The sequence below is a fragment of the Danio aesculapii genome, chromosome 25 (assembly GCF_903798145.1).
Source record: "Danio aesculapii chromosome 25, fDanAes4.1, whole genome shotgun sequence".
NCBI lineage: Eukaryota > Metazoa > Chordata > Actinopteri > Cypriniformes > Danionidae > Danio > Danio aesculapii.
Genome location: NC_079459.1, coordinates 23341556 through 23413644, shown reverse-complemented (window position 1 = coordinate 23413644; position 72089 = coordinate 23341556). Strand labels below are relative to the sequence as shown.

General features: G+C 36.4%; 2 protein-coding genes across 2 annotated transcripts; one reads left to right on the top strand and one right to left on the bottom strand.

The window, feature by feature from the left end:
• The first annotated feature begins 6801 nt into the window (after positions 1 to 6801).
• Positions 6802 to 9790, top strand: chst1 (carbohydrate (keratan sulfate Gal-6) sulfotransferase 1). The gene is made up of 2 exons (XM_056451932.1): positions 6802 to 7237; positions 8044 to 9790. The coding sequence occupies exon 2, from the start codon at positions 8103 to 8105 to the stop codon at positions 9363 to 9365; it is 1263 nt and encodes a 420-aa protein (XP_056307907.1). The 5' UTR covers positions 6802 to 7237; positions 8044 to 8102; the 3' UTR covers positions 9366 to 9790.
• Positions 9791 to 22228: 12438 nt separating this feature from the next.
• Positions 22229 to 69793, bottom strand: zgc:101566 (Transmembrane protein 263-B-like). The gene is made up of 3 exons (XM_056452029.1): positions 69636 to 69793; positions 68754 to 68847; positions 22229 to 24702 (listed from the first exon to the last, which is right to left on the bottom strand). The coding sequence occupies exons 1-3, from the start codon at positions 69639 to 69641 to the stop codon at positions 24422 to 24424; spliced, it is 381 nt and encodes a 126-aa protein (XP_056308004.1). The 5' UTR covers positions 69642 to 69793; the 3' UTR covers positions 22229 to 24421.
• Between the last annotated feature and the right edge of the window lie 2296 nt (positions 69794 to 72089).

Sequence of the window (72089 nt, the reverse complement as noted above, 5' to 3'; positions counted from 1 at the left end):
TCCCCCGAGGAGCTGGAAAACACTGCTTTCGTGGGGAGGACAAAACCGAATACCTTTTTTGGTAATAAAAGCAATCAATGTGCAAGGATATCTGCTCATCTTTTATATAATAACAAGAATGAGATTCAGTATGCTGGTCAATAGCTTTGTCAATAGAAAATATAGGTTCATATATTTTGACCACCTATTTTAATCAGGCTTAATTAATTCACTTATCACATATTTCCACCTTTCAAATAATCTGGTCAGGGCAGAAAAATAAATAAAAAAGGAGAAAGCAATGAATATTCATGAGTAAAGATCCTACAGAACAAGCAATGATAAAGTTCATTATTTTATATGCGTAAATATAACTAGAGCTGGACGTGACGGTATATGGAATGGGAAAAGTGTATTTATTATTATTATTTTATATAATTTAAATGAAGTATTTATCTGCTATTTATCTATACTACTATCTATACTATATTTATTTACCTTTTTTGACCTTTCAGGGCATTCAAGAGAAATTACACCCCCTTGTGGTCTGTAAAAATACAGTAGCTAATCATGGCTACTTTTTTTTTGTTTGGTTTTTCCAACAACGTGCAGACAGACGTTCTCAGATGCTTGAGCACAGAGTTCTTGCTATATTACAACACAATTACATGCAACGCTACCCCGACTGCTTTCAACAACTGTCATATTTACTTCAACACCTGTCTGATAATATCAAACTCCTCTGTTAGCAGAAAAGAAATGCAAATGTAAACATAAAAAAAGACACGTATTATTTAGAATACTGACAGACCGTCAGCTCAGCTTCTTCTCATCGAGGCCTGTCCTAAAGTCAGCTAATCTTCTGTTTTCAGAGCTGTTGGGTGTAATGGAAAGCACCATGGCAGCTCCTGTCTTAATTAGAGTAAGACTTGACGGCCCCGCTGTTTTCCAGCCCTTTCTCTCCCACACAAACTCTTTTCAATTACACAAAATAAAGTCAGCTGTCTCGTCTGGAGGCACTGATCCAAATCCGGCAGAGGAACAACCTTGACCAGCCGAGCTCCAAATGTTCCTGACTCACGCATGAGCCTTCAGAGACAACGCTCAGACAGTTCTTATATTCATTAAGCCTGTGTCGGTGAAGGTTAGGTTACTACGGTTGAGAAATTTGGTTGCATGTTTGACAAGGTTATACTAGTTTGTTGACAAACTTTGATGTTAGCTTAACATAGCAGAATGAATTAGCAGGTTGCTAACGTGTTGCAATGTCCTAGTATTCAAGGCATATTGTTAGGAACATATCTTTATCACCATTTGGCATGTCGATAGTATGTATCTAAGATAACTTAGCATGTTGATTGCACATCCTTAGCATTTTGACAGCATGCTTCTAACATGAAATGTCAAATTGGTAGCATGTTTCTATTTTTTTTTTTACTCAAATTAGCATGTTGGTAGCATGTTTTAAACATGTTGGTAATATTGATTATCACACTGGTGACATGTTTCCAGAATGAATGTTTCTAACATGATTTAGCATGTTGTTAGCACACCCTTAGCATTTTGACAGCATGCTTCTAACATGAAATATCAAATTGGTAGCATGTTTCTATTTTTTTTAACTCAAATTAGCATGTTGGTAGCATGTTTTAAACATGTTGGTAATATTGATTATCACACTGGTGACATGTTTTCAGAATGAATGTTTCTAACATGATTTAGCATGTTGTTAGCACACCCTTAGCATTTTGACAGCATGTTTCTAACATGAAATTCCATATTGGTAGCATGTTTCCATTGTTTTAAATTAAAATTAGCATGTTGGTAGCATGTTTGAAGCATGTTGCTAATATGACTTATCGCATTGGTGGCAAATTTCTAGAAAAGTATGTTTTAACTCAAATTAACATTTTTTAGCATGTTTGAAACCTGTTGCTAATATAACTTATCACATTGGTAGCATGTTTTTAGAATACTTCTCCTTAGCGTTTTGATAGCATGTTTCTAACATAAAAGGCCATTTTAGTAGCATGTTTCTATTATGTTTTAACTCAAATTAACATGTTGGTAGCATGCTTGAAAATGTTGCTAATATAAATTATTGCATTAATAGCATGTTTATAGAAATATTGTTTCTATCTAACATGATTTAGCATGTTGCATGGACATCTTAAGCCTTTTGATAGCATGTTTCTAACATGAAATGCCATATAAGTAGCATGTTTATGTAATGTTTTAACTCATATTAGCATGTTGGTAGCATGTTTGAAACATGTTTCTAATATAAATTATTGCATTAATAGCATGTTTCTATCTAACATAATCTATCATGTTGCTTGAACATCCTTAACATTTTGAAAGCATGTTACTAACATGAAATGCCATATTTGTAGCATGTTTCTATTGTTTTAACTCAAATTAGCATGTTTGAAACGTGGTGCTAATATAAATTATCACATTGGGAGCATGTTTATATCTAACATGATTTAACATGCTGCTTAAACATCCTTAGCATTTTGACGACATGCTTTTAACATGAAATATCATGTTGGTAGCATGTTTTAAACATGTTGCTAATATTAATTATCACATTGGTGACATGTTTCTAGATCTTTCTATCTAACATGAGCATGTTGCTTGCACATCCTTAGCATTGTGATAGCATGCTTCTAACATGAAATGCCAAATTGGTAGCATGTTTATATTGTTTTAACTCAAACTAGCATGTTCGTAGCATGTTTGAGGCATGTTCATAATATGAATTAACATATTGGTAACATGTTTCTATTTAACATGATTTAGCATGCTGCTTGAACATCCTTAGCATTTTGACAACATGTTACTAACATGAAATGCCATATTGGTAACATGTTTCTATTGTTTTAACTCAAATTAGCATGCTGGTAGCAAGTTTTAAACATGTTGCTAATACTATTTATCACATTGGCAGCATGTTTCTAGAATGCATGTTTCTATCTAACATGATTTAGCATGTTGCTTGAACATCCTTAGCATTTTATCAGCATGTTTCTAACATGAAATGCCATATTGGTAGCATGCTTACAATATGTTGTAACTCAAATTAGCATGCTGGTAGCATGTTTGAAACATGTTGCTAATATGGATTATCACATTGGTAGTATGCTTCTAGAATGAATGTTTTATCTATAATGATTTAGCACATTGCTTGCACATCCTAAGGATTTTGATAGCATGTTTCTAACATGAAATGTCATATTGGTAGCATGTTTCTAAGATGAATTATCATGTTGCTACTATGCTACCATCTTGCAAACAGATTTCTAGAATAAATTAGCAAGTAGCTCTCCTATCTTAATCTAGAATTATGATGTTGCTAAGATTTTTTAGCATGAATTAGGAGTATCTTGTAACAACTAAATAGCGAGAACTTTGCAGATACCCAATGGTATGTATTCTTACTATAATACTAACTTCTTTCTTGAAAAAATTGAAAATTTTGGTCAAAAATGTACATTTACACACAGAATGACACCCAAGCTGCTCAAAAATGGAGCTCAAAAATGGAACTTTGAGAAATGTGGGATATGTAAGACACATCTATGCTGCCTTCACACTTAAATGAGAACAAAGTACCTTCAGAGACAGAAGAGAAGCAGAATTTGGATACAGATGTACTTGGAAAACTGCTTCTGGAGGCAGCATTTTAGCGCTTTTGACAAAGCCTTGGTCAGAATTCGCATGTTGCTAGCATAGAATTAGCCAAAATGACAAAGTGGCTGCATAAAAAACATAATTTTGGTAAGAACCATAGACTGTGGTGAAAATAGAACAACAACAAAACATTATATGCCTTCATGCTAGTTCATTAAAGGCCAAAGCGAGGTCTTTCAGAGTTTGTCGTAAGTCTATTACAGCTTCCCTTCAACTGCCTCTTGCACAGCACAATCGCATATTGAAATCATGTTTCATGCTCTGGGTTTCCTCATTTCTCTGGACACGCTTGTCATAAAGGATCCGTAAATTCAGCGTGCTAGAAAATAAGTGATGCAGTGCAGTGTTCGGTGGACAGAGCGGGGAGGATCATTTGCGCTTGAAAGCTTATTACCGGCTCTCAGCATGGTGGATAAAGGGGACACACACCCATCTTCACCCCTCTACTGGCTTGCCGATATGCAGGCCGACGTTTTCAAATGCTTGAGTACACACGCTGATTGAAATTGGGGTTGCGTTGAGCACACAAAGATAAAACCGATTTCGCAAAAAAGCCAAGCGTAATCTCACATTTCTGAGATTGCAAGACACTGAACTGGGGGAAAAAGCCCCATTTTAAATGCCAATGTCTGGCTTCAGATGAAAGGATAGAGAGGAAAAAGACAGTAGATGAGGTGAAGAATGAAAGAGTGCAGCTTTGTGGTCATGTCGAGTTGTATATTAGTTCATCCATGGTTGCACATTTAGTTGAGGTATTTACAGATTGAAGTGTAGACAGAAGAAATGAAAGAATTCATTTCATCTCTCATTTTTAAAATGGCATTATCCTGAAGCTAAGATCAAAATGACGATACCAAATAATGACAATTATGATGAGATACATTATTGGTTTCACAAAGCCTTTGAAGTTTAAAGAAATAGTTCACTCTAGATTAAGTGAAATTAAATTACTATTTTTTCCCAATACAACGAGAGGGAAAAGAAACTGTCACTCTTTCAGATATGTAGAAAAAAGCACAATGAAAGTCTCGTATAAGCAATTTATTATATTTTAAGACAATATATTAAATTACACTCACCAGCCACTTTATTAGGTACACCCTACTAGTACCGGGTTGGACCCCCTTTTGCCTTCAGAACTGCCTTAATCCTTCTTGGTATAGATTCAATGAGGTACTGGAAATATTCCTCAAAGATTTTGGTCTGTATTGACATAATAGCATCACGCAGTTGCTGTAGAATTTTTGGCTGCACATCCATGACGCAAATCTTCCATTCTACCATATCCCAATGGTGCATTATTGAATTGAGTTCTGGTGACTATCGCAGCCATTTGAGTACAGTCAACTCATTGTTATGTTCAAGAAACTAGTCTGAGATGATTCGCGCTTTATGACGTGGTGCATTTGTTATCCTGCTGGACGTAGCCATCAGGGATGGACATGGCCTGCAACAATACTCCGGCAGCGTGTGGTGTTGACATGATGCTCAATTGGTACTAATTGGCACAAAGTGTGCCAAGAAAATATCCCCCACACCATTACACCACCAGCAGCAGCCTGAACCGTTGATACAAGGCAGGATGGATCCATGCTTTAATGTTGTTGATGCTAAATTCTGACCCTATACCATCTGAATGCCACATCAGAAATCAAAACTCATCAGAACAGGCAACATTTTTCTAATCTTATATTATCCAATTTTGTTGAGCCTGTGCGAATTGTAGCCTCAGTTTTCTGTTCTTAGCTGACAGGAGTGGCACCCGGTGTGGTCTTCTGCTGCTGTAGCCCATCCATTTCAAGGTTGGACGTGTTATGTGTTCAAAGATTCTCTTTTGCATGCCTCGGTTGTGACGAGTGGTTATTTGAGTTACTGTTGCCTTTCTATGTGCTCGAACCAGTCTGGCCATTCTCCTCTGACCTCTGGCATCTGACCATGTCTAAATGCATTTGCTGCCATGTGATTGGCTGATTAGAAATTTGCATTAACGTGTACCTAATAAAAAATGACTGCTGAGAACATTTCAGAACATTTTCTGTTGTTCTTTTCTGATATTTGAAAACTTAAGATAAAGAATGCTGACTCTACATAAAAATGCCAAGTAGCGCTTTAGCTTTTATGTGAAGTATAACAACAACACACATGCAGACTATCTATAACTTATGTAAAAAGCTGTAAAAACAAGAAATTCAACAGAAGGAATGTCATTAGATGCGTCAGTGTTTTCTCTATCAACAACAAACACAGTTGTGATGTCTAAGTGTCTAATCTGAATTGAATCAAGAACTGTGGTGTGTAAAATAGATCAGCTATGCACTCTGAACAAGCATTTCGATCAAGTGACACGTTAATGTCTAAACAAATTTTAAAATTTGTCCTAAATTAAATTTTTTTAAATGGTTTGTTGTAACACGCAAGTTACAGTATATGGACACACCTTGCCCTTTTAAATTTTGCAACTTGATCGTTCCCATTTGCGTATATGGACAAGAAAAGTCAGATCATTCTGCTTTGTTTTCCATGGAAGAACGTAGTTAAGTTGTAGTTAAGGTTAAGGTGTAGCTAATGTTAAATGAGTATAGATATAAGACTTTATAAAAATTAACCATGGTTTTACTACTGCTATTGCAAAAATATTTATTTTAAACCATTATATTACACTTAAACAGGATTTTGCTTGTACTGTATACATACAAAGTGCATTTGTATTGGAACTGTGGTAATACAAATGGTAAAAAAATTGCCAAAAACACATGGTTACAACACTTAAAAAGTGTTAATAAACCCATAACAGCAAAAGTATTATAACCAACGACGATATATGAAGCAAAATACAAATTATGAGCAATAAACAAGGTCTGAGGAATCTACACTGCCTCATAATGAACAAAAAACACTATTTTTAAAAGCATACTGTGCCATTACATAATTATTTTTCAGCCTTCCAGTCAGTCAGTACTGAAATCCACCAGCTGGCCGTGTCTGCCCTCGCATATATTCCTAAATTCATGCTCTCGTCAAAAATATAGCGATCTGAAATGTCTAGATGCCACTAGTTCACCTCATATAAACTAACTCGGTGTTCATAGGCTTTAGCATTGAGCACAGACATGTTCAGAGGGAGGACGCGTATGGTGAACCAAATCTGCCTCCCCCCGTGCTGTTTTTTCCCTCCCTCAGCCTTTGTCAACTGTGGTTTTGAGGGAAGGGGATGAATATTCGTAGGACTGTCTACGTTTGACTTAATCTGGGACCGACTGGCACACCTCTCTTCAGTCTTCTCCTCACGACAAACCAACGAAATATCCGTCCGGCGTTTCGCGTTTAGTCACAGAGAGATGTCTGAGGATGCGCATCAATACCTTATTCATCCGTTGTCTCTCCGCGGAGCCTGTCTTTGAATGTTTTCCCCGAGCATGAATGGAGCTGCTTGAGGATATACGACCTTTTCTTCGTTGTTTTAAGGGAATAAGGAGCCCTTCGATATTTGGTGACATGAATTAAAGCGATAAAGCGTCTATGACGGGCGTTACGGGACGACAACGCAAAGCCATCACGGCATATGGTGATTTTTTTTCTCTTTTGTTAAATTTTTCGTCATGTTCTCATACAGCTTTATATGAGGCAAGTATATCGAAGTGTTTATTTTGACGATATTTTCGAGGCAAGTGGATTTCGGAAATGTTTCTGCTGGAATAGGGGGAATAAGTTGCTCACTGATTTATACAGTCAGATCGCATCTGCTATTTTTTTATTTTCTACTGAATACCGAGTTGTGTTGCACTGCGGTAAATCAGAACTCGACGCGCGCGGTCGACGACGGCTGCCTTTCAAACATTTCACAATAAGAATGCATATGGTATTGTGGGGGATTGCAATTAAAGCATCTCTCTACAGGTGCCTGAACTGGGGCCAGTTTGTGGAAAGAAGCGATTTTGTAACCTGCCTGAATTCTAGATGCAGGTTTGCACGAACCCTTGCTGATTTCCCCAAGGGAAAAACAAAATACCTCAGGCTTGTGTAAAAGCCTGTAGGAAGCAGTTTAGTTGTAAGAGTTTGGCTGCATTAAAACGTTAAGTAGTTTATCAAAGTGTCATACTGCAATAAACGACTGCTTAAGGCTTGCATTGTGAAGCAGAATGTAATGTAATGCAATATGTGTTGAAAGCAGATTTGTCTTTGCCAGAAATGAGCAAGGAGTCATTCAAGTTTAAATCTTTAAAACCTAGATTTAAATAAGCTTTTTTTGTTTCTGATACTGACTCATTATTATGACATGTTATAAAATGTTATTTCAGATACTTCCAATGAACATTCATGCTCTACTTTCTCTTAGTTTTCAAACTCACGCTGAGATCTTTTGTTTTTCAGCTGTGTCTTTGTGGATAGGATCAAATCAGACTGCATCCTCTAAATGAAGTTACCCAGCCATGCAATGTTCCTGGAAGGCTGTGATTCTGCTTGCATTGGTGTCCATAGCGATCCAATACACAGCAATCAGGACTTTCACAGCCAAGCCTTTTCATATTTGCCCTGTTCCTAACCCCCTGAACTGTGGCTTGGGGCAGGATGTGGAGTCCTTCGATCGGATGTGTGATGAGTACCCATATTTTAATTACAATTCCTCAAGGAAGACTCACATCCTCATCTTGGCAACCACTCGCAGCGGCTCCTCTTTCGTTGGACAGTTGTTCAACCAGCACTCAGATGTGTTCTATCTCTTTGAACCACTCTATCATGTCCAAACAACCTTAATCCCTCACCTTTCTCCCAGCAGATACGCTGTGGAGCGCCGAGTGATGCTGGGAGCCAGTCGTGACCTTCTTAGAAGCCTGTACAACTGCGACTTGTATTTCCTAGAGAGTTACATCAAACCGCAGCCGGCAAACCACACCACGGATAAACTGTTTCGACGTGGAGCCAGCAAAGCCCTCTGTTCTATGCCGGTTTGTGACGCTTTCAGTCCCAACGATGGCAATATAGAAGAGGGAGATTGTGTTCGTAAGTGTGCCTCTCTTAATTTGACCCTAGCTATCGAATCATGTCGAGAAAGACGGCACGTGGCCATTAAAACAGTGCGTATCCCAGAGGTCAACGATCTTAAGGCACTGATTGAAGACCCTCGGCTTAATCTGAAGGTTATACAGTTGGTAAGGGACCCACGTGGGATATTATCATCGAGGATTGAAACCTTCCGGGACACTTACCGCCTATGGCGGATCTGGAGAGCCACAGGCCGTAAACCTTACAACCTGGATTTGACCCAGCTCACGACAGTGTGTGACGACTTTCTGAACTCGGTGTCCACAGGTTTAAGCCGGCCACCGTGGCTTCGAGGACGGTACATGCTGGTGAGATACGAGGACCTAGCCAGAAATCCACTCCAAAAAACCAAGGAGGTTTATGAATTCCTTGGACTTTCGCTGGAAAAAAGTGTGGTGGACTGGATACATAACAACACAAGAGGCAATAACGATGTGTCAGCAAAGCATAAGTACGGCACATTGAGGGACTCGGCGGCTAACGCAGAGAGCTGGAGGTTGAAATTGTCTCATGACATAGTTGATTACACACAAACTGTTTGTCAACACATTTTAGATGAGCTCGGCTACAAAGCTGTCAACTCCCCAGAGGAGCTGAAAAACATGTCCATCTCTCTCATTGAGGACAAAACCTTCATACCTTTTTTGTAACAAAGGTAATCACGTGCACGCACAACTATTTTTCTACATTTATATTCTTGCCTTAATGTGACTGACATTTGCACTATGAACCTTTTTGTAACTTCGGAGACTCCCTCGCAGTCCCCCTCTATGATTTTTCTGAACAGCACAAGAACCAAAACACTTAGCTGTAAAGAGATATCAACTTCACCTTGATTGCGGCGATTGCATTGAGATAATAACGTAACGTTCCTTATTTATATATTAGAGCAGAGCACCACACTATTGACAAAGAATTCTGTATGCTGGTCATTGCTTTGACAACAGTGAATGTGAATATTTTGTCAGTCAAAGAACCCAGGCTATTCTCAAGATAAACACTCTTTAATGTGGGACTGAAAAATGCTGTCATGTATAACTACAGCCGTGCAATAAAATTGTGAATGTCACAGTCAGACTATTTCTCAGGTTGTTTCTCAGTGCAAAGACTTGCCTCTCAGAGAGCCTTTTGGGGGTTTATGCTTGTGTTTGATTTGCTTTTAGAATGCATAATGCGTTGGAGCTGTACCTGGGTTAAAAAAAAGAAAGAAAGTAAACTCACACACTTCAGTCTGCTTGCATTGGGTGTGATTTACAAATAAGTTGTAAAAACTTAATGACCGCTGTTTCACCACAATGAAGGTTTCTGTTATATTTTTGCCTAACGCCATGACACTATTTCAGAGAATTTCAATGCAATCAAGTTTTTAAGAGTCAACAGTTTGGTAGTTTAGAGGTTTTCATATGAAATGCATGGAATTATTCATCCTTTAGAGGCTGCCCTCATCATCATATTACAAATTTTCATTGATTCAGTGCATAGAGATTTGTATTCAGTGTTCATGGAAAAATGTTCAGCTCAATGTATGTGAAAGAGGCTATTTTTGAATAAACGTAGAAAAGCAAATTTATTTTTCACGAGTAGATTTATTCCTGAAACTGAAGGACATTTGCGCACATGACTCTTGCCTGATTGACACAGTGGCCTTAATTTGTTTAATCCTTCATGGATTTTTACATAATCTAGATAATCTGGATTCAGGTTATTAAACCCTAAACATTTTTCACAATTGTTAACCCTCACGGAGAATATTAATGGTTCGATCTTTAATTTCAGATTAGCGTCAGCAGAATTAGAAGCTGTGAAATTACACAAGAATTTAATCAGATATACATTATCCACAGTCATGAACTGTACCAACATTGTCTAGTAGTCTTTCTTTCGAGGGAGAACTGGCCCCCCCTTGTGGTGCGGAAAAACATCTAATCATGTCTACATTAATTGGGATGAACTGTCATTCATGTCACATTTGTGATTGAAAAACTGTACAAATTGCAATTTCTACAGTAAGCAAGGCATGCGATAGTATATACAGTTCACTCATGATGTAGTGATGTGCGTATAAACGTATATAGTCACTCTGCTTATGTGTCCAAGAGAGCTTTTATCTTTAAGGTTTGAAAGATTGCCCAATAAAGTTGTACTTGAGATGGATGAGGGCCTAGTAAATTAGCTGTAATGTTTACAAAGCACTTGAACACTATAACGGTAGTGTGATTATCAATTATGCAAGAGTTTCGTTTGGAAAATTACTGCCCCCAGACTTTAATATCTAGCAATGCCAAAAAGCATAGCCTTAATAGGCATCACATAAAAGCGTTGGTTCATCCCAAAATGAAAATGGTGTCAACATTTACTCACTCTCATGCGATTCCAAACCTATAACAGTTTTTTGAAATACAAATGAATACATTTTTATAAAATCTGAGAGATTTACATTCCTTCATTCGACATCTGTTAAACCAAAGCTATGCTGTGTATGTTTGATGCTTCAAAACATACATAAAAAAGATCTAAATATAGGCAGTTTACTCCAAGAAACACAACTGCGTTACATGACGATCAGATTTAATTTAGGCTTTTGTATTAAATAAATGTTAGTTGTGTTTACGTTGTAAATTGTGTTCGGATTACAGTTGGTTTATAAGTTTTAAAAAATCTGAATGAAATGCTTCATGTAAACACTGCAGCCAGAATGAAAACAACCAAAACTGAACACGTAAACTCCTGATTGGATTGAAAAACAATTGACTTAATCATTTTTACAAATTTAAGTGGATTGAACAAAACAATTAAGTTGTCTCCTTAAAAAACCCAAGAATTGTGTTGATTCAGCTCATTTTACATGAGTAGTTTGAACAAGCAGCAAAAATATTTGAGTGTTCAGCACTGTAGTCGAATGGTTGCCAAGCAACAGTCACAAATGTTTGCTTATAGAGTATTTTACAACAGCTTTAAAATGGCGCAAGTAATAAGAATTGTTTTATACGCGTTTTTTACTCATTATTTGCGTAAAAGTTGTAGGGCAAAAATAAGTGCTCATTTTCGGAAATTGGAAATTGATTAATTTAAGCATATATTTAGATTATATTAAGATTTGTGCGCTTAAGGCCAGGGGCGTCGCTAGACCCAATTCACTGGGGCACGTGCCCCAGTGAAAATCTCCAGTGCCCCAGTAAATGCATTGAGATATGATTTACTTCATATGCAAGTGTATTTATTAAGAGTGGTCATTCCGAAATAAAGATGTTATTCTCTAAGTGCAACCGAACCAACGCTGGTGAAAGCAATGTAATAGCAATGTAATCAAAAAGCAAACTGACGCATCTCCGCGTGTGCGCAGAGAACACGCGCGCCTCTCGCACGCGCTGCTCGCGCACGCGCTGCTCTTCTCCTGAGAGTCCCGGTAGTAAACATGCGCGCCAAAAAAGCAGGCTGCTTGTTATGCGCCGCTCATGCGTTATAAAACCAGCGTAACAGCCTTTTTTGTTTTGCAAGTGGACAAAACTAAAGTTTAAACAATATGATGGTGATCTTACTAAGCATGCCTCCTGATAGATTTTTTTTGTATGAAGCAAAAAGGAGGGATGAGGAGTCAGCAGGCAAGACTTAACAAACCTAATTATCTGCCATGTGTCAAGTCTACAACAGATAATCCTATAACACATCTTTTTTTTGCATTTTATTGAATTGTCTATAGAATTTCATTCAAATGAAATTAATATTTATGCAAAAGTAATTTCTTAAATGATCCTAGCATCACTCCAGTTGTCTTAACATATGTATATTATATTTTAAATAAAAGTATTCTTATTATTATACAATTATTCTTCAAAATAATAGTGAATAATAGTGTATTTATATATATATATATATATATATATATATATATATATATTTTGTGTATTTATATTTATATATATAATGTGTGTGTGTGTATATATATACATATATAATTTTTTTTTTGATGGGGGGGGGGGGGGGGGGGGGGTATGGGGGGAAGGGGGTACGTACCCCAGTAGAGCTTTATGTCTAGCAACGCCCCTGCTTAAGGCTGATTTATACTTCTGCGTCAAGTGAACGCTGTGAGCCATGATGCAAGCCTTGTGCATAGTCGTGCATTTAGACTTCTGCGTGCTGTTTGCTTTCATCCGAAATGATAGCTGGCAGAAGGTTTTTATGTTCCTCTGTGTCGAGTTTCTTCGCGGGTGTTTTGTTTTTTTCTGAACGCTACCTTAATGTACAAGTACACTGTAAAAAAAAAAATCTTATTTTGCGTTTTATTTTTCCAGCAACTGGGTTGCCGGAAAAAAACTTAAAATAATGCCCATTAAATGACAGAAATTTACAAAAAAAAAAACAACGGCCATTAAATGACAGAAATTTACAAAAAAAAAAACAACGGCCATTAAATGACAGAAATAAACCATAAAATAACGTCCATTAAATGACAGAAATTTACCACAAAATAACACCAGTTAAATGACAGAAATTTACCATAAAATAACACCAGTTAAATGACAGAAATTTATCTCAAAATAACGGACGTGAAATTACAGAAATTTACCACAAAATAACAGACGTTAAATGACAGAAATTTACCATAAAATAACGAACGTGAAATTGCAGAAATGTACCACACAATAACGGACGTGAAATTACAGAAATTTACCATAAAATAACGAACGTGAAATTGCAGAAATGTACCACAAACAACGGATGTGAAATTACAGAAATTTACCACAAAACAACGGACGTTAAATTACAGAAATTTATCACAAAACAACGGACGTTAAATTACGGAAATTTATCACAAAACAACGGACGTTAAATTACGGAAATTTACCATAAAATAACGAACGTGAAATTGCAGAAATGTACCACAAACAACGAATGTGAAATTACAGAAATTTACCACAAAACAACGGACGTTAAATTACAGAAATTTATCACAAAACAACGGACGTTAAATTACGGAAATTTACCATAAAATAACGAACGTGAAATTGCAGAAATGTACCACAAAACAACGGATGTGAAATTACAGAAATTTACCACAAAACAACGGACGTTAAATTACGGAAATTTACCATAAAATAACGGACGTTAAATTACAGAAATTTATCATAAAATAACGAACGTGAAATTGCAGAAATGTACAACAAAACAACGGATGTGAAATTACAGAAATTTACCACAAAACAATGGACGTTAAATTACAGAAATTTACCATAAAATAACTGACATTAAATTACAGAAATTTACCATAAAATAACAGACGTTAAATTACAGAAATTTACCACAAAACAACGGACGTTAAATTACAGAAATTTACCACAAAATAACGGACATTAAATTACAGAAATTTACCACAAAACAACGGACGTTAAATTACAGAAATTTACCACAAAATAACTGACATTAAATTACAGAAATTTACCATAAAATAACAGACGTTAAATTACAGAAATTTACCACAAAACAACGGACATTAAATTACAGAAATTTACCACAAAACAACGGACGTTAAATTACAGAAATTTACCACAAAATAACTGACATTAAATTACAGAAATTTACCACAAAACAACGGACATTAAATTACAGAAATTTACCACAAAACAACGGACGTTAAATTACAGAAATTTACCACAAAATAACGGACGTTAAATTACAGAAATTTACCATAAAATAACAGACATGAAATTACAGAAATTTACCACAAAACAACGGATGTTAAATTACAGAAATTTACCATAAAATAACAGACGTTAAATTACAGAAATTTATCACAAAACAACGGACGTTAAATTACGGAAATTTACCATAAAATAACGAACTTGAAATTGCAGAAATGTACCACAAAACAACGGATGTGAAATTACAGAAATTTTCGTAAATTTTAATTTCTGGTAAATATCTGTCATTTAACGTCTGTTGGTTTGCGGTAAATTTCTGAGATTTAATGGCCGTTATTTTACGTTTTTTTTTGGCACCCCAGCTGCTGGAAAAAAAAACTTAAAATAACAGATTTTTTTTTTTAACAGTGTATAGCCAAAACCCGGGAATCGGTGGACGTCAAACAACTTTAATCATAACGTTAACACAAAACAAAAGTTTTCATCTGGAGCTCCTTCACAGGACTTGACACTTGTAAACACTCACTCCATTGGGCTAACGGCTCCCAGGACCAATTACAAAGCTCGCACTACACATCGTTGTGACGTGTAGTTAAATTTTTTGAGAGGTGCGTGTCAGTCACAACGAGGGCTATGCGACCGTGCAAAGGCTGCGCCGGACCATATGTTTGTGCTCGATGCAGAAGTATAAATCGACCTTTACATTGCCAACTTAAAACATATACTGTAAATAATTAATAATGTCAACTTACTCATAACTTAAAACAAAGATGGTTAGTGCAGAAAATCTATGGGAAACAGCGAACGCATATAAACAATTATATCAGATTTAAGTTTGTCATATACACAAAAAAATGCTGAGTTGTTGTAACCCAGCATTGCTTCAAATATGGACATACACCCAACCGTTGCATTAAATGTGTAATTTAAATTTAACTGAAAAAATTAACCCAACGTTGTGTTTGTAAACAGCCGGCCCAATGTTTGATTACAACCCAGCATTTTGTATTAATACAGTAAAGTACAAACGCACACCATTCCTTTACGTATGGTTGATGTAAACACTATGTTTGTGTTCATTATGATTAAAAACAAAACATATCTACGTGAATACGAATGACATATAAACATGCTTGCTTGACGCACAACAACCAATGAGGTTCATTCTTGTGCATCTCATGTCACATTTGAGCCTCTACAAGAGCTAATAAGTTTGTTCTTCTTACACATCAAGCAAGTATGGTTGAGTTCACTGATCAATGTTAATAGTGAAAATTGTATCTAAATACAATCTACATTAGAAAGTGATCCAATGTTTAAAAAACTTTGATTTAACTGCTAGATACATAAGCAGTTTCAATGGAAGGACATACAGTAAATCTCTCAGATTTCATTTAAAAACACCTTCATTTGAACTTTAATTTGAAATAACGTCTTAAGGGTTTTGAACGACTTGCTAAAAGGTTGACAAAATGTACATTTAAACTAACCCTTTAACTCATGACCTTGTGGTTAATACACCACCTCTCAGTCTGGTGCAGATGCATCCAATACAAGTAATAATCTAGTTTTTGCATTTGCCAATCCCTTTTCCTCCTCATGTCCCTGTCAAATAAATAAAAAAATAATATGCTTGTATAACTCGTCGATACTCTTAATAATCTTTTGCGTACACACACACTCTTGGCAGTTGGCTTATTCTGCGACTTGAAGTTTGTAACCCTCACAACTTTCTATTCGCAGTTATGCAATATGTTTGGTGAACTTTAGCTTTTATTGCATTAACCCCACAAAAGTGCACAAGTAATTGGCTTTTTGAGCCATCTTCCATTATCGTCTGCCAAAAAAAGTCACTAATAAGTTGGCTGTGGCAGTGGACAGATCAGCTATAAAGAGAATATTCTAGCTAGATGCTGAAGTTTGAAAACAAGGGTGTTAGTTCTACTTAAAAGAAGATCCTCTTGTGTAAATTACCCACTTAAATTTGTTCTGCACACCACTTAAAGTCTGCACTATGCTGAAGAAGCTTGTTTTCTCAACACACTGTACAGTGATGAGAGTCGATCCCTGAGAGAATGGGAGGGATAAAAAAAAGCCCCAAAGACTTATCTCACAACAAAGTTGATAAGCTGATTCTCTGCTTTTATACATGAAGCAGACGTAGAGTTTTGCTTTGTTTGAGCTTACAGTGCTTTTCAGAGGATAATGATTCATAATGCTTCTTCACTAACCATCCTAACATGTTTAAAAGAACACGCCACTTTTTTTGGAAATAGGCTGATTTAACAAGGCCCCTAGAGTTAAACGTTTTTGAATCCATTAGACGCATCTCTGGGTCTGGCACTTTTAGCTTAGCTTAGCATAAATAATTGAATCGGATTAGACCATTAGCATTTTACTTCAAAAATAAAAACAGAGTTTGGATATGTTTCTATATGTTCTAAGACATTTTTAAATGTACACTCCACTTTTTATTTGTAAAGAGACTAATTTTTTAAGATCCCCAGAGGGAAACAGTTGAGTTTTAAAATTGTTTAATCAATTTGACGGATCTCTGTTTATGGAGAAAGCCCTTTTATCTTAGCTTGGCATAAATCATTCAATCGGATTAGACCATTATCATTTGACTTCAAAAAAAAAAAAAAAAAAAAGAAAGAAGAAGAAGAAGAAGAAAAAGAAAAAAAAGATACATTTGTTTCCCAGCATAGGGGGTTTACAAATTAGTGCACTCTCAGTGCTGGATTGCAGTTGGAAGAGCATCTGCTGCAAAAAAAACATATGCCAGAGTAATAGTGGTTCATTCCGTTGCGGAGACTACTGATAAATTAGGCACTAAGCCAAAGGAAAATGAGTGACTTTAGATAATATTCTATTTAACAGCTTGACTCTTCTCTAGTTTCAATGTATACTAAAACTGTCGGAAACTGAAAAGTTGCTATTTCCCCATCAATATGGCTATAAGAACTACTGTATATTCTCATTCTGGAAAAATAATCATGTAAATTTGCTGCCGGACACTGGCTGCAGCAGGCGGAATGGTATTATGCAATGTTGTTTCCAAGCTGGGGACTATTTTCAGGTGCTGCGTAATATCATTGTGCCTGCTGAAGGCATGGTATAGCAGCAAAGCTGAATCTTTTTAATTTGTGAGAGGGATGCTAATGGTCTAATCCAATTCAATGATTTATGCTAAGCTAAGCTAAAAGTGCCTAAACAAAGACCCAGAGATCCAGAAAAATGGTACAACTCTTCCGTTTAACTCCAGGGAACAAAAAAAAGTGGAGCATTCCTTTAAAATCTATTTGAACGTCCCTCATTTAAATCACTTACTGAGATTCAGATATCCATTTAAATCTCTTTTTATAATTAAGGCATTTCAGAATGCAAACTATATTCTTGTATTGAATCACACTCGACAACAAATATTAAACAATAACACACATGATAAAATGTATATTTCTCAAATGTTTCAGATGTACAGTTAGTGTTAGAATGTGTACCTTGATTATGATTTAGGAATATAATTATAAGCTGTTATAATGTTACATTTAAATAACATAAACCAGTAATAGTGAGACAATAAGAGAGAGGCAGATATGTGAGATTTCACTGTTCTTTCTTCATAAATAATTCATTTCTGAATTTAAATTATGTCAAGGCTGACTCATGTACGTCTGAATAGCCATCATATTACTGTTTTTCTGGCTTACACAAAGGTAAACTACTCCTAAACAGCAGGAAAGCATCACTGTAATATGTTATGTTAAACTTTTAGAAAGTTATTTGTAGAATATATGAAGGAAAAAGCTTTATCTCAGGAAAAAAAAAAGCATGTGGTCTTGTTTAACTTTCTTTTTTCATAAATGAAAAATGTGAAAATGATGAGTCTATATATTTCCATTCATAAAAGTTGAAATAATACAGAAAATAGGTAAATATGATTTAAGTTAAATGTTCAGCAGGTGTTAAAGCAGCTGTAGCTTTTTTTGAGCGAGATGCTAATGGTCTAATCCGATTCAATGATTTATGCTAAGCTAAGCTAAAGAGGCTAAAAAAGCTATTTTTTTTGCGATGTGATTAAATTTTGTTGTGGGTTCTAGAACATGTATGCTATTCTAAAATTCAAATAATATGGATAAACAGACAGACATGCATACATTTTCTTTTCCTTTTTTATTTTCTAAAAAAAAAAAAAAAAAAAACATTTTTCTTTCTGGCTAGTGATGAAACCATACTCGTTTCTGTGCACCAATTGTTTCGAACAGGTCGATTTTCGTCAATGAACCATTGTTCTTTTTTATGTCGCAACAATTAATTGAATCCATTCACTTTTTCGATTATTGCTGGACAGTGATTTTTCAATCCTGGTCATGTGGTGCAATGGCAAATGGTTCAATATGCTTTCATTTCATACAAACGTGGATGAACTAAAGTAATGACTTAATTCAAAGTATTCATGGATGAAAAGGTGAAAATAAATGTGCATCTGACAGACATTTTACTATTGCAGAACAGGTTTTTTTTGTTTCATTGTTTTACATTTTGCACATATGATCATTGCAGTATTCTTAAAAATTTTAGTGTAAATGCAAATGGCTGTGGGTTACGACAAAGTCTCCTGAATTTCGCCCTTCACAGAAGGAAAGGCTTTTACGGCTTTATCGTGTTTCGCCTGGTTGCAACACGGCGTGAGGTTAAAAAGCCCCAAAACAACTTGGCCTTTTATGATCGGTTTACTATTGATACTAAAATCACTAATGCCTTTGGTTAATATAGCGGAACAATGATGTTGTTGAGCCATGCAATTGTTTTTGAAGATAAAACACCTGACTGGCTCAATTTTTTTTTGCGCCAACTCAGTGTCCCATAAAAAGACCAAGAAGTTTATGAGGACCTGTCCATTTTGGTGACATGACATTAAATGTAAAGACGCAAGTCTCCTGCCAACTCAACTGAATAGGTACAGTATCATTATTTCCCATAAAAATCATTTTTGGTTTGGGTGAAACCAAAGTTTTGAGTTTTGGGTGAACTCCCTTTAAGTCAGGGGTCTCAAACTGTCAGCCGGCGGGCCATTTACGGCCCTCCTCCTCCTACCTCTGGCCCACAACTGATGTTAAAAATACATAATAAGATACATAATACATAATAATAACAAAAATACATAATAAGATTTGGCCCCCCAAAACATATATTTTTTGAACCACTATCATTGTTGTGCAGTCGCATATCAGCACTTGTGGTTTTGACCCACCACCAACTGGACTTTTAAATAACTGCATTTGGTTTAGTTTTACTTTCGGTTTCTCTCAGAGTCCTTCGAGAGTAATAAACATGACATGCTGATTATTTCTAAGGCTGATTGAAATGTTGAAATAACTCTGTAAATCCTCCGACCCGCAACTGACGTCAAATATATAATGAGATTCGGCCCCCCAAAACATATATATATTTTGAACCACTATCATTCTCGAGCAGTCGCATATAGCCACTTGTGGTTTTGACCCGCCACCTACTGGACATTTAAATAACTGCATTCAGTTTAGTTTTATTTTCGGTTACTCTCAGTGTCCTTCAAGAGAAACGCACATCACATGCAGATTATTTCTAGGGCTAATTTTAACGTTGAAATGTGTCCAAAAATCCTCCGACCAGCAACTTGCGTCAAAAATATAATATGATTCAGGCCCCAAAAACATATATTTTTGAACCACTATCACTGTTGTGCAGTCGCATTTAGCCAGTTGTGGTTTTGACCCACCACCTACTGGACAATTAAATAACTGCATTCAGTTTAGTTTTACTTTCGGTTACTCTGTGTCTTTCGAGAGAAACGCACATCACAAGAAAATTATTTCTAGGGCTAATTTAACGTTGAAATGTGTCCATAAATCCTCCGACCAGCAACTTACATCAAAAATATAATATGATTCAGGCCCCAAAAACATATTTTTGAACCACTATCACTGTTGTGCAGTCGCATTTAGCCACTTGTGGTTTGACCCGCCACCTACTGGACATTTAAATAAATGCAATCAGTTTTGTTTTACTTTCGGTGTCTCACAGTGTGGATTGAAAGTATGGCAAAATGAATGAAACTCGTAAAATAAAACCCAAACAACCCCCGCTTTTCTAAAATACAGAATGCTTTATTTGTAGAATACAGCATAAATTTAGCAAAAATAGTTCTATTATAGACAAAAATCTACTTGGTCTTAAAAGTCCAGTTTAGAGTAACAGCATTTTTCAAGACATGGGTACCTACCGAAAGTGTGTAGATAGCAAAAAAAAAACACACAAAGAAACATGAAAAAACAAGAGAGAGAGAAAGAAACACACTCACAATTAACAGCATGTTGTACAGAGATCTAGAGCTTCAAGCATGCACTGCAACAATATAATAATATGCCATATGCCGTTTTTTGCATAAATAAAAAATAATAAACAAACATTTAAGCAGTGTGGGGAAATAGGAGACAAAAAGAAAAAATACTCCATCGGCACGTTTTCAATTGTGCTGGTTCTATGATGTAAACAGCTGTAAAAAGGTAGCAGGGAATACATCTGTGGTTATTTTGAACACTAAAAACACTCCACAGTGAGCTTTTACAACTTCCAAAACATTCAGGCACATGTACGGCCCATAAAGCATCGTTATAAAACAGCTACGAACGATGCTTCGCAAAGAGAAACAATTAAGTGGACTTGCCTTTTGTTTTTGATGAACTGAAGTCAATGTGGTGTGGTTTCTGTTCCCCTGTGTCCTTTTCTACATGTCAACAATTTCTTTTCTCTACACCAGCCACTGCCTTTCTGGATGCAGATTCAGTACAAATGTCGCCTTACAAAAAAAAAATTGGAGTGTTTACACTGGAGTGAACTTCTGTCTTTTCAGAGATTTCTACACTTACCTTGAATGATGTAAATGAGATGCAGTTAACTGTGAAAACATAAACTGAAATCGGTTTTAAAGAAAGGCTATGGTTTCTGACAGTAAGAGTGTGTTCACACTTTGCTGGTTTGGTTATTTTGAAACAAACTCTATTGGAAGTGCTTTTTTAGGGTGCTTTCACACCTGGGGTTCAGTTCATTTGGTCTGAAGGCAAAAACTGATACACCATTTTTCTTTTCACACCGCACTGATAGCTCAGGTTCAAAGCAGTTGAAATGAATCAAAACGCGACAACATCCACATAATATATTGGCTAGATTCAAGGGATGCACCAGAATAAAAATTCCCGAAACTGAAAATTCTGGGCGCACTTGTCTGAAAAACAAAATTGATTTGTAATTATTATTTATTGTTTTATTAAATAATATAGTTTTATAAGTCTTTGATAGTTTAACTGTGATTTAATTGACTGAAAGAGTAGCCGAAGGGCATAATTTTACCAGCGTTGCTATGCCATCATAGTAACGCGATTGCAAGCAGCAGGAATAATTACCACATAGAAAAGTCTTGTCGACGTGTTATTTGAGTGCACCGGTGATCATGTACAGTTTATGCATAGATAAGTATTGGTTTATGAATGGAATGACCAGACCTGAATATTGAGCTATTTTAAACTTTTCCCATGGTGTGGAGCTCTCGAATTTTGGTCAACACCTGCAAATAAAATAAAACAAAATAAAATAAATGAAATAAGAAATAAATAATATACAAATAATCTGGGATTTCTATTGAAGGAATGAAATGATTGGGTTTCATAATGCATCGCTTTCCGCGTCAGGTATGAAAGCTGCTTCACTTCATGCAATGACTATTGCTGGATTGACAGTGAAACCACAGTGCTGAATATTGGCTCATATTTTCAGCCCTTTTCCAAAACCGACAATGCTATTTTCTGTGGTGAACAAAAATTCAGAAAAACTGCTATTCAACTGGTCAGAATTAATGTGTATAAATATTCCTCTGCAACATCCGAAGGTAAAAAAAAAAAGAGAGGAGAGGGGGAAAGCCAGCAGACAAAAGAATGGATAGACGACTCCATGACGACTGTATCCATGGGCTTCATATATTATATAGATTGCATGCATCACTTTACACACTAATATTTTTTAGATCTAAACGTAGATGCAACTTGAAAACAATGGTTGCATCCAAAATCGCATACTTCAATACTATATAGTATGCTAAAAACAGTATGCGAGCCGAACAGCATGTCCGAATTCACAGAATTTGAAAAACAGTATGCGAAAAGTACCCGGATGATCTACTACTTCCGGCAAGATTCTGAAGTGCGCATCCAATGGACGCTACACTGTACCATGATGCAGCGTGAGAGAATTTATGAATGGGAGTGAAGTGATGCAACTGATGTAGGTAGGTCACATGATGATGACAAAATGGTGGATGTAGTACAAACGAGCTCCGTTCATACAAATAAAAAATTCTTACTCAAATGCAGTAGGCGATTTTGGACGCAGCCAATGTTTTCACAGGTGCATCGCAAGTCACATCAGAAGTTTGCTACCATGGAGCTTCTGCTACAGCACTATAAACAAACACTTGCCCTCATACCATAATACACAGTGCAGCTGACTATAGCAGTTGGTTTAGTCTGAAAATGTGCAGCATTTTTTGTAGTTGGGGCTGTTCAAGTTCGGATTATGCTCTACGAATGAACTGCTCCAGTGTTCGTTTAAAAGCGTACTGGGACCACGTCTTCAAGCGTTAGGTCCACTTTTGGTTAACACTCGAGTGTGATTGATGCATTCACACCTGCTCAAATGAACCGCCCCAAATGAGTGTATGAACTCTAGTGATTTAAGCAACTAAATGAAGCAGTTGTGAAAGAACACTTAGTGTGGTTAATCTGAATTAAATGTGAACTCTTGTAAACGGCAAACAAGTGGAACGAGACCTCTAAAGAAGCAGGTCTTGCTTCTCTTTCAAATAAACCCTCATACAGTGAGATAAAAGAAAAAAGAAGGAAAAAAACAACATTTTAACAGATTGTTTTTATGTTCAGACTGTGTTAATGCTAAGTTAGTCAAGACTAAGTCTATCATTTTGGGTCTGAACCAAATAAAGTGTGAACACACCCTAAATTGATGAACATTTGACAGTATGTGATCTAAAACCAACATTATTCTAGTTTATTAATCTAGTGCGGAGCGTCATGGTGGCGTAGTGGGTAGAACGATCGCCTCACAACAAGAAGGTCGCTGGTTCGAGCTCCGGCTGGGTGTTTGCATGTTCTCCCCGTGTTTGTGTGGGTTTCCTCAGGGTGCTCCGGTTTCCCCCCACAGTCCAAAGACAAGCGCTATAGGTGAATTGAATAAGCTAAATTGTCTGTAGTGTATGTGTGTGAATGCAAGAGTGTATGGGTTGTTTTCCAGTGTTGGGTTGCGGCTGGAAGGGGATCCGCTGCGTAAAACATATGGTGGATAAGTTGATGGTTCATTCCGCTGTGGCGACCCCTGACCAATAAAGGGACTAAGCCGAAAAGAAAATGAATAAATTAATGAATTAATTAATCTAGTGCCAAATTTAAACAATTGTTTTTATAATAATAATAAAGTAATAATAATAATAAAAAAACACTTTCCTTAATTTTTGAGCTCTCCCATTATTTAGTACAAAAATGGGCTTGAAACTAAATCCGCCTATTCATGGAACAATTCTGTGAAGCGTACTTACATTTTAACATGTTACACACAGAATGACCTTAATTACATGTGGAATGTTTGATCACATATTCATTAAATTAAACGAAGCTTCTGTATCAACATTTTCCATGTGGTGAAAGTGTCCTTTCTTCCTAAAGAATAAGTTTGCTATCCCTCTTTCTCCCAAATATAGTCTAGTAACACTCAAAACACACACAAACATACAAGCACACAAGGGCAAAGGTGAGACCCCAATTCTCTCTCATGTACCTCTGCAGTAGCTTTCAGTTATTGGTTGAATTGAGTTTACATATCGTATTGCAGTTCTTTATATGAACTTAATTAGACAAAATGGGCCAAATGAACCTGCCGCCTGCTTTCCAACCCTGTTGAAAGTGAGAACAAACCACCCAGACACACAGAATGGAACAAAGGCTGGGAGCGAGTCAGCCAGTCTAATCCGACTTGTCTTTTTTCTTTGGTGTAACTTTACCGGCCACTGCAGATCCCACCGCACCGACTCCTCCTGTTACTACTGAGACACCCCCTTTGACCAGTCCCACTCCGGCGGCAGGAACGCTCGTCACTGCTGTCTTAGTGAGCTCGAAGCTTTTGCTGCCTACCCAGGCCACTCCACCAAGGGTGGCACCCACTGCTCCTCTGGTCAAGTTGAAGAGCCCGCCGGTTACTCGCCACACCACGCCTGCTTCATTCTTGGGGTGGTCCTTTTCCAAGTCTAAAAGAGATGAACAGAAGAAGTAAAGTGATTATAATACAAAATGTCAATTAAAATATACATTTAAATGACATTTATATTAATTAGGAGTCTATTATTATGTTAGTAAAATGATAATCTACAATATTTTATTGAATATATTTTGAAACATTCATTATTATTATTATTATTATTACTATTATTCACAATTATATTGTAAAAGGTCAAATTATTTATTAAATTACTGCATGATTGCTGCCACACCTGTTTGCAAACAAGAAATCACTTAAATGGGATCTGCCTGGGAAAGTTAAGAAGACCAAAAGATCCTCAAAAGCTTGACTTCACGCCAAGATCCAAATTTAAAAAAATTAATAAGAAACAGTAATTGAGATCCATCAGAGATCTGGAAAAGGTTATAAAGCCATATCTAAAGCTTTGGGATAGCAGCAAAGCACAGTGAGAGTCATTATCCATAAATGGAAAAAACATGGAACAGCGGAGAACCTTCCCAGGAGAGGCCAGCTGATCAAAATGACCCCAAAAGCGCAGTGACAACTCATCCAAGAGGTCACAAAAGACCACACAACAACATCGAAAGAACTGCAGGTGAGTGTTCATGACTCCACCATAAAAAAAGAGACAATAAACTGCTGTTTGCATGGCAGAGTTCCAAGATGAAAACCATTAATGGAAAAATAAGTATGAACGTAAAGGCTTGTCTTAGTTTTGCCAGAAAACACCTTGATGATGAGTTTACTTGTGTTATCTTTGACTAAAATTTAGATTAGTTTGTTGATCTGAATTAATAAAATAAAAAAAGCAATCAGTAAGGGTCAAACACTTTTTCACCACTGTGTGTATGTGTGTGTGTGTCTACTCACTATCCTGATTTATCAGGGATCGCCAATGAACCATTAATTACTCATGCTTATATATATATATATATATATATAGGTAATTGTTATTAATTATATACAAGGCATGTGTTTTATGTTCCAGATGTTTTATAAAATACTATAATAACCATGGGGCGGCGTGGTGGTGCAGTGGTTAGCGCTGATGCCTTACAGCAAGACCTACTGGCTTTTCTGTGTGGAGTTTGTATGGTCTCCCCATGTTCGTGTGAGATTCAAAGTCCAAAGACATGTGCTATAGGTAAATTGGGTAAGCTAAAATTGTCTATAATGTATGTGTGTAAATGATAGTGTATGGGTGTTTCCCAGTAATGAGTTGCAGCTGGAAGGCCATCCGCTGCGTAAAATATATGGTGGATAAGCTGGCGGTTCATTCCACTGTGGTGACCCCTGATTAAAAAAGGTACAAAGCCGAAAATAAAATAAATGATTGAATGGATATAATAACTATTCACAGTAATTAAAGAATTTTTCATTTTCCTTTGGCTTATTACCTGATTTATTAGGGTTCACCAGATTTAATAATTGATTAAAGAATATTTATTATAAGAATCATTACTATTAAACTATTAGAATTGTTATACATTTCTTTAATACATTATTCGAGACCAATATTTCACCCCAACACACACAAACATCACACAATCAATCCAGGCTGAATACAGTTATTGTATCTAGAGCAGTTTTTTCAGATAAGAGCACTCGCTATCAAACCATGAATTTGAAATCAAATGTTTCAGGACCTGCGCTAAAAAAAATAACAGTATTTATGCAAGCCCGGTTTATTTTTTTCTCTGTGATGGTTATGTGAAACTTAAAGCTTCAGGGCAGCCTTTTGAAACCAGCTCACATCTACAGGCCTGACACTGAGTAATACACTGAGCAGATGTGCTCAGAAAAACACACACACACACACACACGCACAGTTCGAATGGCATCATCTTTCCCCTCTGTTGTTCCTTTGGCAGAATACAAGAAAAAAAGACTCCTTTCTTTCCGCCGGACAACTAGCATTTACACACTCCGCAATACTCTGCGGACTGTGAACAGAAATTATATCTTTTACATTCAATCAATACTGTCAAGGACCGCGTGTCTGGGTTGCGCGATGAGCTCCCCGCTGAATCGATGTGCCACGGAGAAGCCGTGTGAATGACAAGCGGTGCATCTTCAGATGAATCCCATGGGACAGCGCAGGGAAAAAAAACAAACTTCCCGAAGCCGTCAAGGTCGACCCACACGTAGCTCATGTGTGCAGAGATGTGCATGTGCATAAACAACAACAGACACACGGGTGAGATAAACAGAACTGGTCTTGATGTGAAACATTTGCGAGATGCGACCAGAGAAGAGATGAACGGATTTAACTAAAGCCTGCTTTCCTCTCGTAAAATGTCGAGTAGCATTAATATGTATGAAACGTGCCTGCAAAGTTCTTATTAGTACTGACACTGCATCTGTACTTTGGGTTTCTCACTTTCGTTGTGGCAAGCAGCGCGGCGTGCTGTGGAAAAGGTGTAAGGTTGGTGGACAGAGTGTTAATGAGGGACACCTGTGTGCAAAACGTGTCTTGAGTCCCATAGAGGAGATCTGGGAGGGTAAAAGGACAGTGGAAGAAGGGAATGGACCAGGGTTGTTTCTCAATGTGTTCTTAAGTGATCTTGTGTCCTTGTGTATCGTCACCACCAACTGACAAAGTTCAACTCCAATATTCAAGACCGCAAGAAAATAGGACACGTGATAGAACCCAGATGTGCTCTTGATATTGAAGATGAATCGAATGCAGACTTGTTGAGTGCAGGACTCGCTTAAAGGGGGGTGCATCATTTAATATTCACTATTATTTACAGTTCAGAGATATAGCTGAGACCCTTAATGAAAATAAACAATCACATGAAACTTTTTATAAAGGCATGAACACACAGAAAGGTGTTTATATGCTGAAATGCATATTAAAGAGCCCTGTTATGGGTTTTTGAAAATGACCTTCCATGCAGTGTGCAATACAGCTCTAAGTAAATAAAAACATCCAGCTGATGTTAAAATCTGAAAGTGCAACTTGTTTAAAAATATAGATTTTTTTAATAAAAGATTCGACTCGTTTGTCCTGCTCTTTTGCCTGTTTGTTTCAACGTTGACAGGAAACAATACCAACTATGAAGTGCCGGATCCAGTAAAACGTGAACGCTCCTTTCCCAAACACTAGCAGAGTGCGGGTATGTGTGGGAAGTGATCATGACTGAAGATGAGTGAACATTCTGGTGATTAATGCAATAATCTACTCCGGAACTGGGGACTCGTCGGCCAGAAACTTTCATTACATAGTTCATGGATTAGTTTAAAAAACAAATAAAACAAGCCAGCTGTCATTTTATTGCATTTTTAATATTTGGAAACTACATGGATTATATTACCAGACGTAATTGCACGAGCGAATCCCTCTGTGGTGACCGAGAACTATTGTGGAAGTGGTACATAATGCTGATCTGTTTATGGTTTGAATTTATGCTGCATTAGTTCCAGGTTCCCTTTGGGGAATGACAATGCAGATACTCCCACCTGCACAGAATGTACATTTGTTCACATTTCAGTCAGCTGTGGTCTGTTTGGTTTGTTTGCGTCCAGCTTTTTGGTCCAAATGGAGCTTGATGAAGCTGACGCTTGTCACCACTAATTGACTTTGACTTGGTGGGTGCCAAGCTTAAGACCAATTGACATCAGACCTACAGATGCAGGCAACCACAGACAATGACCAGATTACAGCACGACTTCTCATTCATTCTATAATCTGATGTGTACTGATTAAGCATGTTCAATCAATGAAACAAGCTCCGACAGATGACAATCAACATACTTATCAGACCAAACCTGATAAGGAGTCTAATTTTGTCTGCTGGTATTTGTCAATACAGGGTCAACTGGGGCCTCATGTATCAACACTGCGTACGCACAAAAACTTGGCGTACGCCAAATTTCACGCTCACGTCTGGTATTACTAATGATGAAATGAACGTGACAATGTGCGTTGGTCCACGCCAACTTCATGTCTGGCGTACGTGTATTTCTTGTGTGTGTTTGTTTTATTTCCATTGGCGACTACTAGAGGCAATTATGTTAAATTGCACACTACAAAGTATCTTTGAGCCGTGCAATGGCAGCTGTATCGGACGGGATCTTCCGCATGTCTAGCAGGTTTATAAGGTTTCCATACCATGCAGTTGACCAGCCAAACATTAAAGCGCAATTAGCAGCGATCGCCGGTTTTCCCAATGTAATCGGAGCGATCGACTGCACACACATTGCAATAAAGGCGCCATCTGAAGACGAATTTGGATGAATCAGAAACATTTCCATTCAATAAATGTGCCAATAATATGTGATGCTCAAGTGCGCTTAACATAATACACACACTTATTAATGATTCCTACTCGTCTTCCTCGAGATGAAGAGTAGGCAAAATCTGATATGTAGTGGGGGAAAAAAGAAGAATGAGTTCATCAGACGCTGGGTTCGAGTCCATGATCGAACGTGTCAAAAATGTTGTCATGCGCGTTACGAGCTACGCCACTCAACGTTGCTATAGACGCTACAAAATTTTACACCTTTACATCAGACCATTTCTTTTTTTGTTCACTCACAGTGCTATGTTCAGACCCAACTGGGTTAACCGCATCAGCTAAACTGTCCCACTCTATTTTTTTCTTTTGTTATTAATTCCGGAGGATAAACTTGCAAATAACACAGTTTTTCTCCGGTCTACCTCCGATAGGAGCACCTCCAATTCACATTCTGTGCAAAGTTTCTCTTTTTGCTTGATTTTGCCATTGCTTTTTCGTTTGGTTTGGCCAAAGTAGAGTCATTAGCATATTCATACGGGAGAGGAGACAGGAAGGGGTTTTGCGCTCGTGCATGTGAGCTCAGTTTAAAAAAATTCAGATGTATGGAACGCTGCGTATGCGGAATCCCATGCATATCCTCTTTGTACAACCGAAATAACGTGAAACTGAGCACACGTGCACGATACTAAATGTTTTAGTATGACTTCAACGCAAGCCTTCGTACATTAGGCCCCTGGTCTTTATGAAGTTTTATGAAGTAGTCATGAGGGCGGTCATCTATGAGTTTGGTTTTGTTATTTAGTTTGTAATTAAAACATCATGGTCATCGTTTGCCAGATCCCACCTCCTTCAAAGTGTAACTGTTATCTTAGTGCCGAAACCCATGAGGAATGAGAAAGAAAGAGGCTGCGGAGGATGACTGTACTCTGAAGGACAGACTAGCAGCAAATGCCACCCACAACTGTTTGACTTGCCCGGAGGGATAGAGAGGACTCACGGCTGTTTGATGGATTGTGGAGAAGTCAGTGTCTTCAGCAAGGGGCCTAAAGAGCTTCCACTGTTACACCATCAGTCCCTAAGGAAACCTTGGGAATGGTGGGCTTGCTGCAGGGTAACCAAAATTAGAGAAAGTGAAGGTGTCAACATATCCATGCAAGTAATGCCATGTTGCTCATGGAGGACTGAGTGGAAGAGAGTGTGTGTGAGAACCAGACCAAGAATTTGTTCTTCCTCTTTTGCATTCGTCTCACTTCTACTTGTTCATTCTCACCCTACCCAACAGCTTCCCTGGTGGACTAACGAGTTTACAGTCTTAAGAGTATACTCCCATCTTATGAAGGTTGAGCCAAAAGTCACTGAGTGATGCATCCAACCCAATGGTCTCGAGTCCCATGGAGGAGTTCTGAAAGAATTCCGTCAACTTTTTCCTGCCTCTTTGACTGAACTCTGAAGAGTGTTATAACTGGTCTTCAACAAATTTTATAGACTAAACAAAATGTTTTGATATGGATCACAATTAATTGTTCAAATGAGGCTTTGATCACTACCTTGCATGTACAACAAAGTGAAGCTGAGTCTACAAGGCCAAATCTAGAATCCCTGCAGTTTCTTACAAAAACTGTCATTTTAAAGCTGTGAAGATCAGCGAATTCATCATCGGATCGCTCACATGCCAGCTCATAAACGGACTAGCTGATCTTCATGGCTTTAAAATGCCCCAGTGTTCCTGTATCTGTGGTTACACTCAGTAAACAGTGGTGTGTTCAGTGAACTGATGACCTTCATGGCCAATCACAGTTGTTTCTATTGAGCACTTAAACACAACGGCAAATCAGTGATGTTTAAGAACATGCTCAACAGCGCTCAAATGTTAGTGGAAAATTAACGCATTTAAAATTTCAGTACCAACTGGTATTGAATTCCAGTATACATTACTTACATTTTTTAGGGCAACCAGTTTCCTCTATCCAGGATTAGAGTGTAATTACTGCATGCACACACAGTCAAATGATTTTGGAAGAGTAGTTTTCTTTTTTAAGTGAATATAAAGATCAATTAAATTAAACTACAGTTACTATAAATGGGAGAGACTGCAACACACAGTTAACATTTCAATGATTTTAACACAATTTGAAGTTAATGAACAATATTTTTGAGGTAGATTTGAAATTTTATTTAATTGTGGATTTGTCAAGCAGTTTGAGATTTCACTACTCTATTTAAATAGATACACCAGCAATTGGTCTTGTATGCCTGCAATAATCATCCCAACATGGCCATCAAGCAAACGGATGCCATGTTTACACTGCAAAGGTGGCACAGAAGTCCATCTAAAGTGAATGCAATCTTACATTGAGTGTTTAATGCTGCTCAGAAGTGGCATGAATGCATTTACACAACAATTATAAATGCACAGTGTGATAGGGGCTCGGATTGGACAGAGAATGCATAAATTACTCTGGCTTATATGCAGCATAATGTTCTTAACTGAATGTGGAGCGGGCACAAAGCAGCCTTAACTTGGCTTTTTATTGTGTTTGAACTGGTTTGGAGAATTTCACACTTGGGACTGCTGGAGGACAGAGAGCAACATATTTGACAAGAATGTACTAGACAGGCAGTGTAGATGATTTGGGAATGTTTTATATAAATATTTTATATAAATTCACTTATAATAATTATAATTACAAAACATAATTATGAACACATACACTACCTGACAAAAGTCTTGTCGCCTAACTAAGTAATAGGAAAAACAAATAATAACTTGACTTCTAGTTGATCATTTAGTATCAGAAGTAGCTTATATGAAAGGCAAAGGCCTCTAGATTCCGCAAAAAAATTTACCAAAATAAAATATGATCATGCTTTGATTTTTAATTGTTTAATTAGGACAGTAAGGTCTGACTTTGCTTAGACAAAAGTCTAGTCACTTATCAGAAATAATGTACAGTATAGAATAAAGTCATGTTGCAGTGGAAAAAGAATTAATATTGTGTATGACTCTCATGAGCTTGGAGGACAGCATTCATACATCTCTGCAATGACTCAAATCACTTATTAATAAAGTCATCTGGAATGGCAAAGAAAGCATTCTTGCAGGACTCCCAGAATTCATCAAGATCCTTTGTATTTATCTTCAATGCTTCCTCCTCCATTTTACCCCAGACATGCTCAATAATGTTCATTTCTGGGGACTGGGCTGGCCAACCCTGGAGCACCTTGAACTTCTTTGCTTTCAGGAACTTTGATGTGGAGGCTGACGTATAGCTCAGGCTGTTGATGTTGATGTTGCCATCCACTCTGCAGATCTCTCGCACGCCCCCATACTGAATGTAATCCCAAATCATGATTTTTCCATTACCAAACTTGACTGATTTCAATGAGAATCTCGGGTCCATGTGGGTTCCAATAGGTCTTCTGCAGTATTTGTGATGATTGGGATGCAGTTCAACAGATGATTCATCAGAAAAATCTACCTTCTGCCACTTTTCCAAATGATCAATCAGAAGTCAAGTTATTATTTTCGCTCTTACATCTAGGATCAACGAAAAGACTTTTGTCAGGTGTGGTGGATATGAAACTTGCTCCTTCAGGTCTCCATGCACACTTGCCATTTTAACCTAACCCCTGCCATCTGGACCTGAGGAGATGTTAATACACTTCCACACTACCAAAAACCTTAAAGCCTTGTGGCACTTTCAGTTTTTTTCTCTTTCATTTTGATGTTTCTTTCTGAGCCTGAGTGAACAAAATCAGCGAGGCGTATTCAAAAACAGGAATGAGATTTTTACTGGATTTACATTTTCATACATTATTTCCAATGAACGAAGGGCTTCTCTTAGGATATTAAGTAGACCTGCGCGTTTTCCATACATTGTGCTTCATTCATGAAATTTAATCAAATAAAAACGAACTATTTTTATATACGTGGTTTATAAAGCAGCTCTAAAATAAAACTAATTAATATGAATACACTTTTTAATAATCATAAATCTTAAAACATTTTAAAATGACAAAAATGACCAACTCGCATTCATATGACAAACACTTTTAACTGTCCACAAATCTATTCTCATCTAAATTAATTTGACGACGAGGATCTTTTTTTAAGAAAGTCATGCAATTTTCATTGAAACTGTTCAGTTAAACAAATGTACTGTTTTGCGTCATTACAAGCTAATTCAAATCTATGTAAAACAGTACATAATTGCCCTCAAATGCCTTTTTAACCATTTGTAAATCTGTTCTTATGCACAATTGAGCACATAACAGTCTCCAACATTTGACAATATTTTCCATAATATTTTTCAAGTGTGTTACACCAAATGTAGCCACTGATTGTGTATACAGGTCTCAGAAGCAATTCTGGAATTTGATAGCTGTTGTAATTCAATGCAAGAATTACAATAGGACTGCAGATAACCAGTCCAAATAAAAACACACTCTGCTATAATGAATTGAAAAGTCACACTAAGCTAACAGTACACAAAAAAAGGTCTTGGCTATTTGCAAACGAACCTGAAACAAACATTAGCCAATAATTTAGACATTGAATGTAAATTACAGATTAATGAATAGCAAAGTGCAGTTCAGGAAATCCTAGTTCAACAGAATAGTTAAATGATAAGTCAACATGTAAATAATGTGCATACAATATGCACACCATTAAATATTATATGCAGCATATTAATCACACAGAACCCAACAAACACATGGACACATCATTTCTGGGAGGCTTAATCTGGCTTAACTGATCACTGACCTAAAAGAATAGGATAATACATCTGGTAGGATTTGATTGAAGAGGGGGAGAAAAGGGGGTTTGTGGGAATCATCTCTTACGGTTTTCAATTATTGAAGACTAACATGTCAAAGTGGAAGATTAGAATTTTAAATATTATGAATCTGGGTCCATCAGCTCAGGATAATCTTTATCGACAGAATCCCAGACTGCTGATGATTGCAAAAACAAACAAATAAATAAAAATAATCTAAAAATTACAATAATAAGACTGAAGATAACCCTTACAGCTTGGAAGTGCATTATTTTCTAATAATTAAACAATCCAGAATTAATTATTCCGCTTATACTATGGTCCCCACATCAAAATTCCTCAAAGCATATGCCAAATCTAAAATGATAAATAAAAAAACAACAACACAAAAACAGGTTGCTTTTTTTTGAAGAATGACCAATTTATTCTTTTCTGACAGGACCCTTGGAGATCAATCCGATTCTATAGCAAACAGAAAATGTCAATTTGCCGTCAGATGTAGGAAAGGGAAGAGTGACATTTGAAGGCTCAGATGGAAAGGTTAAGATATTCGAAGTCGTGTTACTCTTTCTCGTTCTGTATAGGGTGAGCATCAGTAGCTTAAAAAACCCCACTCAACAAGCTAAGAACAAAGGTTACCCATCGGCCTCGACAGTTAAATAAACACGAGCAAAGAAACTGGATGGAGGATCTCGGATGTCCTTCGAGAAAGCTTTTAAAAGAGCCATACAGTCTAGTTGTCCTTGACTGACAGAAAACCAAACCAAATTGAGAAAACTTGTTAAACTCACTAAAATACTATAATATAATAGTTGTAACCATGCTTCCCCAGTTGATTGATTACATTAAGAATTTGAAGCATTTTTTGGATTACAAATTTTGACAAAATATCATCTTTTAATTGGCAAAGAAAACACGTTCTTTCCTCTCTATATGAACCAGACAATTTCCAACAATCAATTCTATCCAAGTTTCTTTGTTTAGAGCTTTTTTTTCCACAACTAACTAATTATTGTTTAGTTAGTTAAGTTAGTTACTTTAGTTAGTCAAGTTATTATATACAGACATATAGTTAAGGTACTATTTTATTGCAAATAGATGGTGTCTATGTGTACATGCTCAATGAAGTGTTTTAAGTTTGTGTTGTCGTGGAAGTCAGGAATCACTCAGTTACAAGAACATGGACAACAAAAACAAAACAAGAAAAGCTAAACAAACTTAGACTTGTCATATACAGCGGGTAATATATATATATATTTAACATGTCATGATTTTTCCTGGTAAATACAGTTGAAGTCAGAATTATTAGCCCCCTTTGACTTTTTTTTTTCCTTTTTTTAATATTTCCCAAATTATGTTTAACAGAGCAAGGAAATTTTCACAGTATGTCTGATAATATTTTTTCTTCTTGAGCAAGTCTTATTTGTTTTATTTCGGCTAGAATAAAAGCAGTTTTTAATTTTTTTTAAAACAATTTTAAAGGTCAAGATTATTAGCCTCTTTAAGCAATTTTTTTTTCAATGGTCTACAGAACAAACCATCGTTATACAATAACTTGCCTAATTACCCTAACCTGCCTAGCTAACCCAATTAACCTAGTTAAGCCTTTAAATGTCACTTTAAGCTGTATAGAAGTGTCTTGAAAAATATCTAGTGAAATATTATTTACTGTCATCATGACAAAGATAAATAAATCAGTTATTAGAAATGAGTTATTAAAACTATTATGATTATAAATGTGTTTAAAATTTTCACTCTGTTAAATAGAAATTGAGGAAAAAAATAAACAGGTAGGTTAATAATTCAAGGGGGTTAATAATTCTGACTTAAACTGTATATTTATAAAGCAGCTGTTGACATTAGATTTTCGTAAAAACCCAAACAATCCAAACATACAAAGAAACCAAAAGTTAGCAATTTAAGAAAAATTTGTTGTGTAACAACAATGAATGACACCAGGAAGCACTTTAAAAAGCACTGAATTACTGAAATGTATTTAATACTTGTATAAAAGCATTTTTTGGTAACGAAAGCTTCAAGATGCCCCTTGGATGGAGAATGGAGTAGCTGGTATTTCTCAAATTAAAGACTAAATAGTTGGATCTGTGAGTCTCTGTTATTTTCTTTTCCTGAAACCAGTTAAGAGCTTCCTTGGCTGTTTTTGGGATCATTGTCTTGCCTAAATCTCCAACCTGGTTTCATCTTCATCATCTGATAATGTAGGTGTTGGGACTGAAGCGAGCGACAGGGCTACTTTATAACTACTAAGAGATTTCAGCTGCTGTCTGGGCTTTTTATGCTTTTTTTCACCTCCCTTCATTCATGTGTTCAGTACTTTTTCCCTGTGTCATTTCATTTTATTACACATAACATAATATCTAGATTAAATATTTTTGTTTTCTATGTACTTTGGTTGGTGTTGACATCTGGTGAATATTTCAACTCAACAGCACCTTTAGAGATATGTTTTCTGAGAAAAAGTATGACCTGTTACTTATTTTACCTGCTGTATATTGCCGTTTTGTTTGTTGAAGTGTTTCTTTTATCTTCTTTTAGTCATTTTGGACAACAACTAAATTAATATATTACAATATATTCCAAAATACAATACAATTTTTACTATTAAAATCCATAGCTAATTAACTTAACATGAACAACTTTATTTTATAACGCATTAACGTGTTTATTTCATTAACGCATGTTAACAAAGATGAAGAAATGTATCGTTCAATGTTTATTCATGCTAGTAAATAAATTAACTAAAATGAACAATGGAAACTTATTGTAAAGTGTCACTACTTCATTTTTTAAAATAATTACACTTATTGTGTATGAACATATCAATTGAGTTGAAATGGTGATTTGTGCTTCATTTCAAAACTCTTCTTCAGAAAACAGCCTATAAAGAAAATTGTATAAACATTTGAAATATACTGACACAAATTGATAAGCAGAGGCAAATTTAACATTTAAGAGTATTCTGGATGTTTTCTTTAAATTAGACTGGGAAAACACTCTATAAAAAGCCAAAAAAGGCCAAAATCTCAAAATTGACATGTGCACACTAAAACATTCTTGCAACCTACAATTTTTAAGTTGAATCAACTGAACTTCTCCATTCACCTTAACTTACATCAGTCAAATTGAGTAAAATATCAAGTTAAACTTTGCATATAAAAATCAGTTGAAACCTGATTGCCGGATTCAAATTAAAGTAACAAAATCGTTTCTTGTCATAGCTTTATCATTTACTTTCAGTGAAAAAAAAAAGTCTCTCAAAACATCAGTTTGACCAAGAAAAAAAGAAACTTTTAGATTGTGACAGAAGGGCTAAGGAAAATGTGCTGAATCTTCTATGCACGCTTGTAAGTTTTTATAAGATTCGCTAGTGTTTGAACCCTGGCATCGACTCTTTAATATATTCTTGTCAAGGACGAGATTTTACAGATCTATAGATAAAACTACTAATGTTGTTTTCACAAGCAGAGTTATGAAATGATTGCAATGGTTTTTTTTTTTCACAGACAGAAGGATTTTTAAAGGATGCAGGTGTTATCGAGGGCGTGAATAATAGATAAATTTATTGTGGAGGAAAGACAAGAAAACAAATCTTGTTTAATGCCCAAGTATACAGCAACATATAGATAAGACAATAAACAATGAAAAAGTACTGAACTACTGAAATGTATTTAATACTTTATATAAAAGGCGTTTTTGGTGGATGCAGCTTAATGCTGTGTTCACACCAGACGCGGCACTCGCGGATAAATCGCACTATTCGCACGTAAATAGACGAGTGAACATTTTGAGTGTACTCGCTTCATTCGCGTGTCAAATCTACTTTATTCGGACATCAAATTCCCTTCATAATAAACGCGGATTCGTGCCATGGGCAATGGCTTCTGTCTGACTGGTGACTCTACCTTTGTTGCTAAATTGCTAACATAGATTTTATTGAGAGAATAGCTGTGTTTATGTGCTTTAGGAAGCATCGATTCGTTTGGAGCCGTGTCTGAGTCCACTAGATCCATTCAGAGGTGCACCCAACTCTGTGAGTTCATCAACTCCTCCAGAAACTATACCTGGATGATGGAAGCTTTCAGCGGTGCTTCCGACTGAGCCAAGCCTACTTTGATGAACTGTTGTCAGTGTCAGCAGGAGGATTTTCCCCCGGGACACCAACAACAGGCGCTATGTCATTATCATGGCCCTACAAGAGCAAGCTCCTGATTGGTTAATGCGGCGCGATTGTCAACGGAAGTTCAGATTTTCCAACTCGAGCGATTTGTGCGAAACTCGTGTTAAGCGCATCAATCGTGCAAAACGCTCAGCTCCCACCACTTCATTCACACAAATTGCTTCATTTGCACCTCCTCATTCGCACATATCCCACCGCAGGATGTCCATTCGTGTCTTTGCATTGGCTTAAAATGTAAATCTCGCACCAGACGCTTCTTCCACATCTGGATCAGTAGATCATATAGAGAATGAAGTAATATGAATTGCTCAGCCGTGAGTTTTTCACAAACTTCAACAGAGTGTAAATCTGGATCGTTCTGTGAGTTTCGTCTATCAAATCTGATCTTTATTTTGTATTTATTTTTGTAAGTCAGGTGATTGGCTGGGCCATTTTACAGCTTGATTTTCTTTCTCTAAAAGCATTTGAGAGTTTGCTTGGCTGGATCATTTGCTTGTTTTGGATCATTGTCTTGCTGAAATATCCACCCTGGTTTCATCTTCATCATCCTGATAATATAGATTTGGAGCTGAAGCAGCTAATATTCATTTACAATGAGGAAGTGCAGAGAGTTGCTGAAAAACTGAGAGATTTCAGATGCTGTCTGGGCTTTCACTGCCTTTCTACACCTTCTTTTCTTCATGTGTTCAATACCTTTTTCTCTGCATCATTTCACTTTATTATGCATAACTAATTAGATTTGCTTTCTTTGCATATATGGATTTTTTTGGTTGTTACCAACATGCTGGGAAAATTTCAAGTCAATGGCACATTTAGAAATATGTTTTCTTAGAAAAATGGTGATGTGTTTAATACTTAATTTCCCTGCTGTATTTTTCTAGTAGCAGGGTTTACAGAGCAAATGTATACAAGTCATTAGAAAAATAGTCATAAATATGTCTTCATATAACATTTTAGAATCATTAAACTGAAAAATTACAGTGCAACAGGCATGATTAACCAGCACAGGTAAAACTACCAAAAAAACAACAGTAAACAAAAAAAAAAAAAAAAAAAACAACAACAACAAAAAAGTGAATGTATTTTTCTAGTAGCAGGAATTACACAGAGCCTGGCACATGTCTCTAATAGGAAAATAGATGTACGACCACAGCATTGAGCCTCCTGTATGTACCAAACTGCCACCTCTATAAAACCATGTGATATAGTCCTCTTGATTTAGACCCGTCTGACCTAAGCTGAATTGGATAGCCAAGAATCCATTCCCAACCAATCAAAGCCGAACACGAGCGAGAGGTGAACTACCGTAAATCTGTCTCCCCTGGAAATTTATGAGTCCATATCAATACCCACATCATCTCTCTGTAGTGCCCAGAAATAATGGTGAAAATATTGTTCTCCTCACTTGGCACTGAGATTTACAGCGAGAGCGAAGGAGCGAGAGAAAGAGAGGGAGTGGAAGTAAGAAAAAAAAAAAGGAGTAGTAAGAGAAGGAAATGGGGTAATCGGACCTTCCCCAGTGATAAAAACCCCCAGCGGGATTCAGTTCTCCAACAAGAACCGTGTCGGCGGCGTCCCTGTTGAGGTCTCTATTTTTAATCCCTGCGCCCGAGCCGCCTGGGGCAAAACACAATGAAGGGTCAAGTTAAAATGAGGTTTCGAGAGAACGGCCTGGAAGGGAATGTACTGAATTACTGGTGGACCTTGCTGGACATGCTGTTAGTACAAGAGGCGTGGGAGAAAATTGGGGGGAAAAAAAGGACAAATGCGGAAAAGTAGATTGCAAAAACATGGACATACATGTACAGAAATACACATTTAAACCTCTAAACCTAAGCTTTTTGGTCAGTTTTGAATGGAAAAAAAGCAACGTTTGAATACGGAAACCCATTGATAAAAAACACAGAAGACAATAACAAAAAAAACAATATTATTAAATCATAATTGTGACAATAAAGTTAGTATGCGAATTAAAAGTATGTAAATCAAATATCATAATTTTTAATACTTATCTTCTAAGTAGAAGTTATGACACAGTGTGAACATTTTGACTTACAGTAATATGTCAAAGAGCTTAGAATCACCAAGAGGCGACACTCAATAGAGCGTTCCATTGCAACAGCAGCGCCCAGCAACAGCCCAGCAATTCCACCATTTTGGGGTGAAAGCAATCGGACGTTTATTGGATCTTATTCCTGTATTCTGAAGAGACATTAAAAATAAATACTACTCTAAATACCCTAAAAGTGGGGTCATTTTAGAAGAATAGAAAAGATAGATGTTGCAAAACTTGGTCATTCCATGCCTAGAAGTCTTACTGAGAGCACACACACATATACACACGCACGCACGCACGCACGCACGCACGCACGCACGCACGCACGCACGCACGCACGCACGCACGCACGCACGCACGCACGCACGCACGCACGCACACACGCACACACGCACACACGCACACACACACACACACACACACACACACACACACACACACACACACACACACACATATATATAGTTGAAGTCAGAATTAATAGCCCCCTTGTTTTTTTTCCCCCCAATTTCTGTTTAACGGACACACAATTTTTTCAACACATTTCTGAACCTACAGCTCCCAATATCTCCAGGGGTCTGGGACTAGTCTGTGAAACCAGGGGACTAAATTTTGAGATTAAAAAGTCAAAATTAGAAAGTATTAGCAGTAAAAACAGAAATACTAAACCAAAACTATGGCATACCAAGAAAAATTGTGACACTAAAACACAAAATTAGGAGATAAAAATTGAAAATAAACCAAATCTGTCCTATTTTTTTCAAGTTATGCTACAATTAGCACAATGTCAAAATGATGCATTTAAAAGTCATATTTAGTTATAATAGTAGTAAACTAATGGTTAATAGTTAGCAAAGAAGCATGTTTTTAAACCAACAAATAGCTTTTTGTGTTTCAGAAGCATGGTTGTGAATTTCATTTGCTTTGTTTGCTCTTGTCATCAGCTTTGTTTAGGTTTTCAGTAAGCTTGTGTTCCAGCTAAGCTCGCATTTGAAAGACTTTTATGGTATGTGCCATCTTTGACAACACAATAGACACGTAGCATATGAGCTAATAGTAAACAGGTTAATATCACAGAACGTATCGAAGGAATGTTTTCATAAAAACACTTACCCCCCCCTGAAAAGGCCATGCTTGTGCATCTTTCCAAGGCTTTGTTAAGATTTCCTAGGCATTGTCCATGGGTTTTCATTCCGGTGAAGCGACTATTTTGGCATTTAAAAACCACACAATGGTCCCTGTCATTGATATAAATATCGGCATGAGTGACTCATTTGCACGCATTATCAGATTCCGGCTCCACGGGATTGACAGGAAAAGGTCTTTTCTGCTTATTGAAGTCAACAAACCAACATTGGGAGGACTGGGACGAGCAAGCACAAAGGTTCAAGTGTCATACGTGTCTCTCCCAATAGGTCAGATGCTAGCACGCTAGCTCACCCGGTGGAAACATTGACCTTTTCGATAAGTGGTTCTGTGGTAGTTATTTATTTATTTAATGCAGCTGTATCAGGCCAGCAGGGGGAAAAAGGCCATGTTCAGACTCCATTACAGCCCAGTCCTTGTCAATCCCTTAATTGCAAAAGCTCGTCATTGAATTGAGCTTCTATAGCACTGCTTTAACTCTTCCTCATTTGGGAGTCACCATTCAAAAATGACCAAACACCTCAAGTGCATTTTATTTCTTCAGTACAAATGAATAACACGTGATCGTTTAATAAAATGTTTGATTTTGTATTCTTGAACAAATTTATGATATTTTTAAAAAGCAGATTAGCTCAACCCGGTAGATGTGTTTTGTACAATTTTTTTATTCAAGTCTATTAGCAAAACAGGATTGTTTAAAAAACTTTTATGTGCAATTTCAGATTTTTCTTTAATTCTTCCTGTTTACCTAAATTTGTTTACAATGTGTCTTTATTGTGCAGTTTTATTGTTAGTTTTATATTGAAGTTCTTAATTCTTGTGCACTACAAAATCATTTATTCAATTTTAGTATTATTTGTTTCTTGCAATCAATAAACATTTATCATTATTTATTTTGTCTTTTGTTTGATTATTTGCATCATAGGATATGTATGCTGTTTGCATTTTATTCAAAGGTTAAACACAGTGCCTACACTTGGTGTTTACATTATAGCCTGCGTTTGCTGTTATATTAACACAAATGGTTGTAATGACGTTAACAAAGGTGTTCACCGGAATTGGGCAGTGAGTCCATAAGCATCCGGCCCGAGTACAGCAGAAGGAGTTGGGCCGAGGGGTAAGTCTCCAGCAGGCGAGAATCTAGCCGGAACTGGCCCGAGTGTATTTTGCTATCTGGGAGTTTAAGAACAACAATAAAGCCATAACCTTTTTTTTCATGAGATCTTCATGAATGTATTAGCATTTACTGACAACATCTTAAGACTGCTAACTTACATTATTTTCATTAACTTACATCATTCATACAGCTTGTAATATTCACTAGCATCTTAGCCTAGCTTATAACATGTACTGTAACCTAGACAGCTAACAATACCTTAATGAGTTTATTAGCCTCTCACATTATATCTTTGTTAGCTATTAGTATTTTGTCAACAATATCTTTGTTAGACTAATTACCTAGCTTATGTAATCTTCATTAATTAACCAGTTTACGCTATTTTCATGCACATACTTGTCAATAAAAGCTACTTATGGTGTATTTATTAGCATATTAGCCTTGCGCACACCATGTCCTATTATCTAGAGCTCACAGTACATTAAACAGCATCTCAAGACTACTAACCTATATCTCACATTATTTTCATTAGCTTCTTTCTTAGCGTATGCTATTTTAAATAACTTACATCATTCATATAGCTTGTCATATTCTTTACTAGCACCTTACCATAGCTTTCTATAACAGCTGACTATCTCATATCTTCATTAGATTATTAGCATGTCAACAACATCTGCAAGACTACTAACCTACATATTCTTCATTCATGCTTATGCTACTTTCATTCAACTATACTTTAATGTCACTTTTAGCATATGCATTAGCATATTAGCCTAGCTCACATTATTTTCTATATCCTACAGCTCCCAATCTCTTCGGTAACTCTGTGGCATTTTTATTAAAAATAATAGAAACCTTTTTTTCATGAGATCTTCATGATCGTATTAGCATTTAACTGAGAAGATCTTAAGACTGCAAAATTATGTCTTGCATTATTTTCATTAACTTACATCATTCATACAGCTTGTCACATTCATTAGCATATTAACCTAGCTTAAAACATGTACTATAATCTACAGAACTCACAAAACATTCAAGAGTCCATTAGCCTCTCACATTATATCTTCATTAGCATTTTGTCAACAATTTGTTTGTTTGACTGCTAACCTAATTTATGTAATCTTCATTAACTTATCAGTTTACGCTATTTGTATTCACCTATATGTCAATAATGTAAATTATGGTGTATTTATTAGCATATTATCCTAGCTCACACATTTTATTTAACGTTCACAGTACATTAAACAGCATCTTAAGACCACTAACCTAAATCTCACATTATTTTCATTAGCTCTTAGCGTTTGCTATTCTAATTAACTTTACATCATTCATACAGTATAGCTTGTCATATTCATTACTAGCATATTATCGTAGCTTTCCAGAACAGCTGAGTATCTCATATCTTCATTAGATTATTAGCATGTGTTAACAATAACTGTTAGGCTACTAACCTACATAATCTTCATTCATGCTTATGCTACTTTCAAACAACTATATCTCATCAACACCTATAGCATATTCATAAGCATATTAGCCTAGCTTACAACATTTTCTATATCCTACAGCTTCCAATCTCTTTAGTAACTCAGCAGCCTTTCTCATATAATATCTTCATTAGCCTATTAGCATAGACTATTAACAATTAACCTATAGCTCACACCATCTACATTCCTCATTAGCAGAGAGCTAACACAATCTTCACTCAAAGTAATTCACTTTTTGTTCATAATTTAAGACATTTCGTGAGCCGTCTGATTCGACGCTGTGGATTTGCTAAATAAAGCTATGCATCTCTGTAAATTCCAGTCATCAGCTCTGCTTGTACAGCCTGTTTTGTAAACACGCTCCATCAAAGTCAATCACAACTCCGACTTCAGGGACTCGCTAATAGTGTGAGAGCTCTAAGTGTTTCTATAGGGAGCAAGAAGGATTGCGCTTTTACAGCCGCCATGAATACCGAACCTAAAAACACATCATCTGAGACCAAATAACTTTAATAGAAATACATGCAAATACACACGCACGCACGCACACACACACACACACACACACACACACACCAGAAAGGACCAGTGGAAAGCAAAGGCTGCCTTCAAGAATTAGCTGCTAATGCTACGGCTAATTCGCAAATGTTATTTTCTACCAAACAGAGCGTATGTCATGAAGCTCAAAATAATTAAACGCAATTTATGAAAAGAAAGAGACTTATTTTTTTGCATTATTCACAAAAAACTATTGTGGGTCTTCAGAAATCTAGTCATTTGGACTACTTTTTAATGACCTTTTTGAAGTGTGAAAGTAAAGTACACCATCCATTTTCACTGTAAAGAGCAGTTCTAGTCATTTGTACTATTTTTTATGACCCATTTGAAGGGTGAAAGTACAGTATACCATCCATTTTCACTGTAAAGAGCAGTTCTGACAAATCTCTGTTCGTGTTCTAAAGGATAAGTAATGATGACTACTGTAAATTTTGGGTGAACAATCCCTTTAATAACATCAATCAATTTTGTAAAGCAGCTTTGAAAACAAACCATTTACCAGCAGCCTTCTCTTCAGCTTCCCACTGAGTAGTTTCCAGTTCACAGACCACCACAACAGCAGATCGAAATGAAATCTTACTCCTTCAAAGACAAGCTGTTCGATCTTGGTTATGACAAAAACGGGTGCTACCTTTAGCCAGAGACTGCAATTCTGTGATTCTCCAAGCAAAGCCTGCACTTTTAGTTGTGACACTGATCTCTGATCTATTAAAGATAGAATCGATTGTGAGATCGAATTTCAGAATTGCATAATAGACTTTAAGCTTGCGATCAGGAAAAATAAAACTGCAAATCTGGTATAAAACTCAGCTATTAACACAGACTTCTGAGGTATTATTCAGTTGGATGTGAACTTGTAAATTACAATAACACCTGAAGTTAAAATTACCTTGGAATTGCCAAAACTGAGAGTAAAAAGACAAATCTGAAAAAATAGGCAGAATTATTGGTTAAGTTGCAGTCATGTGGTTTATTTAGACATTCATTTGCATTTTAAACACATTTTTTCTTAAAAAACAAATAAATAAAAAATACTAAATTTTAAGAAAATACATTTATACACTCGACGGCCACTTTATTAGGTACACCTGTCCAACTGTTCATTAACACACATTTATAAATCAGCCAATCAGATGGCAGCAAATCAATGCATTTAGGCATGTAGACATGGTCAAGACGATTTGCTGCAGTTCAAACTGAGCACCAGAATGGGGAAGAAAAATGATTTAAATGACTTTAAATGTGGCATGGTTGTTGATGCCAGACGGCCTGGTCTGAGTATTTCAGAAAATGCTGATCTACTGGAATTTTCATGCACAACCATCTCTAGGGTTTACAGAGAATGGTACGAAAAAGAGAAAATATTCAGTGAGCAGCAGTTCTGAGGCTGCAATTGCATTGTTGATGCCAGAGGACAGAGGAGAATCGCCAGACTGGTTCGAGTTGAAAGAAAGGCAACAGTAACTCAAATAACCACTCCTCACAACTGAGGTATGCAGAAGAGCAACTCTGAATGCACAACACGTCTAACCTTGAGGTGGATGGGCTACAGCAGCAAAAGACCACACCGTGTGCCACTCCTGTCAGCTAAGAACAGGAAACTGAGGCTACAATTCACACAGGCACACTAAAATTGGACAATAGAAGATTGGAAAAACATTGCCTGGTCTGATCAGTCTCGACTTCTGCTGCAACATTCCAATGGTAAGAATTTGGTGTCAACAACATGAAAGCATAGATCCATCCTGGTGGTGTAATGGTGTGGGGGATAATTTCTTGGCACACTTTGGGCCCATTAATACTAATTGAGCATCATGTCAACACCACAGCCTACATGAGTATTGTTGCTGACCATGTCCATCCCTTTATGACCACAGTGTACCCATCTTCTGATAGCTACTTCCAGCAGGATAACGCAAAATATCATAAAGCATGAATCATCTCAGACTGGTTTCTTGAACATCAGGTTCAAGAGTACACTGCACTCAAATGGCCTCCACAGTCACCAGATCTCAATCCAACAGAGCACCTTTGGGATACGGTGAAATGGGAGACTTGCATCATGGATCTGCAACAGCTGCATGATGCTATCATGTCAATATGAACCAAAATCTCTGAGGAATATTTCCAGTACCTTGTTGAATCTATGCCATGAAAGGATTAGGCAGTTCTGAAGGCTTAAAGGGGGTCCAACCTGATACTAGTAAAGTATACCTAATAAAGTGGCCGGTTAGTGTTATGCAATTCTGACTTTGTTCACTTTCAAAATGAAATTATTCACAATTGTAAGTATATAACTTGCCATTCTGAGGGGAAAAAAACTAAATATAATGAACTGTTAGATGTAAACTCTGATGCAAACTCAGATTTAGAAGACAATTTGCATGAAAAAGTAAATAAGCTTGTCATTATGAACACAACACTGGAATATCCAAGGTCAAGATTATGAGAAAAAAAAGCTGAAAAGCAAGAAAAAAAAAGTCTGAATTCTCTGATAAAAATGTCATAATTAATTTTTTGTCCTTTCATGGCAGAAACAAACATCCACACAGATCACATTTTATCTAAAAAAATTACAGTCAGCAGACTTCAAAACCAGCCCTGATCTAGATTCATCCCACCGACACTAATAATTCAAAGCATCTCTATTTTGCCCCAGATGGATTTTGCCGCTATACACCATGTGATTGACAGGTGGATGACACACGCTTGCACTTCAGTAGCTACAGATGGAAAAAAAAACCTTGCCTGCTCCCGCTGAGCCTATTGGAGGAGAACCTGGCTCGCGGATCCTGCCCCGTCCTGCTTTTCATGTCAGACTCAGTGCTTTGGGGATTTAGGAAAGACACGTCAATCCGCAGAAAAAAAAAAAGTGTCTCAGTGCATGCCGGAAAAAGCCATGTACGTTGGACCTTAATATCTGTAGATGAAACAGCAAGTGTAACTGGAATTTGCGGAACAGACTGTGAAATATAAATCAAAGAGCATCGCTTTTTTAAAAGTGGAGATCTCTCATATCACACATCAAACGGTTTAGGATACATTCCCTATAAAAAGTTAACTGATGGATCAACTTAAAAAATATATATTTCTACTGATTACTGCTGATAATGGGTGGTAAGTTGAAAAAAACAATACTTTTCTATGTGTGCGATGCCAGCTCATAGTCATATGCATTTCTCGCAATAATAGGTTTATAATTTGTAATTACACTGTAAAAAAATGATGTATACCTTATATTTAAGCTGAATTTAAATAACCTTAAAAGTCATTTTAAATATATTATTAAACTGACTTAAAATATGGGAATTTATATAAGATTGAAAAGTCAAAAAAGTCGTTTTTATTACCCGTTTATTTTATTTCTTACAATTCTTAAACGAAATATCACAATTTCGAGTACTTGTCAGAATTTGAACTTTTAGTTCCCTTGAAACTGCAAAATAATTTGCTAATCTGAGAAAAAAAAAAAAGGCAGAATTGCCAGCCTGATCTAACCGAGGAAACGTAACTATTTACGTTTGTGAGGCTAATTCGCTAATTCGTACGAATTTAGTTCAGTCTTACGAAAAATGTAGATTTTTAAAAGAAGGCATGGCACCAAATCCCAGGCCTAAACCCAACCGTTATTTGGGGATAAGCAAATCGTACTAAATTGTATGAGTGAGATCGTACAAATTCAAAAGAATTAGCCATAAAATTTTTTTTTTAAAAGTTACGAATAGTCTTGACATAACATTTGAATTGCAACATACCTACTATGATTTATAACTTGCAATTATGAGACAATAATGCTCAATTACAAGTTTATGGCCCAGTTTCACAAACAGAACTAGGCCTTAGTTAAATTAGGCTATTTAAGTCACATTTATAAAAATGGCCTTAGAAAAATATATTACTGGTGTGCACCTGGAGACAAAACAATTCCACTGACGTATTTTAAGACATCTCACCGCAAGTTATTTTGAGTTGAGACAGCTCAAACATGCAAATTAATGTTGACTAGCCTTAAACCTTGTTTGTGAAACTGGGGGTATAACTCACAGTTGTTCAACAAACTAAATTAAATTTAAACAAGAATTGCAAGAAACGTCAAAATTACAATATGCAAACCTAGTGGCTGTTTACACAAGTCATTTTTGTGACTGGAAACGCATAAATTTAAAAACAGTTTTCAAAGTTTAACGATTTTTAACCAAATAAACACCTAAATACAAAAGTCTAAAAATGATGGCGTGATGCATGCACAGTAAAGGCTGATTTATACTTCTGCGTCAAGCACACGCGTATGCCCTTGCGCAGCCTTTGCACAGTCACATAGCCCTCGACGTGGCTGACGCTGACGGATACCTCTCCAAAAATGTAAATACACATCGCAACGACACCTAGCGCAAGCTCTGTGATTTGTCAGCTTGGTAGCTGTGAGGAGCACAGGCGGTGCTGAAAGCCATGTGCCCGATGGAGCGAGTGTTTACAAGTGTCGAGTCTTGTGAAGGATCTCCAAATGGAAAGTTTAGTTTTGTGTTTACCTTATGATTCAAACCTGTCCGCCGGTTCCCACCTCTGAATAAGCAAGTTTTAGCTTTTTGTACATTAAGGTAGCATTCAGAAAAAAACAAAACACCAATGAAGAAATAGAGGCACATTACATGACCTACTGCTAGCTAGCGTTTCGGAAGTGTTATTGCAGAGCAACACAAACAGCACGCAGAGGTATAAATGCCAGCTACGCGAAAGGCATACGCCATGGGTTACGGCGATCGCATGATTCAGCAGTATAAACCAGCCTTTAGTGCTTAGTAAGGTGTAGTTTAAAGGCAAAACCAAACAAACATACACAACAATGGTGGAGTACGGGGTAGAGTTTATGTGTTTAGCATTGCAAGAGTTTTCAAACATTTCATCTGAAAAAAGTGTGGATTTACTTACAATTACAAGCAAAAGTAAAAATGTATTTTATACATGTAACAAATTATACACAAGCGCCGAGCTGATGATGACATGTCTTCAATATTATCTTCCCTAAAGGTACTGCTTACAGGGATTTCGATTGTTTTATTTTGATTGCAGATATATGTAAACACAAATGATTTGGAAAATGTCGTGCAGACGTGGAACTTAAACAAAACGCAAAAAAAGTGACTTTTCTGGTTTTTGCTACATCATTGTCATGTAAACATGTAGCCCTAGCATTGGTTAAAACTGATAGCTGGCTGGCTATCTTAACGTAAAACAAATCTTTTCAAAGTTCGCAATAAAATAAAAACCCTAAATGCAAATTAGGTGCATTTTCATTAAGTTGTTAGAGGCTACACTCAAAAAAGGACGTTTGCTTCAAGTTACACATTTAAAATGTGCTGAAACATCACAATTTTTGATTAATTAATAATTTTGTTGGGGGGGGGGGTAACTTAAATGTTTTATGTTTAATCAACTAAAATTCGTAAAAACAAATTAATTAACTTAATTCCTTCATGTTCGATTGTGTGTAACTTAGCAACCAACAAGGCAAAGTTGATGGAGGCAACTGATCATCTGGTCAGGTGGGTGTAATGTTCACCATGCCTGAATTTATTCATTTACATATTTATAATAAATGTAATCATTTATTTACATATTCTTTCCATCTCTAATTACTTGCATTAACCCTTTTTTTGCAAAAGTTCAAAACAACTATAAGTGAGTCTAAAAATTTCATTAAATATTAAGAGATTTTAATGGAAATTTGGCATTTCCATCAGACGTTTCTCAAGTGATACTCTAGTATTCACATTAATAATACAGGGTGAAAGAATGCCCAGCAACTGATATATTAAATTGGGGGAAACAAACTGATATAACCAGTGAAAGCAGTAGTTGATCCAGCGGTTCACTTTTTACAGTATAATGTTTAGAGCCAAAACACTTTGGCCATTTATCGCAGAGCGCTTCATTTAGGACGTCCCACCCTGAGTCCTGTTGAATTATACATCAAGCAGATGGTGTGCAGAATTGTCAAGGTAAAACCGTAAATAATTCAGTGCAGGCAAACCCCCAGTTCACCCCCACTGCCTTTTTTTTTTGGTTTGTTTGTTTTGTTTACTGTTGGTTTTGCCGAGAAGGGATTTGCAATGATAGCAAGTGTGCAACAACACGCCAATGAGAGATATTTTGCTGACCGTGGCCGAGACGTGCACAAAATAACTTTATTATTCTTTCATATTCGAGGGGACAGATGTTGCTCAGTGCTTTTTTTTTTTTGCCTCCGGCTTATGGTAGGAGTTTCAATATCAAAAGCAGCTTAGACTGGAGTGGAAACATGATTGCCTGGAAATACAAGAATTTCATTGACATTAATGCAAGTAGGCTTTTGATGAATGTACACAATGTAAATTAAAAGTATAATAAATAAATATCAAATAAAATATAAAGTCTAAATAGTAATATTTCTAATATAATAATAGTAATATTATATATAACATTATAATGTCCAATAAATATTTTTTTTAATTATGCTAAAAACGTTAAATAATTAATATTGAATTTCTAAATATGTATATTTGCAAAAGCCATTAAATAACAAACCATGAATAGAGATAAAATATATTAAATAAATTTACTTCAGCTAGCTGTAAAGGAAATGTTTAATGTTCAATTTACTCACGGTTCGGTATGTATCACGGTTTCGGTACGCTACGGTTTGTGCTCTGCTTAGAAAAAAAAATGCCAACAGAACAATTCAAAGAACAATAAACCGACTAATTGGTTAACAAACACCTGACAACGCAACAGCTTCACACATATGACTGTAGATTTGCTTGTTCTCGCATTAATTAAATAAAAGTAGGGCATTTTGAAAATTGTATGTTCAAATAAATTGCTTAGGAAAAAAAAAAGAGAAAAAAGATTAAATTTCCCCTTTTTCTGTTCTACATCTCGACTTAACAGTCTCATCCAATTATGCAGATAATAATTGTCAACACATCTTAATAATTGAGCACTTTTAAAGTACTGATTACTTCTGTTTACATTATGCTTGCATTACCAAGGCAACAACGTATTTTCATTTATGATTTCTTTATGATTTTATTATGATTCCAGAGAGCTCAGTTTCACTTATCAGCAATATAGTAGTGAATGAAACTTCAGCAAAGAGAGAGCGTTCAGCTGTTCTCTCTTAATTTAGCGGGAACAGTACATCGAGAAGAAAACAGTGGGCAAACAGAGTAAATGGCAGGAGTGATCGGGTGCAGAAGAACACCCAGCAGAAGTGGGACTAAAGTAACAGACCTGCTGTATGTCAACGTCTGTATAGGATGCTTCTGGGTCTGGACACGGACCTCGATCTGGCCGTTAGTGACCACTGATCTAGGCTATCTTTGCAACAACAACAAAAAAGGCATTCGTTATGTTTTTTGTGTCTGTTGAATCCCTGACGGCAATGCGCTGTGATTTTCACCTGCGCATTTGCGCTGTGTCTCCTTCACTTGCCATGCTGAAACCCACAGAAACTCCACACACACACGGACATGTGAGGAAAGTGATGTCAACAACAGATTTAATTACTAAGAGGTGATTGGACAGGCCTTTGCACATGCAATAAGCGTGAAAGGTAATCGGAAGCGTACAAAGGGGGAACTGCTTTGTTGCAGTTGGTTTTATTAACAAACCAATATTAATAATGCATATTCTGAACTGCGGATCACAGGGCGCACGGAACCGTGGGAGGACAATGGGACAATACATTTTCATTTTACAGAGAACCGTTGCATCCCTATGTATATATATATATATATATGTATATATATACACACCTATATATATATATATATATATATATATATATATATATATATATATATATATATATATATATATATATATATATATATATATATATATATATATAATATATATATATATATATATACACACCTATATATATATATATATATATATATATATATATATATATATATATATATATATATATATATATATATATATATATATATATATATATATATATATATATATATATATAGGTGTGTATATATATACACCTATACATATACATATACATATATATATATATATATATATATATATATATATATATATATATATATATATATATATACACACACACACATATATATATATATACACATATATAATGTGTGTGTGTATATACAGGCTGGTCTGAGTATTTCAGAAACTGCCGATCTACTTAGATTTTCTCACACAACCACAAAAATATATAACCAATTATACATTTAAATAATTTAAAACAAGCACAAATACAAAAAACTATTATTTTATTATTTAAATCGTAATAAATCACTATTTAAATGCATTCATTAAGTGGCAAGAATAAAATAATTGCATTGAACAAAACATCTTAATTTATCAATTAAATTGAGAGAAAAAAGTCCTTTTAAACAAGAAACCAGCATCTGAATATCATGAAGACTGGTGGGTGCCTTCTTTTAACTTCGGACTAGAAGTAAACACCAAGCAATTGACATCGAAACAGCCCGAAACACACATTAATGACCATGTACATGTCAGAAAATGGAGCCGTGAGCCTTTTGGTGTCCCGAATTACAGCGAGCAACACGGGACTGAGGACAGTAGAGGTGTCAGAGAGCGAAGACACAGAGGGAATGTAAAAAATAAGAAACAGAGCAAAAGAACAGAGAACGTGAGGAAGAGGAAGCTGTAATGAAGTGTCATAATTTACCAGTCATTCTACAGATGGCAAGTCGGCTCCTTGCTGCTTTTCATTGTTCTTTGCCAAAGCGCTGGTGGAGAGCGACTGTCAGATGTGAAGAGAGACACATTCACTCAACCTGTCATTTCACACGCCATTATGCTCCTCTTCCACACAAAAAAAATAATAATTTCTGCTCGTCATGACAGGGGAAATAATTGGATGTGAAAAGCATGGTCGCATGCAGGTCAGAGACGGCCTTTGCCTTTTTTAAATTAAATCCAACCTGTGCGAATGTGACAAATTTCTGCCTTTCCCCTCTCTGTTGCTTCATATTCAGATTGTTTCTCTGAATATTATTTAGATTATCACTTTAACAAAAGGTCCTTTCCATGTGACTTTTTGAATGACATGAACCATAAACATTAAGGACAATAAGAAATAGTTTTCTAAAGAATAAAAGAAGGATTTGAGATGTATAAATTGGATTTTATAATAATGATAACAATAATAACAACTGTATATATACACCCACTCACCAGCCACTTTATTAGGTACACCTGTCCAACTGCTCGTTAATGCAAATTTCTAATCAGCCAATCACATGGCAGTAGCTTAATGCATTTAGGCACAAAGAGATGGTCAAGAAGATTTGCTGTAATTCAAACCAAGCATCAGAATGGGGAAGAAAGGGGATTTAAGTGACTTTGAACATGGCATGGTTGTTGGTGCCAGATGGGCTGGTCGGAGTATTTCATAAACTGCTGATCTTCTGGGATTTTCACGCACAACCATCTTTAGGGCTTACAGAGAATGGTCCGAAAAAGAGAAAATATCCAGCGAGTGGCAATTCTGTGGGCAGAAATGCCTTGTTGATGCCAGAGGTCAGAGGAGAATGGCCAGACTGGTTCAAGCTGCTAGAAAGGCAACAGTAACTCAAATAACCACTTGTTAAACCGAGGTATGCAGAAGAGCATCTCTGAACGCACAAGTTTGGAAATCGGATGAGTCTCTATTTCTGCTGAGACAATTGAATGGTAACGTAAGAATTTGGCATTAACAACATGAAAGCATGGATCCATCCTGCCTTGCATCAACGGTTCAGGCTGGTGGTGGTGGTGTAATGGTGTGGGGGATATTTTCTTAGCACACTTTGGGCCCATTTGAGCATCGTGTCAGCACCACAGCCTACCTGAGTATTGTTGCCGACCATGTCCATCCCTTTATCACCACAATGTACCCATCTTCTGATGGCTACTTCCAGCAGGATAACACGTCATGTCATAAAGCATGAATCATCTCAGACTGGTTACTTGAACATGATAATGAGTTCACTGTACTCAAATGACCTCCACAGTCACCAGAACTCAATCCAATAGAGCACCTTTGGGGTGTGGTGGAATGGTAGATTCACATCATGGATGTGCAGCCAACAATTCTGCAGCAGCTTGTGATGCTATCATGTCAATATGGCCCAAAATCTCTGAGGAATATTTCCAGTATCTTCTTGAATCTATGCCACGAAGGATTAAGGCAGTTCTGAAGGCAAAAGGGGGTCCAACCCTAGACTAGTAAAGTGTACCTAATAAAGTGGCCCATGAGTGTATATGCTCCGAAACAGAACCAAATACACAAAAAAAAAATTCAGCCAATAAAAATTAACAACTTTTATGACATCACTCTGCATTTTAGCTTCTCGTCAAATCTTCTAACCAATCAAATGCTCTGTATTATCTTAAGGGTCAATCCCAATTCTATTTTTGTACCCCTTAGCCCTTGAAACAGTATGTGAAGGGGAAGGGCTTCAAAATTTACTCCCAGGAAATGGGACACCATTACAACACCTGCACACGTTATCGCAATCTCTTGCTTCATATGAGATCGACAATCACGACTGCTGTAGTTATCCCAGTTGCGTTATTTTTTGGTATTTATCATCAGGAAATCACTGAAGGCAACGATATCATGTTATCATAATGATATAATGTGGCAATAAGATCGTAACTGTAGTGTGTATTTACACAGTGGTCATAGTTTTCCATGCAAACACACAAAAGCAACATTAACGTTATATCAAACACTGTAAAAAGGTCATTCCCAGCCACTAGACTTTTCTGACAGAGTATTCGAGTGTCATCGAGTGACAGAATGTTGTGGGACTACTATACAGGAGTTTTTATTAGGGATTATAGATAGTGAAATTTAGCGGTTTTTGTTTTAGCATTTTTTTTTTTAAACCATGACCGTAAAACACGAATGCGTTTATGAATGCATTAAAACATGCTTGTTCAGGCTGATCTCATGAAAAAGCTTAAGTATTTTACGTTTTGTCAGTTTAGTGGGTAATTCGAGTTGAGTTGTATGAAAATGTAAGATTTTAAAAAGGAGGCGTGGCACCCAACCCCACCGTCATTGGGTGATGAGCAAATCATACTAAATTGTACGAATTAGATCGTACAAATTGGTACAAATTAGCCACTAAACAAAAAAGTTACGAATTGCAGTGAGATTGTGTTGGCTTGTTTGTTGCAAAAATTTGTAATAATGACAAAAACTTACTAATTTGTGCATCTCCTTATTTCCGTGTGCAGCCATGCATGCCATTGTAGATGGTGTATTCTGCGAAATTTTCGTACACCTTGATTTCGAGTGTGGTCCTGAAAAATCTCAGTTTTAAGGGGAATCTAGCCTTTCCCCTTAGCCCTACGCCTTCAAGCTAAAGAGAATTGGGACAATAAGGGGAAGGGCTAAGGGGTAGAATTGGGATTGGGCCTAAATATATTTCGTATCCTGCCCCTAATGACCTTATTCTGCAATACAGAAGTGCGTTTGTTTTTTGCGCATGTTTTAGAACTGATTCAGTTGGTTATGGGAGAAATGACTAGGAATAATAAATGGCAGAAAACAGACAAACTACTTGCTTAACAAACAAGTGTGTTCATGAATATAAATAAAAAGTAGAATAACACAATAAGAAAATATCAGTTTGCAACACCAACCCGCATAACAAGCCGTTTTTAACGTCTAGATATCAATGGAAATGAATGAGACCAGAACTCTTGAGCCACGAAGATTACATTGACTGCACCGGCTCGTACGTGAAGAAAATGGTCAATAAGACGTGTCTGAAATCACATGTGAGCAAGTGTTCATACAAGGAACTTGTCTAAACTTAAAAATAATATTTAAAAAAATAATATTAGCTGATTTGGTTTAACATTAGATGTCACTTGTCATAACCAAAACTTTAAACAAGAGGAGGAGTTACTCTTTATGCCCCGCCCTCGTCTTCATATGTCAGTTGAAATTCCGTCACACATCGAACAAAGCTGTGCGTTTCAAGGAATCCCGGTATCATTTAATTTCAAGCCTTGCAAAAAGAGAAACAAAATCCCAGAGTGCAGTGTAAGAAAAAAAAGAAAATCTTCAGGAAATCTCCAGGTTGCGCTGTGCTGTGACAGATGTAAAGCCAGCTGATGCGCATCAGTCCTGATAGCTTCTGAGTTTCGCTCTTGAAGGCCCAGCATGAGTGCGCATTTAATGGCCAGAAAGCTTCACATTTCCCTCGGTTTGTGACAAAGCATTCAAGTGGCAAATGCCTCCCTGTGATCGGACGAGCGTGGAGAGCCGTCGCCCGCAGATGCTGCCCACAGCCACTGTCCAAAGTAAATTGACAATATCTATTTGTGTGTGTACCTGGGTGCCTATTTGGTATGCATTTCTGGTTTGTTACACTGGACAGGATCCATTCATCTCTGGCCATTAAGCGCAGAGGCTCGAGGGGCTGGAGCTAAACAACTCCAGCCCACCACAAAAAAACCAAACAATAGCTAAATAAAACTACAATGAAGGACAGAAATGCTGAAAACTGAAGTGTAATTATGTTAATGCTTTCTAGCTAGCTAGCTTAAAGAAAATGCCAAGCAAAACTAATGACTATTCTGGCATTGTTTAAGCAACTAAATGTTGTTTAAAACCTGTAGGAGTTTATTTCTTCTGAAGATACATAATAAGTAGTAAGCCATGACAGACCTGTATTGTTTTTATGGGTAAACAGCAAATGTGTGTGTATTTGTTCAGTAAAGATGGTTCTGTAATCAGTAGTGAGTCTCCATTTTAGATGGAGCAGCATTTACTCAACAAAGACATACTTCACTGACAAGCTACAAAAATAAGCACACAATCACAGAAGATCTAATTGCGACTTTTAATTTGCTATAATTAATTAATGGTCATGTGATAATAACAAAAACTCAGATGTCTTTTTAAAAAGTTGCCAGCCACTGCCAGAATTTTTGATGATTTTGACCTAAATTTGACAGCCCTCAGAATATTTTTGGCTACACTGTAAAACCCAATAAGTTATGGTAACTCAAACCATTTGAGGAAACCAATTGCAGCAAACCATTTAAGTTAAAAAACTAATCCTAATGAGTACTGTGAACTTAATTCAGTTAAGTAAACGAAGCAATTTGAGCACAGTAAAACCCAATAAATGAAGAGAACTCAAACCAACTGAGTACTGTAAAACCCAATAAGTTAAGGCAACTCAAACTTTTTGAGGAAACCGATTGCTATAAAAACCATTTGAGTTAAAAAACGAATCTATGCCAAAGCTTTGCAAATTCCATTGGACAATACACCAACACTATACCTCTTCGGTACAGAACTGAACAAGACACTTGATCCTACTTCTATAAAGAGACTCGGCATCATCTCTATCTAGCAAAAAAAATGCATTTTGCTCAATTGGAACCAACAAAGACAATTGAACTGTTCAAACAACTCTTGAATGAAACAATGCTCTTGGAACAATATACATACTACTTAAGAAACAAAGGGGATGCCTTTCAAAAAATATAGATGCCTCTAATGAACCTCTGACTCTCTGAACACTTCTGATGCATTTTCATAATATGTGTGACCTTACTCAATCACAACACAACCTTATTTTTGTATTACAATTTTTGTATTCTGTTTGTATGTTTATTTATTTTTTTTATTTGATTTATTTCCTCTGACTTTTGCTGCTATACTTGTCTACTGATACCCTTGCCTTTGTCCTTTTTTGTTTATGTTTGCATGTTCATTAAAACCAATTAACAAACAATTTAAAAAAACGAATCTATATGAGTACTGTGAACTTACTCCATTTAAGTTGAACTGATGAGGTATTTCATTAACTCATTACCTCAAACATTGTGTTCAAAACTCATTTCAAATTAGTACAATTAACTTTCAATAAATTGAGTTACACTCATTTCATTTGATAAAGTTGACTGTTGGGTTTTACAATGTTAGGCACTGATTATGCTTGTTTAAAGTACTTATTTAAAATGAGTTGAAACAACACAATTCTTAAGGTTTTGGGGGACAGTTTAATTGTTCTACGTTCAATCAACTTAAATTTGTAAAAAAAAAACGATTAAGTTGACTCAATTGATTTATGTTGGGAAACATGAAGGAATTGTGTGGAACCCAGCATTTTTTTTACAGTGTGAACAAAACAAATATGAACAATACATGCATGCATACACAAAATACATAACAACAAAATAACTCTCTGCTTTCAAACTAAAAAAGGGAAAGAGTAAACAAAACTCAAATTTTATTTAAAGGCATAGTTCACAAAAACTTTAATTCTGCCATCATTTACTCATTCTTCATTTGTTCAAACCTGTTTGCGTTAATTCTGTTGACCACAAAAGAAGATATACTGAGGAATTTTGGGAAAAAAAAACAGTTTATACAGTCAATAGCTGTTTTTTGCCCAGTATACTTTAGTTTCTGCTTGTTAAGTCATGACGTATAAAATACTGTTCCCGGGTCCAAGCTACTACTTGTTTGAAATGAGAAAACATTCATTTTTATATACCACTTTTTAGTCATATCTCACATTAAAGTGAATTTTATATAAAATCATGCTGTACACAACCATTTCTGGACTTGCTGCATGACAAACACCAATATTTTAACAATTCATAAAAAATGTATCACTTTCTGGTCATCAGATATTAGGCATGGATAGATAGATTATGGCAGAAAAAAAACATTCAACGGAACATCAACCAGGCACATTACTCCAAGTTACGCAGAATTCAATTTACCTTCGCAAAGCAGGCTATAATTTCTTTTACTCTGCAACATCTGATAATTCGTAGGTAATCAATCTGGGCCAGACTATTTTTTTAATTAAACGCATTACTTAAGATGAAAAACAAGTTGTAAGCCTAAACACGAATTCGCCAGTCAAACCGATCCATCATCCCATTCGGGGCTCTTTTGATCAGCACATATGTTGATCTGTGTTTTTCGGCAACGGGGACCTAATAAAACGGCGAGGCAGAAACGCAGGTGGACGATGCACCGTGAGCCTGGTGCGGCTGATGCTCCATCCATCATCCTTTTACACAACATCAGATTGAGGCCCTCATGCGCACTGGATCTGTCAGGATGATGGAACAGCCGCACGACTCCAAGCAAACAGGACAGAAGCACACAAACTCAATAAAACCCCATTTTTAGCCATTATTAACTCCAATGCTTTCTTTTTTCAACGAGACAGATTTAATTTCAGACGCTCTCTTAGGCAAATGCACACCTTGGGTTGTAATTGCACAGTGCGATTTTGAAAGATTGCTGGGTTTGTTGACGTTCATGTGAAAAGCTCGGCATTAAGGCTACGTGCGGCTACACAACATTGGAGCAAAATACAGGTTGTAAGTTCTGTTTGGAGTGATAAATATAGGCATGTTCCTAGACAGTTTGGTTTATGAAAAAGAGTGACAACTGGATTGTAAATTAAAAGTCATTATCTATGGGATAGTACACCCAAAAATAAATACGTACCCAATCATTTCTTATTCTTAAGTGGGGCTGGGTGATAAGACAAAAATCTCATATCACAATATAAGTAGCCTCATGTTCTGATAACGATATACACTAACTGGCCACTTTATTAGGTACACCTGTCCAACTGTTTGTTAATACAAATTTCTAAACAGCCAATCACATGGCAGCAAGTCAATGCATTTAGGCATTTAGACATGATCAAGACGAACTGCTGCAGTTCAGACCAAGCATCAGAATGGGGAAGACAGGTGATTTAAGTGACTTTGAATGTGGCATGGTTGTTGGTGCCAGATGGGCTGGTCTGAGTATTTCAGAAACTGCTGACCAACTGGGATTTTCACGCACAACCATCTGTAGGGTTTATACAGACTGGTCCGAAAAAGAGAAATATCCAGTGGCAGTTCAGTGGGCGCAAATGCCTCGTTGATGCCAGAGCTGCAGAAGAGCATCTCTAAATGCCGAACCCTGAGGCAGATGGGCTATAGCAGCAGAAGACCCCACCGGGTGCCACTCCTGTTAGCTAAAAACAGGAAACTGAAGCTACAATTCACACAGGCTCACCAAAATTGGACAATAGAAGATTGGAAAAAAGTTGCCTGGTCTGATGAGTCGATTTCTGCTGTGACATTGGAATGGTAATCCATGGATCCATCCTGCCTTATATCAACGGTTCAGGCTGCTGGTGGTGGTGGTGTAATGGTGTGGGGGGTATTTTCTTGGCACACTTTGTGCCTATTAGTACCGATTGAGCATTGTGTCAACGCCACAGCCTAGAGTATTGTTGCTGACCATGTCCATCCCTTTATGACCACAGAGTACCCATCTTCTCATGGCTACTCCCAGCAAGTTAACGAGCCAAGTAATAAAGCGCAAATCATCTCAGACTGGTTTCTTGAACATGACAATAAGTTCACTGTACTCAAAACGCCTCCACAGTCACCAGATCTCAATCCAATAGAGCACCTTTGGGATGTGGTGGAATGAGAGATTCACATAATGGATGGCTGATAGACATCACGATCCCCCACCCCCCACCCCCCGTCGCAACCCGCTAGCGACAAATACACACTTAGGCCCCATTTACACTCATATAGCTTAGTTTTAAAATGGCATTTTAGAACTAAAATTATCCACGTCCGGACTGGCATTTCATCTTGCATTTCTGAAAAGCCCTCCTTCCACACTATACCTGAGCTGAAAACGCTGAAAACGCACATCACGTGACCCCACACACACACACTCTGTCCAGGCAGTCAGTGAGTGCTTTGAGCACAAAACCCAGTGTAGATTGGACAGTTTATCAAGGATGTACAGCTGGATCGCGCCTCACTATAGTTGTTAAATGTGATATTTAATTAATCTTGTTGCTGTCTAACGACTCTTCTGCCTTTTGAATCTATCAGATAACGTGTCACAGCATCAGTACGCTGCTTCAATCTTTTGCTTTCACGCTTGTACCTAGTAATTTTAGCGAAAACCTTAGATACTGTTGGTTGTGCACCTTTTTTACCAACCAAGTTTGTTGACGCCATTATGACACAGATCACTCGGCCTATTCATGCCAGAGTCCCGCGGAAATAGTGACTGACAGGTGATAATTTGTGTGTAACTTATCTTTATTTATTTTTATATATTTATCGTTATGAATTAATTATTTAATTATTCATAAATAATGAATTCACTGCTGCCTACGACGATGATGCCATCGTCCATCACGATGTTTCACATTAGACATCGTACGATGCCAAATTGGTTGACATCGTCCAACCCTAATTCATTCATTCTGCTTGATTTAGGAGGGGTCGCCAAAGCGTAATGAACCACCAATTAAAAGTTGTATTTTATATTTTAATTCTTTTGAATAATCATTTGCTTGCTGCAAGATATTTTTTCACAAGATCACAAATTTCAGTTGCCTCGTAGCTTGAGGCAAAACACAGAAAAACAGAGTTTTTGGCCTAACACCTGTGAGGATGAAATCCAAAATAAATCCATAAAGATGCAACTCAACGAGTTTAGAGACACTTACTACGGTTATTGGTTGCCACGGTTACTGGCATTCCAAGAAAACTGAGACTTACACCTGCTAATAAATACAGTCGTCAATCTTCAATCCCTGCCTGAATAAATGTAACCAACCGTATGCAATGCAAGTCAAGACAGAACTGCAATTTCTCTGTCAAAATGTCAAGTAAGCTGATATTTTACATGACAAACACAAACACGGATGTCTAAATGATCGCCTCAAATGCGCACGATCAACAGAAGCTCGAATTAGCTAACAGAATGAACCTATGGAATTATATTTCCCAGGTTTACGTCAGTCCCAGTCTGCTCGTTCAAAAAATATAAAGTGCAATCACACCGACAGGGCTTGACAATCTAACCTTGATTGAATTTCGCCGCCGCACTAAAACACACAAAGGACATAATTGTGAAACAACTACGTTCACCACCCGTAATTTGCTAAAAATTACCACCTTGCCTTTCATTCGGTCCTCGCATTTGACATTTACAGATGAGGTAACAGTACAGGCTTGGGGATAAAAAAAAAAAAAATCAGGTGCAAATGTTGCATCAACAGAAGAAATGTCTGTAAAACGCACACTGTCTGCAGCAGCACTGAACGCCTCAGGGAGGACAGCTCCATTTTGCCTGTATTTTTCCACATGAATATTAGCATGTGGGCTAGTCTGTCTGGTTCCGCTCCAAATCCTTTGTGACTGTGTCTGACCTCAGACGACCAAACACCCTAAAGGGACTCTCCAACATCAGGAAATAAAGCTTACTTGCTTGTTACATACCTGGTTTCTAGGCAAGTTCCATGCCTGACAGTCCAATCCCTTAGCTGTCGATTGAAATCAAAAAGGGGAAGTAGAGGACTGTAAACATGCTTCATATAAATTAATTTAGGAATCATTAACCTGTACATAAAATAACTGCAATTTGTAATTACTGTTAAGCCTTCATGCTGTATGTGTGCAGCTAGATTTTTCAAATTGTTCATTTGAAGTTTACGCAGCTTGCCCGTGCTTTGAATCGTTTTTGCACTACTTAGTTTGTCCACAAGATGTCAGCAATGAACCAGGCCAAACACCCTAAAGCAGTGGTCCTCAACCACTGGGCTGCGGACCAGTACAGGTCTGTGAATCAATTGGTACCAGGCTGCACAAGAAATCATTAATTATTTTAGTTTTATTTATTATCCGAGTCTGAACGATCTTTTATTTTGAAAAATCTTTAATTTTGAAAAATGACCGTATTCTCTCGCTTGCATGTCGGTCACTTGAGCGCCCAAATGTAATCCACAAGCAGCACAATGAGTAAGAAACATTGAAAGGTTTCTTTGCTAAGGGGAAAAGGCCCAGTGAAGGACCTGCAAACTGCCAAGGAATAGATCCGCAACCCATTTGTCAGCAAATCAGATTAATCCAACATGTCAACTGCTGGAGACCACAAATGACAGTAACCTGTTTCGCATATTGGTTTTCTAGAGTTCGCGCATTTATGTTATTTCTAATGGAGGTGCTCGTCTTGCATGTTCAATCGATGTGACGCGCTCGCACCTTCTAGACGTACCCAGTTCAATGAATGCCACGAGCGCACCACGAGTCACATTACAAGAATTGACCAATCAGCTTTTATACACAGAACACCCAAACACTGTGGTGCTTTGTAATTTTCTCCACTGACATGTGCTTTAGGTGAATTGGTTAAGCTAAATTGTCCGTAGCGTATGAGTATATGTCTTGGTCCTTCAGGTTGGAGGTAATTGGGCATTGGGCTACCTCAAAAAAAATTAGATGTCACAAAACTGTGTGGCTAAATATCAACTTCGATACAAGCGGCCCTGGAAGTAAGCTAGTAAGTAAGCTATGCTCTATTGTTATGTTATACTGTATTATGATATGCTATGTTATGTTATTCTTATGCTAAGTTATGCTATGCTATGTTGTTATGCTATATTATTACGATATGCCATGCTATGCAATGCTATGTTATGCTATGCTATGTTATGCTATGCTATTTTATGCTACGCTATTTTATAGCCTACCAAACTTCAGGTGAAGTTGGGTGTGGTTCACTTCCACACAGCTGCAGGCAAACGTATTACACTCTGCACCATGACAGAATGCGGCATTCTGGGCTTTAAAACTCAAAGATGATCTACGTGAGGTTGCTGAGATACTGAACCAGGATCAGTCTGCTTGTACTTCAATCCCTTCTGCTATTTGCTCAGTGATATTAAGACTGATCCAGATAGTCCCCCTCCTTGTGAACTGGCTCAATGCACTTGAGTACTTAAGATCAAAACTCATTTCTCCTAAACGCCTGTTATCATAATGGCTATTTTTATAAAACAGACAGTCTATTTCACCCCTCCAAAAAAGCTTCTCAAAACAACATGCCCTTAACCAAAACAAACAACTCAATACAAATGATTCAGATTCATGGATCTCTGAGTTCCAAGCTACAAACATGGTAATGAAAAAAAAAAACAGTTCATTTTAGGACATCTAATTAATCAAATACGATATTTTAATTCACCAAAAATGACTCACAAAAACATCCAGCGACTAGTAAGATCACATTTATGAATAAATAAATATGAAAATTCGCTTCTTCTAATGAATCCCTCAACAAGACTTAGGAGTTGCAATTAAATCAGCATAATAGATGCTTCACTAAATTAACTCACTGAATCGGAATTGAGAAACAAATAATTACAGTACTTTCAATGAGTAATGCATATAATACATAAATATAATAAATATAACTACCAATAGAAAAAAATACAACAAACTCGATTCAACACATGAGAAAGCTTGATATTATGCACATTTACATGTAAGAGACACTTACAGTTAGATAAGTCAAGTACATAATGGATGTAACCTTGATTATAACCCCTTTTGCTAAATTAACTCACAGAATCGGTAAGAGTAGTAATCAATCAAGCCAATAATACAAGCACTAAACAACAAATTTTATCAAAAATTCTAAATTGTATTTAAATCAGTCTGAAAAATTGATTGAGTTAATTTAGTCAACTGAGTATTTTCGCACTCTTTTAATAATCGAAACAACTGATGTTAATACTGGTAATGGGGGGGAAAAAACTAATTCCAAAACATGAGACGCTTGATATTATGCACGTGTAAAAATTGGCATAGTGATTCGATTAATCAAGAATATAACCAAGTGATTAATCGATTATTTATAGATTTGTTAGTTGCAAACAACTACAGTACTTTCAATGAGTGATGTAACTAATAAATACAATTGCCAATAGAATAAAATACAACAAACTTGATTCAAGACATGAGAATGCGGACATTTTCAATTAATCAAGATTAATCAAGTATATAAATGGAAGTAATCTTGATTATAACCACTCTTTTGCTAAATTAAGTCAAAGAATTGGTAAGACTAGTTACAGAATAAACAAACACATGCAACAAGTAATCAATAAAGCTAGTAATGCAAGTGCTAAACAACAAATTTCATCAAGAATTTGAAATTTTATTTAAATAAGCCTGATAAATCAATTCAGTGAGTTAATTTAGTGAACTGAGTACTTTCTAACTGATGAATAATATTGGTAATGGGGGAAAAAACTAATTCCAAAACATGAAAAGGCTTGATATTATAAAAAATAGCATTACAATCAGATTAATCGAGAATATAATTAATCACTTAATCGATTACTCATAGATTTGTGAGTTGCAACCCTATTTTCCCCAATTCTTTTTTTAAAAACGCATGAAATATTACCTAGTACATCAAACCGTCCTGCTATTTGCTCATCATGATGCTTTAAAATGCATCACGATGGCCACCAAAATACACAGTCTGATTTACCCGGAATAGCTTTTGCCTTTGTGTACATCAACAAAACCAACACACCCCGAATCAGAACAAACAACTCAATATGCACGTCCCAGATTTTGGATCTATGCGAGTTCCCGGCAACAAAGACGGACAGAATCACAACGATATAATAAACTATTTCAGGATCCGCACCGAGGCACCAGCCAAAAAAGCTAGAGGGCAGGCATTTGCTGTTATGCAATCACCTGTGATGCACTGGTGGGCAGCAGGCACTGAGAATCCCAAAGCAATTTATAGCAACATAATGCAGCCATTTAAACTAAAGAGACTGTTTCTGGCCAAGCAGCGGCATCAGAGCTTTCACCTCCAGGAGACTTTTTTTTTATAAAGAGACAAGACAAGAGGGCTTTGTTTCTTTGTGCCGTCTCTGGACGTAAAGATCAAATAGCATCACGAACAAAGAGAGGACATTGATCACGGTTTGGACACAAAAGCCTACTTTAGCTCTTAATAAAAGGCATTAAAATAGCCTACATGCCCATTATTAACTACAGTTGTGTACCAGAGGGCACCTGCAGGGCTTTCTGCGAAGCAGTCTGGATGGATGAATGGATTTGGGAATTAAGCCTAGTTAAAACCTTAACTTAAAAAAAAAAAGAAGTGATTTTTCACTTCTGTAATCCTACTTTGTGTTGTGTTGGTCAGTGTGGCCCTCTGCAGATCACTATAATTTACTACAGCATTCTTAAGTGATGATAGATAATGATGGACTTTTATTTATTCATTCATTTCCCTTTATTAATCAGGGGTCGCCACAGTGGAATGAACCGCCAACTTATCCAGCATATGTTTTACACAGCGGATGTCCTTTCAGCTGCAACCCAACACTGGGAAAAACCCATACACTTCGGTTTCATTCACACATACACTACGGCCAATTGAGTTAATTCAATTCACCTATAGTGCATGTCTTTGGACTGTGTGGGAAACCGGAGCACACGGAGGACACCCACACCAACACAGGGAGAACATGCAAACTCCACACAAAAATGAACTAGGATGATGTTAACTTGATAAAGGTTATCCAGTAAAAAAGGAAGAAGAAACAAAATCTAAATCTAAATAACAATATACAGTTTGTGCTGAACAGTCCCGGTTCGTAGATCTTTCCCTGGCATATATACTTGATGAAAGTAATGATTCAGTGAGGTCAAAATGACTGAGGATACATTTAGAGTACCAAAAATGTACAACTTTTTCCTTGGTATTTTTACTACTACTACTGCTACTACTACTACTACTACTACTACTACTGCTATTGCTATTACTTAAACTGGATTTATACTTTCGCCTGGTGCCGCATCGCGCACCTCATAAAAAGGATGAGGCTTTTATACTGGCCGCGTTCGCCATTGTGATATTCTTTAAAGCGACAGGGGCCGGTCAAAAGAAACTGACCGTGAAGTCAGACGGATAAACAGAGAAGTAGAAAGTTTACGTCATACCATTAATATCGTTCAAGATTTTTAAACTAATTATTTTATTGTTTTTTTAAATTATTATAATGATTATAAAGATTTTTAATAACCATTCAAGATTTTTCTTAAGCAAACTTTGATGCATCACTTGCTTTTGTTCATATCTCGGACAGTTTTACTGTTTGTTGTAATGACAACAGAACATGGGTTGTTATCTACAAAAAGCAAAAAAAAAGTACATTTACTAAAAATACAGATGTTTTTCTAGATTTAGCTCACTCCACAATTCACACATTCCTGTCTGGTTAGTTTCTGTCCTATACTTATGCTAAAAAGGCAATAATGGTCCAACATTCCTGATCATTATCACCAATAAAGCCTAGAAAAACAGAATATCAGTTTATTGTAAACCATTAGGTTCAAATCTCCTTTTCAGTTACCAAAGAAATCGTTTTTTCCTTAATTATAGTTATGTAACTATTAAATAGTTTTAAATTCAAATGTTTGCGGGGGTGTTTGCGTTTTTGCCACCCTCACTATTCTGCTGCCCTGGGGGTTGGGGTTGGTTTGCCATCCTTACTATTATGCCGCCTAGGTCGTCTCTATGGATGCGCCGGCCCTACTCCCAGTCAGTACCTGGATTGGAAACCACATTGGAAAGCTAGGTTGCTGCCGGAAGTGGTGTTAGTGAGACCAGCAGGGGGTGCTCAACCTGTGATCTGTGTGGGTCTTAACAGCCCAGTATATTGATGGGGACTCTTTACTGCCCAGTGAGCGCCGTCTTTTGGACGAGACGTTAAACCGAGGTCCTGACTCCCTGGTCATTAAAAATCCAAGAATGTCCTTTAAAAAGGAGTAGGGGTTTACTCCGGCATGCTTGTCAAATTTGACCACTGGCCTCTGTCCATCGTGGCCTCCTAACCATACCATTATTATAACTAGCTTCATCACTCTGTCTCATCTCCACCAATCAGCTGGTGTGCAGTCTGGCACAATATGGCTGCCATCGAGTCATCCAGGAGGATGCTGCACACTGGTGGTGGATGAGGAGATTCCCCCCATGTGTAAAAGCGCTTTACGTGTCCAGAAAGGTGCTATATAATTGTAAGGAATTATTATTACTATACTACAAATACTACTAGTACTATAATACAAGCGTGTTCAGGTGTTCAGGTTTGGTTAGGGTTGGAGCTAAAATCTGCAGGACATCAGCCCTCAAAGTATGTTACTAAAAGGAATACAGCTGCAGCCAGAATTGAACAACATGTTTTCTTTTACTTTATAATTTACCTATTAAATTGTGTTTAATTAATGTCTGAACTTACTCCAATCCTAAACCTACTAGTAGCCGCAGATGCACCCCTTCTACCTCAATGTCCAAAAGTTTGTTTTCAACTTAAAAATGTTCTTTTTAAACATCCACACTTAAAATGTTGTTTATCAGTCCTAAAACATTTATTTTCATGTATCCATTCATATAAATGTTTTTCTTACTGTAATATCACCATCATATATCCAGCATATTTTTATTTGTAAAAAAATGACCACAATATACTTTGGGTTTTTAAACCTGAATTTATAACTAAGATCAAAACATTTTGAAAGCATAAACAAGGCTGAACTTACCCTCAGGTGGTTCTTCACGCAGATAAGGTGGAAGTTCTTCATTATTTGGGTCAGCAGGTGCTTCCTCAATCACCTCAGTCTCTGTACTTGGGCCCTTAAATTAACAAAATTATACAGTTTGTACTGTTGATACATAAACAAACATGCATCAACGTAATCCAGTCAAAATATAGCCTATGTTACCAAACTTACCATCTGTATAAATGACATAAAATATTAAAAAAGTAACATTTCATTCTTTATATGTTGTCTTTGTAGTATTAACTAGTTTGTTTCATTCTAAAACATACAATTTTTAACAAATACCAAAGTTAATTTTAAGTTTATGCTCTCATACAATTTCATATCATGGAACAAATATAAAAGCTTTCATTAATTAAGTAACATGTATGAAAATATGGTCAATGTTTTTGTAAAAAATACTTCCTTAAATAACAAACAACGCATATTTACTTCATAGTTATACAGTGCAAAAGATAATACATAACATGACCCAAATCCCATAATAATAATAATCATCATCATCGCCTATAACACAACTAAAATAAACTTTATGGCAGCAAAAACAAACAAAAGTACACCTGCAAAGCTCATAGAGTAGGCTATATTTTGCATAATCACGCAGTTGGGATAGTATATTTAGACATCGACTCATTGTCAGCTGTCCTGTTCAGGGTTTCATCATATCCTTATCCATTATCAGAGATAATAATATGACATCAATACGACGAAATCGCAGTTATTTGGCACACCCCCAAACAGCCTAAAGTATGTATTTAAATACAATATAAATATTCAACAGTTTGTGCTCGTGCAGAATAAGGTAAGCACAGGTTTGCTTTTAATACTGTCACGCAAAACAAAAGCAAATCCTCCACTCACCTTCATCACTGAGGCTATTTATACAGCCGTGCTTTAGAAAGGGCGTCTCTGCACTTCAGTATTGATGGAGACGCAGAATGTAGGATGGAAATAGCGCTTAATACGAAATAAATACAGCGTTTGCTATGTTTTTCATGCGAATGTAAGCGGAAGTGACGTCGGGGATGTTTACGGAATTTGAGGGATCATGCTGTTGTTCGTCGATAGGCGGCAGCAGAGCGTTATTTATATTCGGGTGATGATGAGGAAATTTTGGGGGTATTTTACCACAGTTTACCTCAGTAAATGTTTGATAAGGCATCGAGACAACGTTTTAACGTCTCACTTTCTGTTAGGTAAACCAGAATCGATGTTTTCTGTGACAAATCTAGCCTTTCCGTGTCTCTCAAAACATGGAGGCCTTTTTGAATTTGTATTTAGTTTATTTAAATTTGAATGTTTTTTTTTAACATATTATGGCTTATTATTTTGGATGGTTTAACTGTTATAACTGTTCCAGGTTAACGGTCATATAGGGGGTAAGTAAGCTCATAAAAGGGTTTTAAACAGATATACTTCATCCTAAAATGTAAATTAACTTTTAATTTACTCAAAGTACGTGACTTTTTATTTAGTAAAACATATTCAGTTGAAACGGGATTCCTTGTGATTGAGAGGCAACAAAACATACAAGGCAAACAAAATTGATACTGTATGTTCAGGTTTAAGAAGCAAAACCATCATGTTTACAACCTTAGATGCAAACAAAAGTGTTTACTTTTTACTTCAAAAGCTACTTTTATTAAAAAAAATTATCTAAAAGTGATAGTTTTGGACAAATAAATGTAGCTGTGACAGTTTTTGTCCTATTTTATCTTTTTTCAACAACTGTAACTAACTAACTTTGCTGTTTAAGCTGTTTATTAATAACTTTTTTATATAACATATGAACAATGCAACATGAGTCCTCTGCTGTAGGCCTAAACATACAACATCACTTCATAAGAACTCAATGGATTGTCATGAGCTAGGGCTAGACAAAATCTGCTGATATTTATTGCTATTTCTGCGGAGAATTTTGTTAAAAATATTACTTTACAAACTATTGTAAATCAATCATATGAACATTTTCATATTAGTCAATAATATTACTGAATTTAATTTAAAAACAAAATAAATATAAATTTACACACATTTACACACAAGTAAATAAATAGACTCAATGATGGACTAAAAATCTGCGTATTTCTATGTGCACAAATTTCATGTGGGCCTAGCCATGGCTTATTTTTTTACTAGGATTTCTGTTGACTTGATTTATGAATCACCAAAGTACACAATTTCGGCAAAAAATCTGCATTACTGTTTTACTGAAGAAAAAAGTCACCTACACTTTAGATTGCATGCAATTTTTCCTTTTTGAATGAACTATCCCTTTATGAGCAACACATGTCCCAGATTAGCTACACTTCTTTATTTATGTTTTATAAAACGTTGACTCTACATTGCTGTGTTTTCTGACAGTGATTCAGAGGATTACGCTGACAGTAATGACAGCTGAGAAAAGATGAGAAACCTTAAATGTCTCCACCGTCTGTCCTGACAAACTGCCTCTTACATGCTGCTGAATAATATATTACCTCATCAAAAAGAAGACTAGAGGTGAAACGGAGGTGGATTCGGCTTTTATTGGCCGGAAGTGAAATTGATGTGGTTCTGCATCCATGTCAGAGTTCGCCATGAGCGGTGTTAAACTTTTCTCTTAAAACAGAGTTCAGAGACACCATTAAAAAAGGGCATACATGGACTTAACCTTTTTTAGCAATTATTAAATTTGAACGGTACTTTAATATGGAGCCAGATCAGTTCAAAGAAATAAATACATTTACTAAATAAAATGTAAATATATATGTCAGGGTAACAAACTTGTCACCTTTCTGCAAAATTCAGAAAATGTTCATATCTGTATGTTCATATCTGTTCATATCTGTAACAAAAAAGTATATATATATATATATATATATATATATATATATATATATATATATATATATATATATATATATATATATATATATATATATATATATACAGTTAAAGTCAGACAGACCAAAGAATTTTTCACAGTATGTCCGATAATATTTTTTTTTTCTGGACAAAGTCTTATTTGTTTTATTTTGGCTAGAATAAACATTTAACATTTTAAGGTCAAAAATTTTAGCCCCATTAAGCTATATATTTTTTCGATTGTCTGCAGAACAAACCATTGATATACAATGATTTGCTCAATAACCCTAACTTGCCTAGTTAACCTAACTAACCTAGTTAAGCTTTTAAATATCACCGTAAGCTGTATAGAAATGTCTTGAAAAATATCTAGTAAAACATTATTTACTGTCATCATGAAAAAGATAAAATAAATCAGTTATTTATTAAAACTATTATGTTTAGAAATGTGTTGAAAAAAATCTCTCT

Excerpts from the sequence above, each read along its gene's own strand:
- zgc:101566 (XM_056452029.1), bottom strand. Across the intron at positions 24,703-68,753 it reads GCGTGAAGAACCACCTGAGG|ACTTGGAAAAGGACCACCCC; the intron begins GTAAGTTCAGCC and ends CATCTCTTTTAG.
- chst1 (XM_056451932.1), top strand. The coding sequence starts at position 8,103 with ATGCAATGTTCCTGGAAGGCTGTGATTCTGCTTGCATTGGTGTCCATA.